This window comes from Bidens hawaiensis, unplaced genomic scaffold (assembly GCF_021521415.1).
Source record: "Bidens hawaiensis isolate Kalapana, Puna unplaced genomic scaffold, B.hawaiensis_p1.1 tig00038581_1, whole genome shotgun sequence".
Taxonomy (NCBI): domain Eukaryota; kingdom Viridiplantae; phylum Streptophyta; class Magnoliopsida; order Asterales; family Asteraceae; genus Bidens; species Bidens hawaiensis.
Window position 1 is genome coordinate 102,533 of NW_027505564.1, and position 66,073 is coordinate 168,605.

A 66,073-nucleotide genomic window follows, 5' to 3' on the forward strand; every position below is an offset into this window, starting at 1 on the left:
GTTATACCAAAATAGACTAAAGGTCTAAAGCTAGATCGATGATCTAGTTATTTATACAAATGTTATTCTCGTACTATAGGTCCGAGGTAACAAAACAAGAATAAGAGAACAGAAAACAAGAATCAGTATCAGAAACTGATTATAAACAAATAAGGTGAATACACCCCAAACCTTTTATATTGAGTCAGAATATTTGCATAGGATTTACGAATCCTTAAAACTTTGTGTACAATAATAAGAAACGGACGCTCTGATTAAGAGTATACATGTGTCTGGATCCAAACATACATGGTGACTCGACATTTCCCCGAGGCCATGCATATCATCAACATGTCTCTGAAGGTCTACGGGACTGTTCAGAGAAATGATATTGTGTATATAATTAATTGTACATGGTACTTAGGTAATTTGATCCCAATGTAGTTGGGTGTCTAATGAGTAGTCACAAAGGTATTATTGTTGGTTTCACAAATGTATTGAAAAGATATTTTTATTGTCAGCGTTATTCACCAGCTTTGTGCTGACGTATTTTCCCACCCATGTTACAGGGAAACAAGAAGTGTTAGAACAAACAAAGCAAGAATGAATAGAAGATTGGAGTTATAGTCATTAGATGCTATCTGATGGCTCAGATATTTTATTTCAAAATATTACAAAGTTATGTTTTCTAAATAAATGTATTGTAAACGATGGACGGGTATTTAAACCTGACTTTTTAATAAGTTTTCAAAGTAATAATATCTTATTAAAGACTTCCGCTGAAATAAAACCCGCAACTCTGATTTATTTACAAAACAGGTACCAACTTGTGGTCACACGCCTAGGCCCCAAAGTGAGGGTGAGACACGAACGAATGGTGATGATTTGTTTATGGCGGCGGTACGAGATGCTATTGCTCAAGATATAATGGATTCGAGGTTGAATGCGCTCTAATATCTTTTAGGGAATTATTTTATAAATTATTTGCATTTTGTATGAATTCACTTTGAAATTAACAAGTTGTAATCTTGACTTGAATTATGAAATATGAGGATTTATATTATATATTTTGTAACTTTTGTAAATTATAATTTTTGTCTATAATATTGTGTGTATAACTAGCAAAAACATAAGAATGCCCTTTTCAGTCATTTCAATAGAAAAAGCTAAGCCAAACACTCTTTAAAAAACATCTTATTTACTTTCTGATACAAAAAAAAAAGCTTAACCAAACATTATATATATATTAAAAATCAATTTTCAGTTAACTCACACAAATAAGTATTCATCAAACTAAAGGTTCTCCTTTAAACACGTGTACCATTTTAACATTTTTCAGTTAACTGCCTCTTATTTTGTTCTCACTCTTACATCTAATTGCAGCTCCACCGTCATTATTCTCTTGATAGGTAATCTCCTCCGCTATCATTATCTTCCACGGTGTCCGTCCGGCGTATGTAGACGGTTGCCACCACCACTTGCAACCTCCACTCATCGCCGTCGCCTCCCCCGTTTTCCTCCGATTTGAACAGCTGCCGCCACCGACTCTCACTCCGCTGCACTTCACAGTTCTTTAATTGAAGGTAACAAATCCCTAATTGGATGTTTATAGCCTTCTAATTCTATGATTTCAAACATAGGGTTCCGATGGCCTTTTCTTCGTCCGGTAACCCTATGCTGGTGTTTTACATGTGTCTTTAAGGCCTACTATGACTCGGTTTGGTTGACACGGGTTATGATAACCATGTATCTAAGTGCCTATGATGATTATCCTATATTGTTAACTGGTTCCGATTCCATACCCTTGGTGACGATTAGGTCGAATTGCTATTTACCGTCTTTCGGTGTTTTGCCGCCGCATTTACGCCTTACGTTTACTTGGTTTCTTTGATAAGGGCTATGATGATAGTGTATCTGAGCCAATTTTGAACTGTTGGATGCGGTTGAAATATCGTTAACTGCTGGAATCAACTGCACCAGGTAATTAACGACAACATATCCGAGCCTCTATAACCAGCAAACTTTAGGTTTGCTTTTGATTTCGTGTTCGGTTTTTTTATAATCTTTTATAACAACACTTAATTTCTAAATTAACTCTAATGCGAATTTGGATATCTGCAGATTCGTTTGCTGAGTTATTGTTAACTGATCGTTACCATTCACCATGCAGATAATGATTGCTTGGGTAGTTAAAGAAATTTTTATACATGTAAGTTTAGCTCCGGAATGATTTTGATTTACGAATTAATATGGGCCGAATACATGTACATGTACATGTACAAACTGATGTTATTTTGTAGAATGTTAAATACTTTCTTTGTTGCATATCACAATTCAAGTAATAGTAGCAGTGTCATCATATATAATACATGAGTTAAAGTTTTAGTTCTGTGTTTGTTTAATAAGATGGAGAAATTTTGGTAGTGGAATTTAAAGTCAACAGTCATTTATCGTCTTAGTATCGATATAATATCAACTGTACAGTTGAATGTGTCGTGTAATTAAAAATGCAGGAGGTAAGCTATGCTCAAAATTTTATGGAATTCATGTACCTTCGTTTGCAAACACAGTGCTTGGAGCCTTTTACTTGCGCACATGAGCCCGAATATCGATATGTACCAATGCCTAGAGCCATAGTGCAATGATAGGCGAAAGTTAAGGCGTAAACAGTCTGATGTGTAAGTACTTTGACCATAGACTATTGATTTTCTTAATTTTTATTTTTTTGGTATACTACTGTTATTGTGTATTGTAATTATTTTTTTTATTTTTATTTTTTTGGTATACTACTGTTCGTGGAGAAGTAGAATTAAAGTTAAGGATTTTTAGAGAGAATTGAATACCTTAGGGCTTAGACTTAACTTATTTAGGTCACATACCATAATGGTATTTCCCTTACATATTTTATTATTATTATTATTATTATTATTATTAGCTTTTATATGGTGGTTAAACTGTGACCTTATTATTAATATTATTATAATTAGTAGTAGTTTTTTATATAACTGTTAAACTTTGATTTCCTTTTTTTTGCTTCATACACATGTTCTTAGAGCCGAGGGTCTCTCTGGAAGCCACCTCTTTATTCCTTTGGATAGAGGTACGGTGTGCCTACATCCCACCCTCCCCAGACCCTACCTATAGCTCTGCTGTCGGTGGGATTTTACTGGGTATGATTGATTGATTGATATATATATAATTATTTTTTTTCCTTTTAAGAGGTTTAGACTTTGCTTTGACATATGTGGATGTCGTTATTGGTGAGCTGCTTACAAGATTATTCCTATGACATTGCTTTGCCACATTTAACGAAAAGTTAGCATTACACATCTTTTTTTTGTGCATCTAAATGCAGTGAAGATGTGTTACTGATAGTTTTCACGTTAATTTGCAGCCTTAACATTGAAATAATTGGTGATAACGTCATAACGTGGATGGAGCCCGTGAAGAGAAAGGGGTTGTTGTTATTCATGGAGTGAACAACATAGCAACAAAAAATGAAACATTTTTGGCTGCAATTAATAACTATATTATGCAACACTATGTTAATCTACTTTTTGAAGTTGATCCTAGCCCTCATCATAACAGAAAATCACAAAATATCTCAGATAAGGAAGGGGATAATTGAAGCCACTGGGCCATAAATAAGCTATATGCATTATCTTTCTTTTGCCTTTGTCTAACGAGAAACCATCCTACGCACCAATGCATCCGCGCGCAGCAACGCGCGGGTAAAAAATCTTGTTTTTTTTAAAAACTTGCTTTTGAAAAAGCCATAGATTAAAAGCACTTCTGCCAAAAGTGCTTTTGAGGTGAAATAAGCTTACCTAAGCACATCCTAAGTTATCTACTAAATTTTGTATTTTACTTAAAAGGCAAGCGTCTTAATTTGTTAATCTTTCACATAATGAAGTATAGATTAGATTAATAAAAAATAAATTTCTGACACAAGTTGGATATTCGATCAATTATCATTCATGACTTGCTTATACTTAATAAATAAGTAATTGGTTGTGTTACGTGTCACAATTATGCTAATTATAAATTATCTTCGTTTCTTCTAAATCATATTCATTTTTATAGCTTTTGTTTAGAAAGTTTAACTTAACTGAAAAGTAGTACTCGTAATGAATTAATATTGTTTTTATATTATATAGACTAGGTTAGAACCCGCGTGATACACGGGTTAATGAAAAATATATAATAAAAAAACACATGTAATAATAAAACAAAAATCGATAAATAAATGATAATATAAACAATTACAAACATTTTTATTAATATCATAAAATCACCAATATCATACACGTAATAGACATTAGTGTTTTGTAGTAGTTAACAAACGTTACAAAACTTTAAAGTTTTCTATTGATAAACTTTCATGGAAACTATATTATATAGGCCATGCTGTACAAAGTTATATAGAAATTTAAATAGAACTTTTTAATTTCAAACCAAAATAATAAAATTTGAGAAGTTACATTTCATAAATTGGATTTAAGCAAAGAATCAAAAGGATATAATCAATTTATCGAAACTCATGTTTTTACCAACGAATATCCTATGAATGTTTTAATTTTGTGTTGCATTCGATTAAATTGATACCCATGTTGATGAATATCGATTGAAACAAAAGAAGAAATCAAACAAACCTTATAATTCCAATGTAGAAGACGAATGAAAAAGCAGACGGCGATCGTTAAGTGAATATGCATAGTCTAATCGCATTTAAACTTTTTATTAGGGTCTAATCATTATAGAATTCGGGTTGAGGATTACATAGAATTGTTAGTTTGAACTTTTAAGCCTAAAGGATGAAAATTGAATTGCTTTTGATATGGTCTGGTTGTTTACGTACCCGTTATATGTGAATTGAATTTTAATTATAAGAAAAAGAAAAAAGTAAATAAAATGCCAAAATGTCATGTGGCAATTTAAAGAGATTTGATGAAAATTATTTTAATAAAAAGGAAAAAAAATCATATGACAATTTAAAGAGATTTAATGTAAAGTATTTTAATAAAAATAAAAAATAAAAAAAATGCCAAAATGCCATATAGTAATTTAAAAAGATTTGATAAAATGTATTTTAATGAAAATGAAAAAATATAAAAAAATATGTTAAAATGCCATGTGACAATTTAAAATGTTTTGATGAAAAGTAGGAAAAAATGGTTGTTGAAAATCCATTCTTTTATTAGATAGGTAGATTATTATTATGGAGCAATAATCCCCCAGAAAGAATATAGACCTGTCATTAGGGGTGTTCATGGTTTGGATTCAAACCGCGAAACCGCCCAAACCGTTCATTGGTTTGGTTTCGCGGTTGGTTTTTTTTTCCGTTACTTTCGGGCGGTCGGTTTCAAAAGTTTTAAACCGTAGCGAACGGTTTGGTTTACAGTTTATACCAAAAACCAGCCATATGAAACCGGACTGGACCGTGAGGTTTAATACCATTTAAATTTTTAAATATATCATTTATATGTATATATAACTATTTAAATTAGCTTACTTAAAATTTTAAGTTCACACTATGCTAATTTATGAAATTTTTAGTGAAAATTTTTTATTTTGCAAACCGTTTAAAGTGAATTGGCCCTTAATTATTTTGCTATTCCCCTTCAAACTTACAAGACTTCTTTTTTATGGGAATATCTTATAGAATAGTAACCAACTTTCAAAAGTGTTCCAATTAGGTCACTCATGCATATTTTTCTCAAATCAGGTCACTAAATCTTCAAATCGAGTCTCACCGATTTTTTTGTTTGTTAAGAAAGAAATGAAGGATAAGATGTGGGGGTCGGAATTTGCAATATATGTAGTTATATTTTTAAAAAATTAAAAAAACGTTAATTATATTAAAATTCAAAAATAAAAAATAGAATCCACGTCGCCACTCAACGTCAACATAAAAAAAAGATAAAAAGATTTTCTATGTGAAACAAAAAATGAAAACGTTAAAAAAACATGTTAAAACCTTTAATTTAATAAGATATGAAAGTTGAGTGACCCAATTGAAACACTTTTTAAAGTTGAGTGACCTAATTGAAACATTTTTGAAACTTAACTATTCTATGAAATTGCTCCCTTTTTTATTTATGTCGAAATGGATATTAAAACATAAGAACTACTAATTAATGTTTGATCGGTTAAAAAATCACATCGTGTGATAAATTTTCAATGTTTATTGGAAACCAATAAGTCGGCTTTTAATTTAAAAAAAAACAAATTATAACTTTCAAACCGTGAACCAAACCGGAACCAAACCGTTTATAACGGTTCGGTTTGGTTCGGTTTTAAATTTCCAACAGTTTGGTTTCGGTTTTTAAAAATCAAAAACCGTTGACAACAGTTTAACCCAAAAACCATCAAAACCGAACCGTGAACACCCCTATTTGTCATCATCCTGAAAGACATCGTCACATAAGCAGCATTCTCCTCGTTAATATCGCCTCAACAACACTCTACTTACTATAACTCATCTCTATCTTACCGCCACCAAATCCACACAATAATAATAATAATAATAATAATAATAGTAATAATAATAATCCTTCATTTCATTTCATTCCCACTGCAGCAATTCTTCAACAATGGCTTCTTTCAGTGTCAATTGCCCCAAAACAACAGCAGCTCTATTGACTCTTCACACAAACCCTAACCGAAATAACAAGCACCTACGTAACACCACCTCTGCCGTTAGCTTCCAATCGGATATCAAATCCAGCCGCGCATTCATCGCTGGATCCTCATCTCAGGTTTATTATTATTATTATTATTTCATTACTTCTGTTTGAGATACAAAGCTTAGCTTGCTGGTTGATTTGTTAGATGTAGTATTGTTAACTTTGATGCTGCATTGGTTACTTTTTAGGTTTAGCAATCTCTCTCTAGTTAGGCATACTTTAGTATCTGAATACTTTTGTGTCATCTGTAGACTCTGATCTACTACCGAATCTCGTGAGAAACAACATCTTAGTAATTGCTCCAATTGATGCAGAGGAAGTGATCAAGTATAAACTGCTCAACACGGAGCGTGTTTATTGAACTTTTGTATACTGCAATGATTACAAAACGAATTTGAAACATGAAATTAACACGCATTTAACAAGGTTTTATTGTTGCGAAACTTGAGGAGTAAAATCGGAGGCTTAAATGATGGATTTTGGGCCTCACCACCTTTGGCTTCTTGTCACAAGATCCGGCTCATGAAGATAATTCCACTCGTAGCCTAAGTTATGCTCTTTTTAAGTTTGGGCTCTTCATGCCCTGTTTTCGCCGATCAAGCTAATCCATATAAGAGTCTGCTAACTCTTGGATCAGTTCCTCATCGCCAATAATAATATATAAAGGGGTGTTTGGGATTTGCTTATTTCTACCAACTTATAACTTATTAACTTTTTGTAAAGTAATAAGGTGTTTGGGATTGCTTATATTGTGAGAGGAAAAGTTCCATAAGTTACACTTTTGTAACTTATTAACTTAATGAAAAGTTATAAGGAGGTAAAATAAGGAATCCCAAACAGGCAAACACCCTCTAAATTTGTTGTGGTTTATCAGCATGCTTTCTGCTTTTACAGATTGAGGAGTTTTTCAAAGCAATTTGATTGTTAGTGTATGAAAGACTTGATGAGTTTATTTCTTAATGCTATTATTAAGTTGAGAAAAAAAATCACTTTATTACATGACAGCGAGAATAAATAAGTGTGTGTGTGTGTGTCTGTGTGATGGATTGTTTTAATTTTGATCGTTTGATGTTTAAATTCATATAATCATGTTGATTTATATTTATTATGTTTTCTTATTTGATTGCTATTCTATGCAGTCATCTAAGAGGAACCGGAATGATGTCTTGCGAGTGTCTGCTCAGCTTAATGAGGTAACCTTCAAGATATATTATCAGGTGCATAAATAAAGTACTTGGTTGTAAAAATTATTTTTAATTTTCCGTTTAAGATTGCCCTTGAGAAATCATCGAATTCTAAACAACCTTCAAAGAAGCCTGAGGAATCTACCAAGACAGCAGAGACCGCAATCCCTGATGCTGCAACAATCACTGCATTTATGAATCAAGTAGCAGGGCTTGTAGAGTAAGTTAATCCTTACTTGTAATACATTTTCCAATGACTGGAGTTTATATAAACCAAATGTATGTTCAACTTCTATTTTTGATGTTTCAGACTTGTGGATTCAAGAGATATTATGGAGCTTGAGCTAAAGCAAGATAACTTTGAGGTTCTCATAAGAAAAAAGGAAGCTTTGCCTCAACCGCCAGCTAGCCCTATGGTCATGATGCACTCTCCACAACCTCAGGCTACGTATCAATCACTACCGCCGCCACCACCACAGTCTGCACCATCGGCTCCTTCTGCACCTGCACCAGCAGCTCCCTCACCTACCCCTGCAAAACCAAAGTCATCTCTTCCTCCATTGAAAAGTCCCATGGCTGGAACATTTTATAGGTCTCCTGCCCCAGGAGCTCCAGCATTTGTGAAGGTATGTTGATAGTAGACTGTAAACATGACATATGTAAACTATTACCGTCTTCTTTTATGGTTTTCTATTTGTTTGATCTACTAATAAAATTTTAATATATGTTTTCCAGGTTGGTGACAAGGTTCAGAAAGGCCAGGTTATTTGCATTATTGAGGCCATGAAGTTGATGAATGAGATTGAGGTAATCACTATCTCACTTCTATCCTTAGTTTGAATTACTAGCAAGTAGTAAGAACCTAGATGTTATCTTTTAGGTGTTATTAACAGATGGGGAATTTTAAATAACTGTCAGATGCGAGTCTTAAATCATTATACAAGTTCAAACTTTAATTTAGACATAGATGTTTCTGACTTTCTTCTATTGTCATCTTCATCGTCATAATTATAAGTTCATAACCATTATTACTCTTGCTAAGCTAGGACTTTGAGCAACCAGACTTTAGCACTCACCTTCTGATTTTAATATCATGTGATGCTTTCTATTTCCATTTTTATTTAAGTTGTTAGTGATAATGACCTATATACAAGCTTAAGGCCATTGATGTGACATGATTTCCACTAAGAATAGACTACAGTTCTGTTTTCATTTCTACTGATAACAATTTTGTTGGAAATATTGCTTATTTGCTTTGTAACCCAACGGCCTCACGATATCTTCCCAGTCGTAAACAAGCAATTTTATGCACAACTCTGCTCTTGACCTTCTTTACACGTTGTTTTGAACACTACATTATTTTGTCATGATCTAGGCCGATCAAACTGGAACAATAGTTGATATCGTTGCTGAGGATGGAAAACCTGTCAGCCTGGATACGGTACCGTCTTTTTTCCTTTTAATCTTCTTTTGCATACAAAAAGTTTGTATCTTTTGTGTTGCTAATTAAACGAGACGCTATTCTTGTATGCAGCCTCTACTTGTTATTCAACCATGATGAGGAACATGAATTGGGTTAATATACCTTCACCGATTCTCACCTACTCTCGCCATCCGAAAGCCGCAACCACCACCCAGCCTACGGCCCCAATGCCAACACACTCCACATCACAACCTACGCCCCCTCCCACTCGAACCATGCAGACACGTGCCATGGATGGGATCTTGAAACCTAAACCACACTTCAACCTTAACACTACACATGTCGAACCAATACCCAACTCGCCAAAAACTGCCTTGTCCACTACTATATGGCGAAACGCTATGCAAAACGAGTACGATGCCCTTATTAAAAATGAGACGTGGGAGTTAGTCCCGCGCCAACCGACTATGAATATTATCAATTGCATGTGGTTATTCAGGCATAAATTTAGATCAGATGGGTTATTGGAGCGCTATAAAGCGCGCTTGGTGTGCGATGGTCGTAGTCAGCGGGTTGGTGTTGATTGCGGTGAAACTTTTAGCACAGTTGTCAAATCGGCAACCATCTGAACGGTCCTATCTATCGCATTATCTCAGTTGTGGTCCGTTCATCAACTTGACGTCACGAATGCTTTTATTCACGGGAACCTACACGAGATGGTATACACGCATCAACCTATGGGTTTTCGAGATAGAAGGTTCCCGGATCACGTTTGCTTGCTTAAGAAGTCATTATACGGCCTGAAACAGGCATCTCGAGCTTGGTACCAACGTTTCACCGAATTTGTTCTCAAAATGGGATTCAAGCAAAGCCGGAGTGACAACTCATTGTTCAGCTATCATCACGGTTCCGACACCGCATATTTGCTTTTATATGTGGACGACATACTTCTCACAACATCGTCCGAGCAACTTCGTATTAATCTGATGAACCGTCTAAGCTCGGAATTCGCAATGAAAGATTTGGGGCTGCTGAGCTATTTCTTGGGGATATCAGTAAAACGAACGGGTAACGAAATGTTCCTCTCACAAAAGAATTACGCGGCAAGACATAATAAATCGATCCGACATGACCTCTTGCAAACCCGTTGCAACTCCGGTTGACACAAAAGGAAAGCTTCCTTCAGATGGCCCCGAGTTCGAGGACCCGTCCCTTTACAGAAGCTTGGCCGGAGCCCTCCAGTATCTCACCTTTACGAGACCCGACATCTCGTACGCGGTCCAACAGGTTTGCATGCACATGCATTCACCGCGCCTTCCGCACTGGGATAGTTTAAAACGTATCATACGATTCATTCGGGGCACCTCTCATCTTGGACTTACTCTTGGACCGATGACCTCGCCCTCGTTACGTGCCTACACTGATGCCGATTAGACGGGGTGTCCCGAAACTCGTCGATCCACTTCGGGCTACTGCGTATACTTTGGCAACAACTTGCTAGCTTGGTCCTCGAAAAGCCAATAAACTGTCACACCCCCATCTATGGCCTAGGAGTGCGACCCATAAGTTGGTATCGTGTTTGTAAATAAATCAGAGTTGCGTTAATTTGCGGAAGACTTATAAAACTTTAAGGATCGAAAATGTAATTTATATATACATTCAAAAGACGAGAATTATAAAATACCCGTTTAAAGTTGTTAACAAAGGATTACTTGTTTTATGTTTACAAACCACCATATTAAACTTTATACAAAAGAAATCCGAGCCATCGGATATTAGTAGCACTTCGTCATTTCCAAGCGCTATCCTTGTTCACCTGCAAAATGTAATAAAATACGTCAGCAACGAATGCTGGTGAACAGCTGACGCAAAAATATTTCTTTTTCTTTATTACCCCTCGAGAATACGCCTGCCTCGGCCCAACGTGGCTTAGGAATAACAAAGTCAAATAACACATTATAAATATGAGCCTCTACTCTAGGTCACCTCAGCAAACACCGCAGCGTTCGACTTAGTTAAGTACCCGTAAATATACACAACGGTCGTACTCCCTGCAGGAGAGCGTCCTACGACCAAGGGTGGTGCGATCATGCCCATACATCGCATAGTACCACCTATGTAAGGATCCAGACATACGTATACCACAGCCTGAGGGCTAGGTTTATACCCTTATTCATAACGGTTTTAGGAACACATAGTTCCTTGTAAACAATTTCAAATAACAAGTTTGACTCATTTTAAATAACTAAAAGTTTTGGGACGTATTACCTTCTCGCTTTAGGATCGGCTTCACTCACCGTCCAAGGGTCTTTCCCTCTCTTTATCTCGCACCTATAGTACGAGTATAAATATTTGTTAGTCGGATACACGATCCGGCTTAAGACCTTTAGTCTTATATCTCAATCCTCGATGAACCTTTAGTTCATTTTCTTTTACTTGAAAACCTTTAGTTTAAAAGTAAATTATAAACCTTTAGTTTATATTCAAAACCCGACGTTTCTTCTTCTCCAAGAAACGTAATCTTTTTCTTTTATTATTATTTAAGAATACTCTTTATTCATTAAATAATATTTCATAACAAAGAATATTTACATATATACTTACACACATATATACGTATTCAACAATATTCATAATCATACTTTCATTCGTTTCTTTGTTATGTTTTCTTTTCTTTTCTTTTCTTTTATCGAGGTATCGAGTATATCCTCGACTTAAGGCTTAAGCTTTTAATATAATATTGAATTATCTTGAATTCGGTATTACGCCTAACCTTAAGTGGCGTATAGAAACTCTAGGGACTCGAGCAGCACTCCAACGCCGCTTGAACTCTTTGGTCGTCAATTGATAACGCCAAACTTCAACTCTCGACAACACGCTTATCGAGATTCATTGCCATTATAACAACACCTTCTTGGTATGTGGGTGGAGGGTGGCACAATTTCCAAGGAAACGTCGGTACACAAATGGAGGTTCGGGACACGTTTTACGATGAATTATGGCACGCTTATCGAGGTGGATCGAGTATATGGTTGTCGGGTTTTAGAGAGAAGCTAGAGAGAGAAAGGAGAGCAGGTTTTGGTGTGAGATTTGCATGAACTCGGACCTGCTATTTATAGACCAACATTTGGGTCCCATCGCGTACCGCGCCCGGGTTCCTGGGCACCCCGTCGCGTACCGCGACATAGCCCAGGTGAGTCACAATGTAGCCTTGCCACGTGGTCAACACGTGGCAGGCACTGCTCCACGTGGCGACACGTGGCGGTCGTGTTGCCACGTGGCGGCAGACATTGCTACCGTGTGCCACGTGGCACACGTGTCACAATTTGTCAGACACCCCATCGCGTACCGCGATGGGTGTTTCTTCTGACCTGTCGCGTACCGTGATGGGTCAGGAAAATCAGAATTTACAATTTAGACCCTCAACTAAGGAATTTGGCAATTTTAGTCCCTAGACTTTGGAAAGTGGATACTTTGAACTCGAAATTTTAACGTTGTTACATCAACTATCTCACGTTCAAGCACGGGAAGCTGAATACCGAGGTATTGCAAATGTTGTTGCAGAAATTTGCTGGATTCAAAACCTTCTTCTAGAACTCAATCAGCCACTCACTCATGCTTCATTGGTGTATTGTGATAATTTAAGTTCCATTTACCTATCCGGTAACCCAGTCCAGTATCAACAAGCTAAACACATTGAGCTTGACATCCACTTTGTTCGTGAACAAGTTCAACGAGGTCTCGTGCGCGTTCTTCACGTTCCATCCCGTTACCAGATTGCTGACATATTTACGAAAGGCCTTCCTAAAGCCCTATTTGAAGATTTTCGTACCAGTCTCAGCCTTCGTGAACCTCCAGCTTCGACCGCGGGGGTCTAATAGATATTGTATAGTTGGCATGTATATCGATTAAATATAGATAATATTGTTAGTTGATTTCATCCCTAATTAAATGGGATTTCCTGTGTATATATGTAACGGGTTTGGTGATAATAAGGATCAAGCAAATTATACCAATTATCTCTTTCTACACTAAACTTTTAGTGTTTTTTGATTAAGAATTTTGTTGAATTTTAAACTCTAGTAAACTTGCAAATTTGTATTCGTTTGGTTCCATGTAACAAATGACTAGTTTTGTGTTTTGAATATAATCTGCATTTTCATTTTTTTTAACTTTTTTGCAATGCATACACACCAAAAAATAAAACGATTATAACGAACCAAAATCGAAACCGAAAACCGACCGGTTTGTGTATTTGAAAAACCGAACCGTGCTCAGCCTACCCGCCACATACAACGACTGGTTCTTAACTACCAATCAGATATAGCCACGTGTTCGTAACCCATCTTCTCCGACAAGAATTGAAGCAAATCCGTCGATAAAGGAAACTTTTGGGATAATTCATAAACCGTCGTATGCTACTATCTTTGGAATGTTCTCGCCGACGTCGACGGGTTTCAAATCTCGTCAACAACCTTATTTTTTCCAAACTTGTCGACGAATACGCATTTGTATCTATATTTGCCATTGAAAACGGCTTTTATTTTAGTTGTCTCAGATAAATTATGTGAATATTTTCCAATCACTTGTTCAACCATGAGATTCCAGAGACGCGATAGAATTAATGAAGTTTGACTTTCTATTTTGTATAAATTGTTGTCCATTATCCATACACTTCGTTCAAAGTTAACTTTTTTAAAAACAAAAACTAACAAAATAACAAATGTTAAAAAGCAAGAAAACATAGAGCATTGGTGGTAAGTGACTGGGACAAAAAAAAATTTTCAAAGATTTCGATTCGAGTCTTAGGAAGTAGAGGTGTTCAAAACGGTTTGGGACTAGGAACCGGAACCGGTTCCTAACCGGTTCCTATATTCAAAACCCCCTTTCAAACCGGTTCCAGGCTCGAACCGGTTAGGGAACCGAACCGGTTCTCCCACCCTCGGACCCCTAACCTATCTAACCGGTTCTTACCGGTTCCTAACCCGGTTCCTGTACCGTAACCGGTCAAAAAACGGCTATTTTTGACCCCAACGGTCAAAAAACGGCCAAAAAAAACGGTTAGGAACCGGTTCCGGTTTGGTTCCGGTTCCTACCCGCCCCCACTCAGAAATGCAAGAACCGGTCACGGATCATCGGGTTGAATCAGATAGGGTCCGGTTCCTAAAAAAACGGGTAGGAACCGGTTCGGGTCCAGTTCGGGTCCACCGGTTCGGTTCCAGGAACCGGTTTCGTTGAACATCTCTATTAGGAAGTACAAGAAATTTGCCTCCCAAATGTAGTAAAAATTCGGGTTCTTGAATAACCGAGAAAATGGTTTACATAGTAAAGTTTTATCAAAACACAACGCCCACATAAATCGAATCACTAAATATTACCAAATCTAGGCAATTACAATAACTTGTAATTAAAAGACAACCAAATCTGTACAATTCTTTTGATCTGATCAACCCAAATAAAAATTAATATTTAATCTATCACAATAACAGAGTCACCAGACCTGATTAATGCACTCTGCAACTTTATAACTTCACTTCTGCATGATGCATCAAAGATCAACTTTTTTGACATGTTTGATCTAAGATTGACCACCTGTTAAAAAAATACAATGAACCCGAATTAAACTTAAATTTTTGGATTTAGTGTTAGATGAAACCAACCAAGTTTTAACTTTTTTAACTTGTTGACACTCGACACATTAAATGTTTTTGTTGAACAAATTTATATACGGGTTAGTGTTGGTTAATATCAAGAAGACAACAAGCATTTTAGCAGTTCGGTCCCTTAGGATTAGGATCATGTGAGAACTATTTTGAAATTAAGAACTTTGATAACCATTTTGGACCACAAAAAAAGTTCTTTTTATAAAAAGTAAAAAAAAATTATAAAACAAAAAAAACACGAAAATAAAAAAGTAAAAATACCAAAAAAATTTAATTTTCATTCCGGTTTCATAAAAAAATTTAAAAACAGTAAGCAAAATATAGGTTTAGCAAAATTATACATATATGTATAATATGTATTTTTTAATTTTATACAAGTTATTCTTTATACACATATGTACAATTAAGGTGAATGATAATGTACATATGTGTACATTATGTAAATCGATATTAAATAAAAATATACATATGAGTATAATTAAGGTTTTTTTTTTTAATTATGAAACCGGGATGAAAAATAATTTTTTTTGGTTTTTTCTTTTTTTTTTTGTTTGATATATATTTTTTTTATTTTTTAAAGGAGTTTTTTTTTTGTGGCTTAAAATGGTTCTCAAAATTCTCAATTTCCAAAGAGTTCTCTTAGGATCCTCATTATAACTTATATCCCTTGTTATCAGGTCAAAATAATCTTATTAAACAATCTAACAAAATAAGGGATTTAACAGCTACAAAGAGAAGTTAGGGACCAAACCACTAAAATGTTGAAAGTCGGTTGGTTTTGTCCGACATTAACCCTTCATATTGGCGTTGTGAAAGACAAAAATGTTGTTAGTTTCTTAGGCTATCAAAATTTTCATAGGAAAGGAGGACAGATTACTTAATTAAACATCTATACTCCACATGGTATAGTCAAATGTTAAAATGGTTGATTTTTTGCAGTTTTTATTAAAACTATTAACCTCAGCTTCTATGCGTTTGGAAGACCTCGAAGATCAGCAAATGTTTTCCTTCTTTCTTTCTCAATCTTGATGGCAATAAAATGACAAAAATATTAATAAACTTCAAATCAAATGTTAATTAATGTCAAAGTTTACACGAATAATAATAATAATAATAATAATAATAATAATAATTATTATTATTATTATTATTATTATTATTATTATTATACCTGAGACTCCAACTCGGTTATTCTCTGTAAAGCTCTTTGTTCTATACTTGCACGTTTTTTGTATTCTTCTTCAAGCAATCCAGTTAACTGATATCTTAACTCTGCCATTTCTTGAGCTAAATCTTCAGCTTCTTCATTTGCCTTAAACTTTTCATCTTTTAATTGTTCCTTAAGCTGGTTCACAAGAACTTCATAATCATGTATTTGAGCTTCATATTCATTTAATTTCTTCATTTTCGCATTGCTTTCAAATGTTTTAAGCTTCTCCTTCAAATCCATATTTTCGTCAACTAACCGTGTAACATTTTGTATCTGAATCTTGTAGTTTCTAGTAAGATCCTGCATCCTATGATGTTCTCGATCAACTTCTTTTTGGAGTTCTTTCGCTTCAAGAAAACTATGCTCCATCGCCATCAAATCAAGCTTCATGCTTTCGATGTCACACTGGAAATCCAAAGCAATATTTGAAATGGATTCCTCTAATTTATCTATACACAACGTTGAATTACGCAACTTGTGTTCTTTGTTCTCTAAATTCGCCATTAAACCTAAATTCTCTGACTTGCACGCCTTCAACTCTCGCTCTAATTTTTTAATAGCTTCATCCAAATCTTCTTTCGCTTTGACCTTTGACTTTAGACTGTGGATATAATCAGTCAAACGGTTTATCTCTGTGTCCCGTGTGGTCAACTGATCCTGCAAGTAATCTGTGAATGAGTCAAGCCTACAGTACAACCATGCACCTGCTTCTTGTCGATACGCTTACCTAGTTCTTGGGAGCAGTTACTCAATTCTCTTTCCAAATCTTGGATACGCTTCTTGTCATTAGATCGAGTTGCAGATAGCGTTTTCGCGTGAGATTCTAGGCTCTGTATTAAGTCAACTCCCGGGTCAAACTTTAGTATTTATAGAACATATGTGTATCATTTACCATAGGGGTCTGCTCGGTTCGGTTATTAGCCTAAACCGAAACCAAAGCCATCGGAACCAATCAGTTATCGTTTAATCTGTTTGGTTTGTATGGTTAATTTGTCGGTTTCGGCTCGGTTTGGCTAATAACCAATACCAAACTTACGCTAAATTTTTTCCTTAGAAATACATGAAATGGAGATATAAAACCATGAAATGAAAATATAAGACATCAAATACATGAAATTATGAATGGTTCAGTTCGGTCAGTTTATTTCGGTTAAGAAAATAACAATAACTAGTTTTTGGCTAATTCAGTTTTCAGTTAATTTCGGTTCGGCTGCAACTAATGGTTCGGTAATTTCTCACCCCTAAAATTTACCATATTAGTGAAGAGCCGAATATAAGTAAACTTACACGGATGAGTTCAGAGCTTGATTGTTTCAGCAAGTCCTTTTCGATCCTCAACTACATTCAATAACATACACCAATGAGATCAACACAGTCATAACTCATACGCGTATCGTTATTATTAACAATGATAATAATAATAATAATAATAATAATAATAATAATAAAATAGAAGATGTACATGTACCTCTTTACATCTAGCCTCAAACTGTAATAACTCTTCATCTTCCAGAACATAACTGCTTCCACTACTTGAACAAGCAGACATCTATCTATATACAACAATAAAAACATTAAACATGAATAAAAAATGAATCTTGAAATATGATAACCAATCTCATCAATCCACAGACCAAAACCCACAAAAAATCCTATTAATAAACAGGTCAATAAACAATTGAAAGAAAATCTTGAAATGAATTGTTCTAGGGTTTTGAATAAGAAGACGTACAGTAGAGAAAGATGAAATTGAGGTGAATTGAGATAATAAAGTTGAAAGCTTTTGATTTTTGAAGGCTAATTGATTTTGATTTTGGGTTTGCTTAGGTTTCTTCTGTATTTCAATTTTGTAAGTTTAATTATAAAACTGGAAACGTATCTGGTAAAGTTTAAAGTAAACAACATTTGATTTGACCAACGTGCGTTACTCATACCTTTAACTTGATTCCAACCTGGATTCCTAAATCCTAATCATGTCTCCATGTTTTCTAAACAAGTTACATGTTTTCTAAACAAGTTAGCTTGTGTTAACTTATGAGAGCTCAAACTCGGCTCCCGTCGAGCTTTTTCTCTAAAGCAGAGGTGCATAAATCGGGTATCTTTTAGAAATCAGGTATATGTATGGTCAATTAAAGTCAAAACTGGTTGGGTAGGAACCGGTTTCGGGTATAGCCGGGTATTTTTAGGTTCAGAGCGTGTATAGGTCTGTGGAGAAACCCAATATCAGGTCATACCCGCGGGTCACGTAAGTGTAGGAACTATACTTAGTCGGGTTCGGAATCGGGTATTTTGTGTACCTATACTCTAAAGCTCAAGCTCATTTCATGAGTTTTTTTTTGTTTTGCAAACTCGGGTTTGCCCCGTTTATTATTCATTAACTAATTAATATATTTTTTTGGTTATTTATATGTATTTTAAGAAAACCCTTAAATAACTCTAAGCTTGGCTCGAGTTCATGTAATGCCTTGAACGAGCCAAAACTCAGCTCCAACTCGGGCTCGATAACTAAATGAGCTTCGATACACACTCCAATTTTTATATACCTTTTCTTTTAACCTTTTTAATGTAATTACCACTTTAGGCACTTTTTAATGGTTTAACATTATTTTTTCACCACATATAATTATTTATCACGTTCATATCTCATTATTTTATACAATGCCCGTTTATTGGAACGGCTACTTTGGATTACCTTTATTATTTGTGTAGTGACTATTGGTAGAAAGAAACGATGAGCCAAATGGTCATATCGATGATCAAAAACTCGAACTTACACGATAAAGTTAAAAGTAAACGGTTTAAAAAGTCACATTTACAAATTTAAGATGGAAAATAAGGATGTGATTTAGAATTAAAAATGGCCATGTGTTGGAAAATGAATATGTTTCATATGTGTCGGTAAAAAAATAATAAAAAAAATACATTTGTTTGGAGTTTTGAAATTCGAAGTTATGAAGAAAAGAATTAGTCAAAAAAACGCTGTGAGTTAAAATATAAACATGAATTGGGCTTCATGGCCCAGAAGAAAAGTGGACAAAAAATTTTGAATTGGCACATGGACTAGTTCCATTAAATAACTTGGTTGCAAATTGGAGGAGATATCGACAGCTAGCGGAGAATGCCAGAATGGAGATTAGGGTTGTTTACGAGTTGGACCAGAGTGGGTTCAAGCTCAGGCTTGAATTTAAATGAGGCAGCTCGGCTAGACTGGAGCTTGATCTTGAAGTTAAATGAGCCTGAGAACAGACCAACGAGCTTAGGTCGAGTTTGGCTCGGTTACAAAAATTAGCCATCTCAGTTCAGATCGTTTCAAATCATGTTTTTTAGCTAGTTTTATCTGAGCTTTGTGTTTGTCTAGGAACCCAATGCAAGGAACATTTCGAACGTTGTGTGTGTTCAATTATAATTAGGGTTGTGTGACAGATCGGAACCGTCATAACTAGACCGGAACCGACAGATGACTGATAAATAAAATCAGAACCAGACCCTATTATAGTAAAACTGGGTTTTTTCCAGAACCACTCAAATCGGTTCTCTAAGCGATTATGTTATCAAATGGGTTGTGCGAATCAGATGAGCTATAACTTTTGAGTTTGAATAAAATGGGCCACAACTTTGAGTTTTAATCAAATGGGTTGTGCAAATCGTTATTAAATCCAAACTTTGCAAATTGCAACAATAAAAAATTAAAACTTGAATCAAACTAATAAAAAGTAACAATATTCAAAGTTTAAATCATCCAAATTAAAAGTAACACTTGTTACAATTGTGGATCAGACCCTTCAATCGAAGCTACTAAACAAGAACTGAAGAGAAGATTAGATTAGGGTTTGAGTTAGGAGGTCATCGGTGTTTGTTAACAAACCATTTCTCTTTGTTTTGGTTCATGAATATGAAAAGCTCATAAATATAGAGATTTAAAAATCTGAATTTGAATAGTCCGGTTCTTCGGTTCCAAATCTTGAGCCTTCGGTTTACCCGAAACTGTACTGAAAACCGTTTAATGTAAAAACTGAGAACCAGAAAGTAACACCGGTTCAATGTCGGTTTCGTACCATTTCTTGCTCACCCCTAATAAACTATACTTCTTGAAAATAAAATAAATATGTATAAATAATCCATATGAGCAACTTTAATCTATGTACCGTTCGAAAAAAATATATTCGTTATTGATTCGATTGGATGACACAATATTTATTAACAAAAGTACAGAGGGGCCCAATACCTTTTCTATGAAAATGTTGGAATAAGATATGGCCCACTAACAATGAGCATTTGTGATGTGTGTTGAAAGAACCTCCGTTTTTTGTATTCTTTTTATTTTGTTTTGTAAATTTATGTAAAAAAAAATAATACGTACCTATTTATAAATATATTTCTTAAAATGATGTATAAACAGTTTCAGATTGGGATAATGACAAATGTTTTCTAAATGAAGGGATTAAGGTTTGATAGGTTATGTGTAACATTTTGGCATGTTTAGACCATCCTTTTTTAACAATAAAGGGTCGCCTTGTTGACGAGCTGTGAGTTACACGACACTGCTTCATGTGTTGTTTTAACCATGAAGCGTTCCAAGGGGTTTTAGGGATCGTGTAAATGTTTATAAAGATAAATGGTATAAAAACGTTTATCGAATGTTTTGGGATGATTTTTTTAAGTGAGATGGGTTATGGAACTTGTCAAGGGGAAAGTACAAGGTCTGTAAACGTGGTTTAAAAAAGTATATGATTGATGTGACGAAATTATATGGGGTACACGTTTCATTGTCATTCCGCCTCAAATACTCGTTGAGAACGAATAATATATGAGGTACATGTTTCATGCATACACAATTTTCTCAGCTAACTACCACCGAATGCACATTTGCTAATGACACGCGATCAAAATGTTGATACACAAGCACGACCATTTTTTGCCTTTAAACTTTATGAACCTTATCATTTTTCCGAAAATAGTCTAAAACCGATATTTCCTGCACTTGCTCATAACCACATACCGACATACCGTTACTCATAATTAGACATCGCTAGGCAACGTATACTGGTTTGTCGTCTGCTGGTCCTTCATGTCTGAGTTTGAACCAAACCAAAGTCCGGTTATCTCCATAAATTCAAAGACCAATGATCACAAAGTACGAGTTCAGCTAGGACGGTCTCAATTCGGCTGATCAGGAAGGAAGCTACAAAATTTAATAAACTATTTGATAACTTTATAGTTAACTAACAATTAATAAAAACCTTGAAATTTAATTATGTAAGGTCAGTAACTCGAGGCATATTCTTATTTTTACTTGTAAGTACCAAAATCTAGCATTTCAAAATGCTATAAACTTTCCTACATTTTCTTGTTTCAAACTAATAATAAAGCTTCATACTTTACCCATTGATCCACCCGTGGCCTGTTTCAACGCCATTGCGATATGCGCAGAGCCAGTAAGATGAAGTTTATACGCCGTAAAGCCATAACAACCCACATTGCACACTTTACAAGTCACCAGAATACCACCCGCTCCCTCTTGATCCATCTTCGGCCTCTTTGTATCTGCACCCTTATCACTTGACAATAAGTCATTAACCTTCCTTTTACTCCCATCCAAAATGACAGATTTGCCCTCAAGGGCGGTCCGCTTCAACTTCTTTTGGTGTTTCATTCCTGCAATGTGTTTGTTGAACACATCACGCGTGTTGCAGCTAATCCCACAAAGTTCACACCTTACAAAGCTGCATACATTTGGATTTACAACTTCACCTTTGGTCAACTTAAGGTTGTCTGTAAGTGGTGTGGTCACCGGTTCAATGACTGTTGAGGGTAATTTGGGAACTTTCTCTAGCTTTTCACACCATACAGTATTTTTCTCGATCACGACTGAGTTCGATTCTTCCATGGGAATTCTTGTTTGTTCTGAAATTTTAAGCTTTTTTTGGGCACCGTGTTTCGCGGGTACGGGGTCCTTAAACAAAGATTCGTCCACCTGGCAGGCAACATACAATATAATCACATAAGCATTACATATCAAAACAAGTTAAATTAAAAATAGTTTTGATGCTAAAGATAATAAATTTAATCAAGTTACCTCCACCATAGCGATTTTTTTATAATATTGTCCCAGTGGAGGAATCGCGCAAACATACGAGTCATCCAACGCTTCTTTTTGTTGGTCTAAAGTGTCACTTGCAACGGATGATGATGCTTCTTGCTCGGTGACGGTTGAAACTATGACATTTTGGGTAATATAATGCAACTCTTGGTTCTTTTTCTCGGGTTCTTGGTCTAAAATGTCGCTAGCAACGGGTGACGGTGTTTCTTTGTTAATTGTAGATGAACCGGTTAGCTTTTGGGTGGTCTTCAAATCTATCTTTCCTTCCATATGTTTCATGAACGCCTTCGCACTGTCAGAAGTCATGAAATCATCGGTTTTGGTTTCGATTTTTGTTATAACCACATTGTTTAATGCTTGTGGAGCAACAACTGTTGAACTTGTTGAAGTTGTGGACACCTTTGTTGCATGTTCACTCAAAGCTACACCTGCCTGAATGTGTCAAAGATATTATCAACAGTCGATACGCAACATATATAGGTGTGTGTGTATGTATATGTATAAGCTATAAATATAACAATGTTGAATTAGTTGATGCAAAGTTAATAAAAAAACAAAAATATATTGAATGTAAAAGAAAACCAAAATGTACCAAGGCTTCTTAATTTGTATCCTGAAACTAAAACTGTGTGAAAGGAACAATTTTGAACCCGTATATTTAATAAAAAGAGTTGTTCTAACAATCAAATTAAAATCTTAAATTGTAAAAAAAAAAAAAAAAATCTTGAATCATAATTCTAGTAATGATTTTTTAATCAAATGCCTAAATTGTCTTAAAGAAATTCGTTCGAAAAAAGCATTATCGATCGATCTTAACACTAGCGGACCTATTTGAGAAGAGTGGGCACCCGCCCTCTATAGAAAAAAAATTAGTGTTATTCATACGCTAAAATCCAGATAACCTTAATAAAATTTTAGTTAAGCCCCCGATAACCCCTAAAATCCCAATAGCTCTAATAAAATTTTGTTTAAGCCCCCAATCACCCAAATAAAATAAAAAATCATGGATCCGCCACTGAATCACAAATGCCAAACAATTCAAACCTTCTTCATCGATTTCAAGCCGTCGAGTCACGGCTCACTACTTAGGTTGATGTAAACTCAACTCGTGAACAACCCAACAAGAACTATGAGCTAAATATATTTATTATTACTTTATCAAATTCAAATATAAATAAAATAATAATATAATACGTTCACAACCATTTAATCCCGCCGTACCCATCGTTTGACCCGAACAAACACATCAACATCAACATCAACATCAAAACACCACATAATAATTATTATTATTATTAATATTATTAACTTACATGTTCAGAAGCCGTTAAATCAACTTTCTCAACAACAACAACTTCACTCCTTAATAACGCTACAACACAAGGATCAACATCCATAGAAACAGAAGAAGAGGATGATATTGTCTGATCCATCACTTTCGGGTCGGATCTTGGAGGGTATATTACGGGTGCGGGTGTATAAAAGTTGGTTATTAATGTTGGAAGTATTGGAATCGAGAATTTGGGTTGTGACATTTGTTGGGTTTTGATCTTGAAACCGAAACCTTAATATTAATATTTTGTGTTTTGTAAATTTGAAACATAAAAACACAAGTGAAGAATCTTGTTGTGGAAGAAAGAGGTTTATGTTTATGTTTATGTTTGAGAGATCAGCTTCTTGGCATGACGGTGGAATGATAAATATGTAATGTTATTATTATTATTAGTGGCAATTTTATAGAATAGTAGCCAAGTTTAGTTTTAAAAGTGTTTCAATTAGGTCACTCAACTTTAAAAAGTGTTTAATTAGGCCACTCAACTTTCATATTATATTAAATTAAAGGTTTTAACATGTTTTTTTAACGTTTTTATTTTTTGTTTCACGTAGGAAATCTTTTTATCTTTTTTTTCATGTTGACGTTGAGTGGCGACTTGGATTTTATTTTTTATTTTTGAATTTTAATATAATTAACGTTTTTTTATTTTTTTTTTAAATATAACTACATATATTGCAAATTCCGACACTCACATCTTATCCTCCATTTCTATCTTAACAAACTAAAAAATCGGTGAGACTCGATTTGAAGATTTAGTGACCCGTTTCGAGAAAAATATGCATAAGTGACCTAATTGAAACATTTTTGAAAGTTGGTTACTATTTTATGAGATATCTCTTATTATTATATATTTATTTATATTGCAATATTCCAAAAATGTAACATCCTAAAATTTTAAGGTTGAATAAAGAAAGTTATGTTTAGTGATTTCGCGTTATTGATTATTTAATATCGAGTAAGGAGCGGATCATGGACTTAGATTAATTGAGATGGGTTAAATGAGAATGGGCCTTAAGTCCATGGGCTTAAGGGATATAAATATCCCCAAAACCCTAAAACATCACTCATTCCATCTTATTCTCTAACACTCCAAAACACACCCACACCACACACACCGCCGGCGGCCGAGAGAGAGGAACGAGCGTGATCCGAGAGAGAGCGAGCGATTAGTTGTGATTAAACAAGTTAAACGAGATCCAAACAAGCACAAAAAGGTATGATTCTTGATCTTTGAAGTTTAAAGATCCAAGCTTTATTGTGTTTATACGACCGAAAACGGTTGGGGAGCGTAGTGGGTGATGTCGAACCATAACAAGGGTGTTAAAATCGCCAAAAATGCTTGATAGAAACCAAACAGCGGCTGAACTGGGCAACTTCGCCTTCAAAGCGATAACTTCGCCGTCAAAGCGATAACTTCGCATTCAAAGCGATAACTTCGCCTTCAAAGCGATAACTTCGCCTGAGGCCAAGTTCGCCTAACTGATAACTTCGCTTACGGCCAAGTTCGCCTAACTGATAATTTCGCTTACGGCCAAGTTCGCCTAACTGGTAACTTCGCCTGATGCCAAGTTCGCCTAATTGATAACTTCGCTTACGGCCAAGTTCGCCTAACTGGTAACTTCGCCTGAGGCCAAGTTCGCCTAATTGATAACTTCGCTTACGGCCAAGTTCGCCTAACTGGTAACTTCGCCTGAGGCCAAGTTCGCCTAATTGATAACTTCACTTACGGCCAAGTTCGCCTAACTGATAACTTCGCCTAAAGCTAAGTTCGCTTAAGGTTTAACTTCGCTTAACGCTAAGTTCGCCTAAGGTTTAACTTCGCTTAAAGTCAAGTTCGATTAGGAAATAAATAAAAAACCTAATGAAAAATGTGTTAAGACAGTTAATGGAAATAAAATTTTTCCAAGCTGACCTGGCAGCTCGACCCCAGCCAGGGGCTCTGCCCCTTGGACCCTGCTAGGGGCTGCCGCCCCTAGACCCCGCTGCCCCCGGACCCCCGTTCGTTGTGGGTCATATAAAGATAGAAATGCAATATGAGAAGTGATAGTTAATTGATACGTATACTTGTTATACAGTCAGCCGTGCACAACTGAAGAAAGTGATTACGATTAACGGTGAACGTAACCGTGTTCAGGTGAGTTTCTAGCCCCATTCTTTGTTATGTTTTCGGGGCTATGTGCATACTCGATGTGTTGTTAATACATTTATCCTAAGTGATAAGTGTATGCCATATGTGATATATGTGATATGTATGAATGATTGCTTGATGGTACGTGAACGATCTTCGGATATTGCACGTACCGTCAGGTTGTAACGCTATGTATAAGGTAAGTATGATATGTATGCTTATGTGTATGAATGTAATAAAGTTAATAAAAGAAGGAAAAGACGGTTGTATGGTTGTATGGTTACGAAAAGGGTACCGAGCCCTAATAATACTCGAGGTATGATGTATGGTTGTATGGTAACGAAGAGGGAATCGAACCCTACTAATATTCGAGAACTAGGGACCAGACCCTTATAATATCTGTGATGTTAGGGACCAGACCCTTATAATATCTGTGAGGTTATAGGGCGAAAGGCTCTTTAAAACGTATGATTATGTATGTAAAGAAAGTACGAAGGTAAGAATGAAAGTATATGCACTTAGGTGTGTACGAAAGAAAGTTAAGAGGTTAAGTATGAAATGTAAGAATGTATTGTATGATTATGTGATTAACTAGAACTCACTCAGCGTAGCTGACTTTTAGTATGCACGCAGGTGAGTAGGATGAGGCAGCTCGCTTGCGGAGACACGTGGCACTGAATAAGAGGCTGGCATCGAAAGACTCAAGACGTTTAAGTTTAATGTTTCGTTTATTTTGAAAGACAAAATGATGTTTTAAGACAAGACGTGTTTTGTTATGAAATGTTTTATGAAAGTTTTTAAATTCCGCGAATGTTTTAATTAACTCTGATATTTAGAACTGCGTTTATGAGTAAATCCAACACGAAAGTAGGGTTACCGGTGATGGGGCCTTACAAAAAACCTACTAATATTCCAAGAACTAAAAACATATATGATATATCTACCGCATTAAATTAGAATTAGTGACAATACATTTTGGGAAGACAAAATAATCATTAGTTATAGAATTTTTTTAAACATTAAAGTAAAAATATTAAATATGTAAGGTTTTTGGGCTCTACTTATTTTCTCTTAATAAAAAAAATATTGGTTTTTGTATCCGTGCGTTATGACGCAAGGTTTATTTGTTTTTGATACATGCTAGGTAAGTAGGTATCCTTTTTTTTCTACTAATTTTGTTAATAAGAAAACTTTACTGATCGTAGAAATAGTGACATGCAATGTACAAAACATGTGTCGTTTAGTTACAAGAAATGCATGTGGCAGCAGGTAGGGATGAGTTCGGTAAACCATTACTAAAAATCCCGATTTTCCTAAAAAGCTTAGTACTAGTATCGAAAATGTTCAGTTCGATACATGTACAAGTAACGTAGGCAAAAATTCGGTAAATATTGGTACTAGTACTGATTTTTCCAAATCATGGTGTCGGTATCGTAATGCCCGTCTTGGTATCGGTACACGGTACCATTTGCGCATTCCTAGCAGCTACCATCTGTTAGTTATGATTAGTGATAAAGTATGGTACCAAACCCGGATCTGAACCCGAAAAAAACAAAAGCAAAGGAAAGGATACGAGATACCCCAACCCCGGCATACCTTGGACGAATACATCCAAAAAAGGATATGTGACAAGGGTCTGAGGAAAGATGCCTGTCAACACCATATATGAGCAGGAGCTACACGCCAATAAGACAATGGCACCTCGTATGCTCAGATCACCACTTACACACCACACAGGGGCAAACAGTACAAGGAGTGGGGGGGGGGGCATCATAAATGGGCACCCACAATCTCCACTACGGCTGCTAGAGTAGTGGTAGTCAAGCCCATAGTCGACACGTGGCCAAATGACGGGCTCCTACCTACGAACACACTCAGCTATAAATAAAGCCTCATATCGAAACAACAAGGTATCGTTCCACCCACAATACATTACACTCTCTTTGTGCTCACACTTATTCACAAGGAGACCTCGATGAAGGCAATGATAACTATTTGCTGAACTTAGAGAATCTCTTCCTTCTAAATCATCACCCCCAACCTGTTTCATGTCTCCTTTTGCAGATATTCACTCTCACGACCAACTCGTCGGATTCCTAGTTATTAACGATAACCACATTTAGAAATATCAGTTAAATCACGGTTAAACTCATGTTTCTTCAATAAGTTATATACAAAAGATGTATTGGTTAAACAAAATATGTTTAGCAATTTCCTATTAGTTACACAAAATATGTTTAACATCTCCTATTAGTTACACAAAAGATGTAGTATTAGTACACAAAGACCCCAATGTTTTAAAGAATGCTTCATGATGTTGTATTCAAAATTTAATAACAAGTAAAATGGATGAATATTACATATATGTGAGAGAGACATTTTCATAATTAATATGTTTTTGTATAAACAAAGTAATTTTTGTTTGATTATTTTATGTTGCCTATATGTAGTTATGTACGCAAGAAATACATTACAAACTATTGATAAAGAAAATAACGAGAAACGATTCAGTTTTGTTTCTTTTTCTATAATAATTTGGTGTTTGATAATTTTTTATAATATATAATAGATTTTTAGTGATATTTACTCTTTTTAAATTCTACTTAACAAAAAAATAAAACAATTAAGTATCACTTGATCCATCTACCAAAATACAAACACCATTATTATATTGGTCATGTTTCATAACAAACTTGTATGAGTTTGTAAACAAGTGTGACACGTTAGATAAAGAATATACTACAAAACTGGTTTTGTAGATAAACATAACATTCAAGTACTCAACATGTGGGAACCAAACATAACCATTATAGATAACCATCATACTAGGTTCTACAAATAAACTAGAGATCATGTCACACGATAATCATATTATAAGATTGCTTATGCAAATAAATGTGAAATTTCACGTGAAAACATAATAGTGTTTTGATGATGATATTGTGATAATATGATATGTTAAAACATGTGTCGATATATTAGGTTATAAATCTGTCCATTATATAGGTTGGATGATAAAAATGACACAATACATATTACCTAGATTAAATAATGAAAAAATGTTTCATAAAAGCTTATTTTTAAAATAAAAGGTTTTATAAAATAGTTATATAAATAATAATTATTTAACAGAAAAACGAGATTGAAGACTAAAAATTATACTATGTATATAATTAATAGGAGAGAGAGATGACATGTAAAAGTGTCTGTTATTACTTTAAAACTTTTTTTCTATATTCGTTGTACTTCTATCATTTTTGAAAGGTCGTATGTAATATAAGTGTTTGGATGTATTGGTAGTTTACAAAATTAATATTTAGAATGACATGGGCTAGGAGAGGACAACTCGATGGTTCGACTATAAGTTCTACTGATGGAGTTGTACAAATGTAGAATTCAAGTCTTCAAGATATAAATAAATAAATAAATAAAATTAATAATCTGAAGAACAAAGTACAAACTCTCTAAAGTTAAAAGGGCACACCACCTTTCGTACGATAGAAATGACCCACGTGAAAATATGATAGTGGGCCCAATGGGCATCTGGTTCTTGTTAGGTTAGATTCACCTAGTGACCTAGAGGTGAAAAAAAACTCGTGCATGGAATCGTACCCAAAAAAATATACGAATGGATGTTTTTTAAATCCGAGTATTCTATAACCGGAACCGGAACCAACTTTACCCGTAGAATGGATAAGATATGCATTTTGAACTCAATACATGTATCTGGAACCTACCTGATATATATTCGTAAATACCGGAACCGGTCATACCCTATACCCTATACTTGATACCACTTATTTAATACCCGAAATAATACATTATTTATTATAGTATATTTTATGTTTACTTCACAACTTATATATATATTTTTTCTTAAAATGCATATTATAAAGTAAATAATTTGTAATCGAGTGAATTTATATTTGTAATATATTTTAATTATTTTTAAAATTTGCAAAGCAAATTTAATTTTTAAACAAATTTAAATATGTATAAAAATTAAAAACTTCATAGCCGGTTATTAATACCTGGTTATACCCAAACCCGATCATACCCTACCCGGGTACATAGGGTTGAGTTTTTCTCCCCAATACCCTACCCGATTTCTCTCAATACCTGATTTTTCAATACCTGAACTCGGTTCCATACTCAAAATTGGGTATTTAAAAAACCCAATTTGTGCACCTCTAGATTCACCGCTCATTTTTTTTGGTATTTTTTAACTTTATTTTATAAATTTATGTAAAAAAATATGTAGTTGTTTATATATTCTAACGAAATGAATTCATTTAGATAATAATTATGGTTCTGATAAGTAACAAAAACACTAGGAGAGTCATTATATTAAATTACACCATTGAAATTATTCTAAAAATTGTATTTTCAATCTACTCTTCACCCGTAAAATTCCAAACGTGTGTTTTGTCACGTTTTAGACTTTAAGTGTATAAATGAATGACATATGTGAATCCACTTTTATGTGTCATAGTTTTTCTACGTATTTGTATTTGGTTCATATTTGTTTGGATAAAATGTGACGGTGGGACTCTTATCATCTTTTAAGTTTTAAAAAAGTTATCCTTTCTTACAAGTTTATATTAGCATTTAATAATTTATGTAGCAATAATGTCATTACATAATAATAACATTTTTTTCTTCTATAAATGGACAATCCCTATGCAAACAGAAAATCTGTAAAAATTAGTGTAAAAGTTTTTGTTCAAGCCCACATTTTAGCCAAAATTGAGATAAATGAAAAGGCCCAAAATTATCAAGCAATGATTCATGATTTGGTTGACTAAGTCACCAAATAATAATTGAGCTAGTCTTAATGACTCATTAACCGAAACCGAACGGTTTTCAAAATTTGTTATATAAAATGTTCAATTTTGGTTTCGGTGAAGGCTCAAACTGAACCATCCTGTGTACACCCCTAAGTCGTCTAATATAATCAAAGCGTCGAAAAATCGATGGCACAACTATGGTTTCTATGGCAAGAGTTTTGTAGTACAAATTTCATATAACAGAGTTTTACAATTCAACTGTGTATAAACTATAAATAACCGCAATTATATCCTAATTTGATATATATTTTTTATTTTTAATCAATTGCATTATTATGTGGCACAAGTTGTGTTTTAAGTTTTTGTAAATGAGAATGACATAAGTTTCCCATATTTTTCATTTTTAGAGCCACAACCTTGCCACCACCAAATCTTCTCTCCTCGTTTAGGCGAGAAGAGTGGTAGCGGGAGGGGATGACAAACGACGTTGTACCAGCACGAATACCACCCCAGTTGCATGGTACAAGTACAGCCGAGAAAACCCATGTGCAATTATCTCCCAGCCCCGTCATTTGGTAAGCGTCGTTTAACTGCTATTTTGTTATTAATAATAATAATTAATTAAAAACAACCCACATATATATCATTTAGCATCCTCACATATTCCATACCATCCTTTTACTAATTTTCTCTCAAATTTCAACCATAAACACTTAGACAAGTCTTCATCTGGTTAAGAGCCTAAGAGGCTATGCATTATACATGTGTATAGCAGTGATGTTTCATCAGGTTAACACGACGCGTCTTCATCTAGTACTACAAAGATGCGTAACCTTTATCTTTTCTCAACAACTGCTCAAGCTACGTTACGTCATTTTCAAGATACCACAAGTTCAAACGACTCAAAATACAAGCAAGTTTCTAAACAACGATTGTGAAATGCATATGAGCGTCTTGTACAAGATTACTTATATAGTAACATACTTGCCCCCCTTAACTATTTAGTAAAATAATCATCAAAATACAGGGATGAGGATGATATAGAGATTCTTGAATGCTTTAATAGAGCATTGTATTATTATGTAGCATCAATAAGTTAAGTCAAGTCAAAGTCATGTTCTTGATTGCTAAAAGCTAATAACATATGTTTTCAATTTAAAACATCTAACACTTCAAAATGTTAGCATCATAAACAAACTTTCCAACATTTACTTGTTTCAAACAGAACAAGGCTTCATACCTGCAACCCATCCGATCGACCTTCAGCTTGTTTCTGTACCATTTCCGAATGCTCAACGCTTGCAAGGTGCGTTTGGAACGCCATAAAGCCAAAACAACTCACATTGCACACTTTACAACTCACCAAAACACCACACGCTTCCTCTTCACTCATCTTCTGCTTCTTTGTATCCGCATCCTCATCACTTAACAACGAGTCATCAACCTTCCTTTTACTCCCCTCCAAAATGACAACTTTGCCCTCTTCGTTCGACTCCGGCAACGATGTTTTGGGCTCGGAAGCAAGAGCACATTGTTTTTCAGCATTTTTCAACTTCTTTTGGTGTTTCTTTCCTGCAATGTGAGTGTTAAGCAGCTCAAGTGAGGTGCAAAAAATCCCACAAAGTTCACACGTTGTAGAGTTGGTTTTGATTGGATTGACATCTTTGCCCTCAAGCGGTGATGCAGAGTCGATAACCGTTGAGGGTAAATTGGGTATTTTGTCTAACTTTTGGAGGTTCTTTATATGCTTCTTCCCTGATGCATGTTTGCCATAGATATTGGTGGCACAGATGATGTTACAAACTTCACACCATGTAATCGCATTACCATTACCGTCCAACGACTTCGATTCTTCCATAGTTTTTACATATAAAGTTGGTGTCTTTTCTGAAAATTTAAGGTTTCTTTGGTGTTGTTTACCCTCAATGTGTATGTCAAAAGCCTTATCACCGCTGCAACTGATTTTACAAACTTCACACCACTTGGGTTGGTAGGCACCGGGTCTGTTCTGCGTGCCACCGTTAGAAGGCTGCAAATAACAAATGAGCAAAATTTAACCACCACTTAAAAAAATAAGACAGCAACATATGAAAGTAATATTAATGTTGAAAATGATCATAAATCTAGTAAATTTACCTCCATTGTAGCAACTTTTGGATAACCGTGTCCGGACACTAATGTCGTAACTTCACTCAAATCTACACCAGCCTGAATGTGTGAAAAGAAATTATCTTACTCTTGTCAATGGTCAAATATGCAACATACATGTAGAAGCTTAAATACAACAATGGTGATGAAAAGTAAATTAAAAAAGTGTGCAACAAATGGGGTCAAATAAAAATCCTAAATTTGTTTCAAACAAACTCCAATCATTATTTTGATAATCGTTTTCGTACACCGCTTTCAAATCTGTACACCAACATGTCTGTCACATCATAAGAGCCGTATGCTATTTGTGTAAGTCAAACACATCATACGTTCCGTATGATTTGATGAACATCGCCTTATACCGTCCTTCATAGTTCATACAATCTATATGACCATTTTCTGTCTGTCATACATCCCGTAAGACCGTTTTTCGCATCTCACACAACCCATGTAAAACATGAATGGTGTGTGAATGGCGTTTTTACTTAGGGATGAGCAAACAGGTACAAGTATTAAACTTTTGATACCAGGTACCAATTCAGTACCAGTTCGATACCGAGCACATCCCTCCCTAAATTAGTTTAGTGGTGTTTATCTAACAAACCTTTTACAAAGTTCGATGTACTAAAATATTAATAATTTATTGAATTTAAAACTATATAAAAAAAAAAATAATATATAATGCTCACAAGGGTCCACAGACCCATTTGACACGATCAAACATTTAACCCATAATACAAACTTTGATCTACAAACACAAACACATTCATAAAGAAATGAGCTTACATGTTCAGATGGTGTCAAATCAAGCTTTTCTGCAACAATTTCAGCCCTTGAAGCTACCACACAAGGGTCCATATCCATCGTCGATTACGGCGATTAATGTTGATCGTACATTTGGGTTTCGATTATCAATCGTTTAGGGTTTGTGGGTTTTGTGTTTAGAAACAAATTCAAGTTTGATAAAGACACCAAAGGCTAAACTTAAGGGGGTTAGCGTGTAAAATACGTAAAGTGTAACATGTAGTCGTTAAAAATGAAAAGTGGACTCGGGTGAGCTAGCCAAGTGGACCCGGGAAACGATTTTAAAGATTAGATTGTGTTAGTAGTAAATGGCGATAGACTAGCGATTTATTAGAAAAACAATGAGAACGACGCTCAAATTAGTACTAAAGGCTTAGTGGTCGTATAGCCTAGCGAATTATTACAAAATTAAAGAAAAAAAATTTCGACCAGTTTACGGGACATCAAGAAGACATTAAGGAAGAAAACTAGAGGTGGATGAGATGAGAATGTAAAGGTGAATGTGTTGGCGTAAAAAATGGACTATATAGTAAATGAAGTTGAATAAGTTAGAGGTGTCACGTGTATTAGACAAAATACTTTGGGGCCATATAAGCGACAATAACAACATCAAAGAAAAATTTGTTTACAAAATAAAATTGATTTTGCATTAAACTTGATATAACGCATTAGTAAGTGTAGGAGATAAACGAATTAGAATATAACTTGTATACATAAACGTGAAATTTCACATGATAATTTAATAATAAGATTGTGACATGTTAAAAGTTATGTATTAGGGTTGATGGGATGCTACGTAGGGCTGTTCAAAAAGCCCGAGGCTCGAAGCTTGGGCTCGTGGCTCGCTCGATAAAAGCTCGAATAAACTAGTTTAAAATACTTGATTTGAAACATTCTGAGCTGAGTTGGCTCATTTTTGTAACCGAGCCAAAATCGACATAGGCTCGGTTCGATCATGGCTCTGCTCGTTGGCTCGATCCTAATCTCGTTTAACTTCAAAATTGAGCTAGAGCCTTAGTTGAGTTGGCCCGTTTAATTTCGAGTCCGAGCTTGAAACCACTCTAGCTCGACTCGTGCTCGACTCGTGAACAACCCTAGATGCTTGCTACCAGGCTGAAAGCCAATCACAAATCGGCAGCTCACCTGTACCCATCGGTATCAACAAATCGACAGCTCATCTAATCGCATGAACCCGCTCCACCTGCATCTCCCCCCCCCCCCCCCTCTCTCTCTCCTTCTTGTGACTATTACCTGCTTCGCATTACCTGATTTGATACCCTAAATGCCGATGACGGTGTCTAAACAAAGCTAATGTATCCTAATGTGCTAGTTCAATAGGGTCCGGTTGAATAAAAAAACAAATTCAATGAAAGTTTTAACTTTAAGTCATGAAATGAAAGTTGGCAAGTCACTCAGAAGGGGTAACAACAAAAAGAGGTTGAGGTCATCAGATAATTTTAATAGTTCTTGATAAGATTACTTGTCTAAGATCTTTATTTTTATATAATAAAGCGTGAATTTGATTACAACTTATAATCACAATAATACCGATTCTGATTTTAAAACGATGGCTTTATACATTAAAAATACGTTTGGACACATTAAAAAAATACGCCAACAACATGGCACATATGCTTGATCACAAACATCATATGGTAGGGCTTTCAATTAATTTGGTTGTCACCAGCAAATTATTTTGCTTTAGAAGCATCCGAGATTAACGTGAGAGATTTTTTTATTTGTTTTAATATATAACTTATATGAAAATCAACTTTCTCTTGGTTATTAATCTTAGAGCATGCATAACAGTAGGTTCTTCGTCCTCGTCTTCATAATACAACTAAAAACAGTATTTTCTTAATTTATCTATCTATTTACTAAAACCTTTCACGGCTCATTCTTTATCTCTATCTCTATAATCTTTTTATTTATTTATTATTATTTCTTTCTTTTCTTCAATTTACAATATTAACTACTAATTATTTTGTCTTATTATCCCTTTTTTTTGAAAATTGATTTCTAATTAACTTTTATAGAACGAGTTCAGGTCAATAAAAATGGTCGTTTTGGTTCGGGCTAATACGGGTCATGAACGGCTTCGGGTCAATCTAACGCGAATTATTTAACACCCCTGTAAACAACAATTAGAACTTGAATGAAACCAGAAAACGAGCTCGTGTTGACTTTGACTTTGACATAAAGAGACGACTCGAGTGAAAACATAACAAATAAGAACTATAACAATGAACACATCAAGTCACATGATGAAACTTTAGTAAATGAATTCTAAAGGCAGTGTTTAACATTGTAGCAAAAAGACAGCATTCGGATGCAAGTCCCATTTTTATTACATGTTTCAACAGCATTCGGATCATGAAGAACAAATTTAATTACAAAACACAAACAAATACCAAATAATTTGTAGATAAACATATAGAGAAGATATTTACTGCCAGAATTTGCAGTCTTAAAGATATTTACTGCATATTCGGTTTCAGCATCAAAAACTATTCACATTCTACATACATACAAATGTTTTTGTCGCTCTAATACAACATAAACTTCAACTTTCCATAAACGTATGCACTTGCAGCCTCTCAATACTCTCGAGTCCCAACATCAGCCCGCCATCATGTTGTAAGTTCTTCATTACTCCCCCAGTCCCCCCGCCTATGAAACAACACACTACACCTAACCTTGGTTAGGTGATGTTGATATGTCGAACCAATCCTCTCCTATATCTAAAGAAAGGAAATCATAGCCCGGTGATGCAAGGTAACTTTGCGAATTCACATATTCGCCCCTTGGTGTTTCAGAGTCTGACTCTGGGCGCACATGCTTTGAAGAACTAGAAGTGGTTGTCTTTACGGAATCCACTTCTTCTCTCGTGGCAAAACGACCACCGCTGCCCCTAGGCCTTGTCATGGCATGTTGATGGCGCGACTCATGAATATACGTCTGTAAAATAAAACCAACATAGCGTGTTAGCTACCGTTTTTACGCAACCAAATTCATCGTTAGATTATAAAGTTTTAATTCACCTTACGCTCTTTTATTAATTTCTTTTCAAGCTCTGCTTTTGCACGCGATTTTCTTCGCCGGAGTATCGCGTGGTATTGTTTCGCGTTTACAAAAACAGGCTCTGGTCCTATTTCAGGAGCCAAAGCTATCTTTGTCGGCACGTCTACTGATTTAGGTGGAATCTACCAAGACAGACAATATAAATCAATACATTGATACTGATTATCTTTGAAGATATACAAATGTAGATATATGAAATCATGTATCTTACCATAGGTCGACCGTAAGCTCCCATCATTCGACCATAATATGGATATGGAGCATATCTCTGTACAAGTCAACACAACCAAGAACTTTAAAGATAATCATGAATCCAAACAAAATATATGTAAACTAAATTGACCCGTTTTGACCTTAATCATATAGAAACCTTTTAAAAATGGCCCGTTTTGACCATAAACAAATTGATACCTTTTTAAATGACCCGGCTTGGCTCAACACAAATTGATATCTTTTTTAATATGACCCAGCTGGACCCGAAACAAATTGATACCTTTTTAAAATGACCCAGTTTGGCCCGAAACCAGTTGATACCTATTTAAAATTGACACGGTTTGACTCTAACCAAATTGATACCTTTTTAAAATGACCCATTTTGATCCAAACCAAATTAATACCATTATAAAATCACATGTTTTGACCCGAACCAAGTTGATACATTTTCAAGTGACCCGTTTTGATTTGAACAAAATTGATACCTTTTTGTTTTGACCCGAACCAAAATAAGATCTTTTTTTAAATGGTCTGAACCAGATTGACCCCTTTTAAAAATGACCCGAACCAAATTGATAATTTTGTAAATTTGACCCGTTTTGACCCAACCGATGCAGGCCCGTTACCCGACCCGGCCACTTTGCCACTGATAATATATAACCAACCATAAGGTGTAAGAAACTTACAATGTTATGCCTGAAAAAATCAGGTTGTGGAGCCTGATTTAGGTATCCAGTGTTGACTGGATGCATGTTTGGTTGTGCCTGGTGTTGCTGCTGCTGGTAATTTGTATAAAACTGTTGCTGTCCATATATATCTGAGCTCAAAAATGGAGTTCTAATCAGTATTACAACAATAAAAACATATGACCATATAATGTACTTAACTAATCCATCCAAACATATATTAAGTATCATAATTCATAAGTAGTTAAGTACCTGAAGGAACAGATGGAACATTTAGTGTTGTTTGGCTTACAACATCATGTTCCTCAATTAGAGCACAGCCAGACCGCGATTCCCGGTCTAGTGCGAATGAAGATGGCTGCATGTTATTGAAAGACATGGTGTTTATTAAGCAATGTATAATGCAACAGTAAGTTGTACCTGCATGCAACAATAACCAACATATAATCAATTTCACAACATGAAAATACAATGCATGCTTAAGTACAATAATATTATTAACACTCTTTTGAACCATAAACTCAAACTAAGAGCAATCATGCATGAACGAATACAATTTACAAGTAATTATTAGTAAGAAACTGAAAGTAAGAAACATATACTTGATGGTAAAAAAGTATGGTTTAAAAAATAATAATAATTACCGGATATGGAGAGAAAGTAATTCGATAGTAGGAAATACAGGTGTGAATTTGGATGAAAGGCTGCAATGCAATTTATGGTGTGAATTTGGATGAAAGGCTGTAATGCAATTTATGGAGGTGATTGTCACAGAAATTGGAAACCACGTAACTTTCATATCTACTGGTGGCTTCTGCGTTTTCAATATGTGTTTCCTCTGTTTCTAACCCTAACAGAGGAATATGAGTTATTAAATTATTTTTTTATTGTATTTTTATTTTTTTAAGGTTATGAGTTTTATTGTTTATTTTATGATTAAATTTCCTATTTTTTATTTTGTGGTTCATTTATTTATTTTTTATTTTATGGTTCATTTTTTTTGAATTTTTTCTTTATGGTTCATTTTTTATTCTTTATTTTATGGCTAACCTTTTGTTGTTTATTTATGGTTGTGTGTTTAACTTTTAATTGCTTATTTTATGGTTAGTTTTCTTATTGTTGATTTCATTTGGTAAAAGAATAATTTTATTAAAAGTAAAAGATGGTAGACGTGGAAATGCAAAGATTCTTAGAGATGGAGAGAACATGAGTGTTTTTGAAGGATTATTATAATCTAATATGACGGCAAACAAATGTGTTTATAAGTGTTTTTAACCTTTAGTAATGTGGAGTAAACAATATAGACTATAACCTTGATTTCCCACACTTTGCATTACCAAGAAAATGTTATAGAGGATATATAAAGTTTATAGTGAGGTTCATATACGCTAATGAAGATAAAGCTAAAGGAAAAATGAGAGTCATTTGGAGTGATGTTTGTTAATTGTTATGATAAAAGTGTTAGTTGTTTAGGAATTAAGACTTTAAGAACCATAAACGTTGCTTTGATCTCTAAACATTTATGGAATATAATAAGCAACAAGACTATTGTTCAAAACGGGTCTATTGAAGTAAAACGTGTATGAATAGAATGATATTGATATCGGTGTAGTCATCTCAGCAGGCTCGAAATTTAAAAAAGAAAAGAAAAAAAAAGAATTACATATATGTTTGAAAAAAATTATGTATTCTTAATGTTAAAACCCAATCACCCAATTCATTAAGCTAATTTTTATTAAAAGAAAGATAAAAATAAAAAGTTTACACAACCAAATCATAACCCAATAAAACTAATTTAAAAATCTATCCGTTTAAACTCACTAAAAAACCCCTTTTAGTCAAGGCCTAAACTTTTTCTTGCACTCGGTCCAAAATTTTTTAACAAACCTCATAGACTGTCATGGGTGTCACGTAGTATTACTTCACATGTTTTAAATCTTTTGAGCATAGGCTTACAAGTGATTAAAGGTTTAGTTTTGGTGTCGGCCAATAAAACTTAGTCAAATATTGTGAGAGGTGTAACCAAGTAGTAGATACGTTTACTCTACAAACAGAACATTTCATATAAACTTATTCTAACTTCACACTCTTATTCAAGATTCTGTTATCTAACACTTGTTCACTACTCACCAAACAAAATTCCAACTTAAACGAGTTGAAATTCACCGGCATTATGAACCAACGCTTAATCAAACTAAGCGAACCATCTTACGCATAAACGAAAACCAAACCGATCGTTTATAAAAATTTAAAACCACATGCATTAGTTTCTACTCGAAACCGAATTGACCAATAGCTTAAAGCATAATTAATGAATTATAATAATTACCATGAACCCAAGTAAAATATAATCAACATTTCTTAAATTACAAGACTTCACCATCTTCACCTTCAATTCTAAGTAATCTATAACTCATTTTCAAGAAATGAAGTGGAATCAAACCAAGAAAACTCAAGAATATAAATTGTTTCAATCCAAATCATAGCAATTAATGTACTTTAACAAGTAATAAGCAGAAAAATGAGCACAAAATAGTGAAAACTCAAATGACTATGAATATCAAACAGTGTGTGTGTATGTGTATGGGTACTTATGTTGTTGGTTAAGCACCAAACTACATCAATTATGCAAAGAATTAATGAAATCTATACACTCTTGAGATGAACTTTAACTTGTTGAAAGCAACCCAAGTAGTGTTGTTGGTTCATGGTTAGTAGCATTAGCATCCACCCAATGCATCATCATATCCTCTTCCATTGTATCAGGAAGCATGTTGAGATCAATAAACCCTCGTACTTCACGCACCGGCTCGTTCACTTTTTCTATAAGATTCATATTTGTTTGTTGGTTCAACTTAGCCTCAGCAATCATGTGTGATCTCTTGTGACCTCCCAAAGCCTGCCCACTAGCGAAAACTTTGAAGCAAATTGGACACTCATGTAACTTTGTTGTTGGTAGATTATGATCGAAAAATGACTTGTTTTCGACCGTGTTGTCGTCGTCTTCCGGCTTTGAATCTAGACCTTCCTTTAGTTTCTTGTGACTTGCTTTATGCCCACCAAGAGCTTGATATGAGTGGAAGCTTTTGTTACAAGTCATACACTCAAACTTTCTCTTGTTTGACTCCAATTTGTCATCAAATTCATCATTTTTTGTCACAATTGGTTCAAGATCATCAACAATAATATGGGATTTAGCAACTTTTTTACCCTCAACTTTGGTCAAACTTACAAAAGCAGATGAATTACAATTACCCCATTTGCCCTCATCTCTAGAAAGCATCATCAAACACATAGCAATCTCAGATTCTTGATCTTGTTCAATTTCAGACACAATACTATTATTATTATTATTATTGTTGTTGTTGTTGTTGTTGTTGTTGTTGTTACCATTCATGGAGATTGAAGATGAAGCTGAAGTAATGGTGGTGGTGGTAGTAACAGTAGTGGAAGTAACTGTAAACCTTTTGAGTCTCTTGCTTCTTGATCTCGATTTCTTGATTCGACTCGATTTAGCACCCGAGTTTTCGTTGTCCGAATGACTAGTCCAAGAATCTTGATTCATGTTCTTTTTGTGGTGTTTGTTTGACACTTTTTCAGAATGGCATTTCATGTGCCCAAACAAAGCCTTCCAAGATTGAAAACCTTTACCACATTCTTTACAAAGCTTATCAAGAACCACCAAACAATTATTATTATTATTCTCATTCTCAACTTCACTTGCATCTTTGACTTTTGGAGTCTTTTTTGGATCTTTCCTTAATTCATACCCTAAATCAGTTGAATCCAATCCCTCATTGTTAACAGATGAAAGCTTCTTCATTTGCTTCATCTTCTTCTTCTTCTTCTTCAAATTCTTATCATCATCATGTTCATGATTATTATTATTATTATTATTAATATTATTATTATGAATATGATGATGATGATGATGATGAGACTTCATGTGACCAGCTAAAGATCTACCAGATGGGAAGCTTTGATCACACAACACACATATGTGATGATGAATAACTGAATCTTGATCAGTTTCTTGGATCAAATTCAACATCTTTTAGAACAACTCAGATCAATTGAAGTCAAACCAACCCAAAAACAGAGGATGGTATTCAAGAAAACAGAGGATTCAAGATCAAACTGAAACAATTAACAAAAACCCAGATCAATAAACAATCTTTAACCCAAAATCAACAATCTTTAACCAAAAAGAAACAAACCCATCTCAGATTCACTCAAAGATTCAAGATTTAAAACAAAAACATCAAGAAATCAACTTTCTCTCTCTAGAACAGAGTGTTTCTCTCTCTAGGAAGAAGCTATATTTGGAATTGGATGTGAAGAAGATGAAGAAACCCATGCATGGAAGCAAGGATAGATAAAAAGACAAGGCAGTACGTGTACCCAACTGAGAATCCTACGCCGGTATAACATCCAACGGCTCAGATTCATCCACATTTGATCATCGCTATGGCTGTGGAAGCAAACCAACTGCCCCTTAACTATTCTTTACTTTGTCTTGCTGCTTCCACTCCTCGCCACTTATTCTTCTTTTTTTGTTAACCTCAATTGTCTAAATCCAAACTGTTGTACAAACATTAATGCATAAGTTACAAGTGTTTATAGCATTAGCATCATGGCTTTTGGTATAAGTATTCTTGATCTATGAAAAAGAAAAGGTACTATATAAAATGTTTGGTAAAAGTTATTATTTATATCTAGTGGGTGGAAAATTTTGGGTTTTTTTAGAATTCAGGTTTGATATGTACTTTTGTTACTTTGGGTGGATTTTGATGATAAATTATCTGAGTTGGATGCTCGAGGTTATTAGTTTGAATACTGAGCTCACCTGGGTATATGTCTCACATGTGTTACGTCAGAGAGTTATGCTCTTGTGGCGGCGCGACGACTGTCAAGTGACATTTGGCGGTATGGTTTTCTGAGGGAACATCCAAACCAAACTTTGAGCCAATGTGAATTCGGTTAAGATAACATAGTCCGGCCAGAATGTGGCAACGATAATCTAAAAATTGAAGAGTGTGGTGGCCTAATCACAAAAAAAATGTTGTCGTTTTCAAAAAAAATTTAGGCTAGGCGTTTAGCCTAATGTTACTTGGTTTTGTAATAGATTAATATGTGTTTCTTTTTTTAGAGGTTATGAGTTCAAACCCGTAAAATTATTTTAGAGGTTATGAGTTCAAACCCGTAATTTTACGGTTAGATGGATTTACGAGTAATTATTTTTAATAAAGAAGAAAATCTAGCTCAATAGTTGAAGTTATTTTTAAAAACAAATAATTAAATAAATATGTTTATTTAATTAAAAGTGTGGCAAAGAGGGGCAAGTTGGACATTTGAGCAAAGGGGCCCACTCTGAAGTAGTTCTAGGAATCCACCAGCCTGCACACTTTGAAAGCTCAAAAGCTTTATGAGCTAACCAACTAGTATAAGTTTAATATTCTTTATGTTACAAATTTTTTATTAAGAAAATGGTTTAGAATAATGTGAAATTACATAATTGTAGGAGTTGAAGTATGAGCCAATCATAAAAAGTATAAAGGGAAATGAAATAAAGTAAAAAGGGTGGAAATAAAACATCATCATAGTCAATAATATGTTGGATGGTTGGGGTTGTTTGCTAGTGAAGATATACAACACACAACAAAAGGGTAATAAAACATAACAGTTAACGCATCATGAAAATTGCTCAATAAAGCACGATACAGTAAATGTACACCAAGTTGGTTGGCCCCAAATGAACTAAATTTAGGTGGGATATTGCCACACGACAACATCAACGTCAATATAATACAATACGATATATTCTATGACTGGTTTAAACTTTTTTAAAATTTTTATCTAGAGAATCCATGATCTTGTTATACAATGAGTATGGTTCCACTCCATTGGTGTCTCGAAAACCCATGTGGAATCCATTAAGTATAACGCTTCGATAAGTGTAATAATACTATTACGTACCTATGTCATAATCTTTCTAAGAAAAACTCTCGCCTTTCTCTTAAGTACATATACGAAGGAAAATCCAATAATAACAATAAAATTCTAATATTAATGTATCACGGTTCAAGGGTTAAAACAATGATAATTATCCAATAAGAAATGTTATATTAACTCCATATTAGAATTCTCATCCCTACCGCAAGCATAAAATCCGAGGAAAAGTTGCAAGTTCCCGATGGAATCACTATGTATCTTCTATATTTTGGGGAATGAGATACAAGATATTTATATAAAATGAAAGAAAAATTCACAAAATGATGACTTTTAGTACAATTATATAGACGATAAAAAACTAATGATGAATAAACTCGTGTGATGGTTTACACAAATATAATTTGTGTTAGTTTTCTAAATCACAGTCCATATCCTAAATAATGATTAAGTTATAAGATCAAACAATTTCAATCGTTACTAATTTTCAACAAGTACTTACTAAATATGTATTATGAGGATCAACATATGTTATTTTATTTATTATTAATATACCATTTGTTTGATGGTTTCGTTTGCTGATTGCTAATCTTCCCCGTAATTATTTTTTTACAAGCGACTAAGTCATTACGATTTTTAACCTAAATTTTATGTGAATTTAAATTAAAATAATACGAATTAGAAGGAAATGACAGGTTGAAATTACACAAGTTGGGTGTAACATTATCAAGATGAGACATCAATTCACAACCCTACATGGTCTAAACAAATATTTAAGTAACGTTTATGAAGTTTCAATATAATTTTCTGTAACTTCACAGACCAACTTTTGTTCTCATTGAAAGAGTCTAATCTATAGTTCAATTTATATAGTTCTTTTTTCTAACTTGAAGTAGATATCAAAAACAACTTTTTAACAGCGTTTGAAAATACCACCAAAATCTGAGTAAACCTTTCTGAAACGAGATGTCAATCGTCCATACTTGTTTTAAGTTTTAACAACCTAGACCTGACTTATTCACGAACACCATCAAGTCAAGTTTCGAGTCCATAAGATCTCAAATTACCTATGAGTTGTATTTGACTATTTTATTTATTGGTTTATATTTATTTTATTTTTCAATAAAAATTACTTTGTGTACTACTTACCAAAAAAATGATGTGACATGGTGGCCGGACGGCAGACTCCAGCCGGCTTACCTCATTGCTCCGGCCGGAATGCTAGTGTCATATTAGCTACTACAACAGTTGATATGTAACTTATAAATGGCATTAGCAGGATCCTATTTTTTTTTGGATTTTTTATGCACGTTATCTTGTTGTAAACAAATAATGAATTTATACCCTTTCTAGTCGTACAAGAAAAATGTCATGTTGTGCAAAAACAATTAATTCTTTACTAGAAGATGTTTGATTAAACGATTGGTACTAATTTGAAATGAAGGTTGATATAAAGTAGGTCTTAATTTCCAGGCATTATATTCATAGTTATCGCATTCATGCTAGTTAGCAGTTCCGTCTCCATATCAAGGATATTGTCACTAGCATCAATATCGTCATAACCTTGAAACTTTTTATCCAGGAACTTGTTCAGAAATACCGTAATGAAAGGAAGATAGGAGTTTTCGCTAGGTATTTGACCAAATAAGATCGTCCAATTCTATAGAACCTATCACTAATATATCCCTAGAGAGAGATTAGGCCAAGCGGAGCGAAAAGGGTTTTCGATTAGATGGTAAATGAAAACTATTAGCCCCACACGAAGTTTGTGAATAAGTGATTGTCTGATAATGAGCAAGGAATGTCTTTCTGCTAAAGAAGATGTATTGAACTCATAATTCATTACACACTTTTTATGAATGTCAACCAAGTCTCGTAAGAAAATTGCTCTCGGTTGTTCAATCATTTGATAACCAGAGTCATTCTTTGATAAACGATCATTATGAGTCAGACTTAATAAAATTTGATCAATCATTTTTTCTGTCATTAAGGTGGAGAACTGAACAAAGAATTCTCTTTTTTCATCATCAATCGAATCACTGTTTGCAACACATGATTTTATTTTATCATCAATCCAGTCTTCATTTACGTTTTTTCTTTTTCTTATCAATGAATAGATCTCTTTACTTATATCACTATCAATATGTATAAGTGTTTGAATCAACGTTTTTCGCTTTCTCATATGTGTACTAGATTTATTGAAATTTATACATGTGATATTAATACTTTTTTATTAGATTTATTGAAATTTATACATGTGATATTAATTTTGTAAATATTTTAGTAAAGTCATTCAAGTTATTTTTGTTTTTAAAGCCATTCAATTTTTATATATAAATATTAAAATGCTAAATGAAAAAATGAACCACATATGAATCCTACCTTCCTGCTTACTATTTAATGACTATTTTTTAAAATTAACTTAAATTGGAAGGTGATAGTGAAAGAATTCACTAAACAATAATAATAAACTTTTATAATTAATCAATCTAATTTAAATCAAAAGAAAAAAAAAAGTCACTAAATAATAGCCAGGATTCATATGTGTTTCATTTAAGTTATTTCAACTAAAATATTTTTAACACGGATAAATTCATTTTTACATAAAATTAAGTGACTTTAAAGAAAATTAAGTGAATTTAGTGAAATGCTTTGGAAATTTGTTCGATATTACATGATTTTTTCTCAATTTTAAAAATTAGCATTTATAAAAAAAAAGCACAAATTTTGGAACAAGTAACAAAGGTTGGATGACTTTAGATTAAAAAAATTGAAAAACTTTTTACCATTGAAATAATTTAGTTATATTAAAATAATACTACTAAATATGTATTTGAAGGATTGGTATAAAGTATAGTGTTACCATCGAAATAGTTTTATGGTTTTTATATTATTTTAGTATAAAACATATGATGTCTCTAATAAAAAAATCTACTATTATAATAAATAAAAACCTATTTGTGTCACTGAGCATCTAATTATACCATGGTTGTGCCACTTGGCAAGTTTTTTTCTCAATCATTAAAACTTTTATTCTTTGTTAAAAAAAAGAATAATTAAAAGAGTTAAATGACATTTTAGTACCCGTGGTTTATCTAACTACGCAACTTTAGTATCATTTTTGAATTTATTGCAAATGACTACCTTACGTTTCTAAAACTTGCAATTTTAGTACTTTTTCCTAAGCCTATTTGACAAGGTTTTAATGATTTCACGGTTGCCGAAACCATTAGAACTCGCCTGCTCAAGGTCTTTAGCAGCCGTGAAAAGCTAACCCCAAACAAATAAAATTGATGCTAATCGACGAAACTTGCCTCCAATCTGGTTGGTTTTGACCTGTTGAGCAGGCGACAGGTGATGGAAATCCTAACCCCAAACACATAGAAAAACCCTAATCTTGAACCCCATTCACATCTCGCTGCTACTCAACGCCTCAACTGCTCGACATTGAAAACCCAATTCGCTGTCTTCCCATACGTTTTGAATTGGCGAATTCAGACAGCCGAGCGCCGCCCCTCTGTTCATCCAGCATCATATAGTAGAGAGAGATGTGCGGTGGGTATTGGTGGTCGGCTGGCGGTGGCAGCGGTTTATCTGTCAGGGGTGTGCGGTGGGTCTTGATGGTAGGCTAGGGTTTTTGTTAAATTGGTAAAAGGGGTGGACATGTTTGTTGTAACTGGGAAATTGGTGGATGAAGATGAAAGCATATTTTTGTATAAAAGGAGGAATTTGATTAAAAGAAAAGAAAAGAAAATAATAAAGTTACCAAAGTGCCCCTAACTTAACGGACAAAAATAGACGGAGTTAGTGAAAAGTACTTAAATTGCAAGTTTTAGCAATGTAAGGTAGCCATTTGCAATAAATTCAAAAATGGTACTAAAGTTGCGTAATTGAACAAACCACAAGTACCTAAAATGACACTTAACTCTAATTAAAATTGTTAGACTGAGGGGTGTGGGGCTTCAACGGGGGCGCTAGAGCCCCTCCGCTCGCGCCCCCAGGCGCTAACACCACACCACCAGGGTGCTAGCGGGGCGCTAACGGGGCGCTAGCGGAAAAACATGGCAGGCGTGAGCCGGTTAGCGGGAGAAGAGATAGAGGAGCACACCCTTTGATGTTTTTTGGACCGTTGGGGAGCTGAAAAAACCAAAAAAAAATATATATTTTCTATATAATTATACTCCATTTCACCCATTTTTATACCAAAACTTCAAACCTTCACCCAAAATCAATTCATCTTCTTAACTTTTTTTTAAAAAAATGGCTGGAAATTGGTTCCCAAACCTTGATTCAGATTATCTTGACGACGATTTATGGTCGTCACAACCGATGTTTTATTCGGAGCCGCAAGAATCATCCGGCTTTCAACCATCCAACACACAACCGTCTCCTAACTTTGTTGTTCCGGAGACACAAGAATCACACGGTGAAGCTACGGGACCAAAAAGACGCGCCCACCGGAAAAAACCAGTTGCAACGGACGGGTCGGGACCGGCTTCGACTCCGAGGACGAAACGGAAAGCCACTCCGTGGTCATCGGATGAGAAGGAAGCCTTGTGTCGGGCTTGGATAGTCATTTCTGAGGATCGGCGTTGCGGTAATTGTTTTAACGTTTTTAAAAAAGATTTTTAATAAAAAAGTTAAATAAAAAAGTTAAATGGAAATCTAATTTATTTATTCATTTTGCAGCCGACTACCAACAGAGAAAGATTTTTTGGACAAAGGTTAGGGAGACGTTCTACATGCTCGTTGGGAGTACAGAGCGGAACGCCGATATGATTTCGGGTCGGTGGTCCAAAATCAGAAAATTTGTCGGCTTGTTTACTAATCTTTTCAACAGGAACAGCGGTCGTATGAGACCAAGTGGCAGTGATGATTTGGCGGTTTACAATTTCACGGTCGAATAGTGGAAGCAGGAGTGTTTGCGGAGGTATGGGATGGTGAAGACGTGAGACGATTTAAAGTTGTGGAACAGGTTGAAAAGGTGTTCCAAGTGGGTTGAGCTGGTGGCACCGGACTTTGATGCGGAAGTAGGGCCGAAACGGACTAAAACTAGTTCGTCTGGAGCGTGTAGCACTTCAACCGGGTCGGATTGCCGCGTTAGATTCGACCTAAATATTGCGGAGGAGGAAACGTCTTCACCACCGAGGAGGCGGCCATTGGGAAGGGACGCCAAGGGGAAAAAACCGGCTGAGGGGGAAGCCGTAAACATCGCCAATCTTGTTGAATCCCTCAATAAATTCAACAAAACCATGGAGGTGGTCTCTTATGACAAAAAGGAAAAATCTCGAATGAGAGATTTGGACTTTCTTACTAGAGACTTCAGTAACCTAAATCCGGTCGATCAAATGCTAATGGAAAAGCAAAAGGAACGTATCCGAAAGAGGTTGATCGGAGAAGACCAAGCCGAAGAATAAGAATGATGTTTCTTTTTAGTACTTTAATTTTTATTTTATTTTTAGATATTAATGTGTGTTTTTTTTAATAATTTATGAGTTTTTTTAATAATACGTTGTTTGAATATATTTATAAAAAATAAAAAAAAAATTTCGCTGGAGCCCCTCCACACCAGGGGCCAGGGGCTCCAACACCCCCCTTATCCAGTTTCTCTCTCTGCCACACGTCATAATATTATTGGTTCTTGCCCCCACTAAAGCCCCCACACCCCTTAGTCTTAAATGGTAATTGAACCTTTCTTTAAATATGTTTCTCCTATTATTATTAGTTAATTAAATAAGCAAGGATTTGAACCTAACACCTCCATTTTGGAAGGGTGAACACCATACCACTAGACCATTAGGTCATGGGTCATCTCCATGGACATGTGAGAGTGCATATTATTCTTCCATGTATAAGAAAATGAAATACTTTGTTTATTTATTATTTTCATTGTTACTATTATATAAATAACAAAATAAAAGAACTTTAGCTTAAAGAACAAGTATTCGGTTTTTATCAGTTCAACAATTTTGTATTTTTTATAAGTAATCATTAATAATAATATAATTCTTAATCCTTAACATAATAAATACAAATGTGGTTGTGTCACTTAATATCTAATTAGACCATCTTGTGCCACTTGACACATATTTAAGTTAAAAAAAACTATATCAATTTCATTCCATATTCTTCAAGGAAGATGTTAATAATAAAACTAAATTAATAAGGAAACCAACTATTAGGCCATCAAACTAAATTAATAAGGAAACCAACTATTAGGCCATCAAACTAAAAAAACTATATCAAGTTCATCCCATATTCTTTGTGTTCTTATTAATGGATATAGGATATCAAACTAAATTAACAATTAATATGAGGCCATTGGGTATAAAACAAAGATAAAACTATTAGGAACACAAAGATAAAGCTAAATTAACAGTTTGATATTCTATATCCATTGTAAGAACACAAAGTGAAGAGGTAGGTCCCAGCAGAGCCCAGTTGGACCCGCAAGACTCACCTTAAACAGGAACGTCTGCGCAGAGACCAACTGGATCCGCAGGACCAACCATGCTCAGAGAAGTGACGTCCTTACGCGCAGTATGCAAGCTGGTCCCGCAGGAAATGCCTCCCATGGTGAAGGACTCCGCCTGTTCCCGCAGCCTCGGATACAAGCCATGAGGGAAGGCCACCCGCGCAGCATGGCTACACGCACTAGGTACTTAGCTCTCGATCATTCAGTGTCACCTGAAGGAATGAGCAAAGCCGGGAGCAATCCCGCACAGAGGCGGGAGGGGGAATACTCCCGCCCAAATAAGCCAGTCTATACTGAAGGACCTTTCACTGTACCTGACGAGGTATGGGCGAAAGATCTGATCAGGGATACGACAGCTCACTGATACAGTATGGCGAGCAGCATGCTCCTGTACTGTATCACTATTAAGCCGCTGCCTACTCACCAACTACTGTCATACCACGTGCGTAGCCGGCAGTTGGTGGAAAGGGAATAGTATACAGCAGGCCTGGTCGCTATCAGCCGCTGCCTACCCACCAACTACCAGCAGGGCACGTGCGTAGGCTACTGTTGATGAACAGGAACACTGTTGCAGCCGGCCATACCTCCTTGGAAACCTACATTCGGCTATAAATACCCCAAATGGTATGATCATCTGGTATGATCCAACAACATATCTTACTACATTATCATCATATTATACCTGATATCTGCTCTAGCAATCTCTTAATATACTTTTATATTTAAAGAGCAATCTAGTCTGATTCTCACGCCGGAGGGTGGTCACAAGGAGGAACCCCCCCCTTCTCAGTGACGAGCTCACGGTGTCTGTTTTGCAGGTTATCAGAAGAACCATCTTCCAAGGGTCTAACCCCTCGTGGGAAACAGCTATCCAACCCCCAGGTTACCAGTAATCTGCCCGGGGTCCGGTTAGTGTTTCTTCACAAAGATAAAACTATTAGGTCATTGGATATAACATCTTTTAACTTCATATAAGCACCATATTTTTCTCTCTTTCACACTATCTCATGCAAAGGAAATTGTTTAATCCTTTTAACTCCATTTCACTTATATTAATCGTTAATTTAGTATATTCTTCTTTGCCTTTTAACCTATTAAAAACATAATCCATGCTCCATTTTTAACAAATTTAACACAAGCGAGGAGTGGTTTAATCCACTTTTAAAGTGTCATGCCATATCTTAATTTATGTTGGGGTTATAGTATACCCCATGACCTTATAACATGCATTTGTCATCAAACTAAGCATGATACATTGTGTATGGTTGCTTAGTTTTAAAAATATTTCATGCTATCCGGACTATAAATGTTGTACAGTTTGATATCCTATATCCATTATTAAGAACACAAAGATAAAACGGATGACATGAAATACATGTAGAGACAAATACAGTTAAGTTACATATAAAACTATAAATGTACATAGAAATATTTAGAGATTTAGGAATATAAATATGTATATGTATCAGTGACGGCCCAACCATTTGGGAGGCCTAAAGCGAAGTAAAAATTAAGAGGTCTTTCGTGTTGTCTTTATTCGATTAGCTTTTGAAATTATTTAATTTATTTTATTCATTAACAAAAATTAATCCGTTAACTGTAAAACACAATTCAAACCCATCTTTTTATATCCAACTACAAAATATAATAAGTAATTTAATTGGTTACAAGAAAAAAAATCCAACTTTAAATTACGTTTGATAAATTTGATACAAATATGTCTTACAGTCTTAGTACACACTTGTGTAAGTACCAAAAAAGTTATCTTTATCATACAAATACTAGCAAGAAAATTACCAAGAGACGAGGAACATTCTAAACTTTAAAGTAAATATAATAAATCTCATGTTTATAGTAATTTATTTAAAACGAGGCCTTAAAAATTTGGGGGCCTAAAGCCCTAGCTTTACTTGCTTAGCTTGTCGGGCCGGCCCTGGTATGTATGTATGTATATATGTATGTATGTACACACACCATATCGTTTAATATGCAATTTGTTATACTGTAAATTGCATATTTATATAAACAATTTAACACGTTATTTGTGTTTTACATTGTGTCGTCGTTGAAATTTATTTATCCTAACACGTGTGCACACGGGATCTTAGCCTATTAAATAATATAGAAGCCTTGACGTTGAAGTCGAAGTCGAAGTCGAAGATGGCCCAGTGACTGTGTATGGTTCTCCATTCACATACACATGTACTTCAGGCATAAAGTACACACATACAAATCAAGATTGCTATGATGCTATCTTTATTTTGACTCATCAACCAGCTGCTTAGTGTACATATATTTATGCATCAAGTACAACCCAGTGTCCCATGTATATGTAGTTCCTTTTTGACTTATATAATCGTGTTAAGTACAAGTACTCATGCACGAAGTACAAACTTATCAACTTTAAAACCAGTTCCATGGTTCGTGTAAGCCTTAAAGTTAAACCCAAGTTTTAATAATCAGATCGGAGAATGGGTTATTCAATTTAGATTTGAAAACTTTAGAACCTTGTCTGATGTTCGATACGATGGGATATTCTCATATTCCTAACAGATCCGAATCAATCATAATTCAATTCAGATCTTGGATAAAATTCGAATAATTCGAAATTAACTAAATAACAATTTTTTTTCTATTTTTTTGTCTTACAATCACAATAAATATACAAAACCGAAAATTACAATTTAGTCTTGAATACAAATTTAAATAACATGCAAAGCCAGTAAAATGCCACTTAAAACATGTTTTATTCCGAATAATCCAAACAATTTGAACTTTAAAATTCATATCCGAATCCGATCCGAATTTGAATTAAAAATTTGGATATTCAGGTCGGTTTATTTAAATTTCGGATTCAGATTTCTTGAACATCTCTAAGAAGGGTACAACCCAAGGGGATATTTAGTTAGGCCAGGCACATAATGGGTGTAATTAAAGTATTAATAAATGTTGGTTTTCAAAAGTCCCATAGCTGTCCTAACTTGTCTCGTGAATGGTTACCATGATATATAGTTCGATCTAATAGCCAAGTTCAAATCTATCAAACCTAAAAGAAATTATTTATTTTTTTATTTTAAGTCTTTTGTAAAAGAAATTGTATATTTTATTCTTATAGTTACATGTGCTACCATAAAAAAAATAGTCTAATAAATCTGTATATTTCATCTGGTATTGGTGCATAATATGACAAAAGTTAATATCAAAGAGCTTTAGAAAAATCTTTTTATTCCAAATTGATAAGATAATTCATCTGATATTATTATTTGTGATCAATATATGTTTGTAAACAAACACAATGATATTGATAGATAGCAAGAGGAACACAAAATGTGTATTAATTTGTTACAAAAAAAAAATGTTTACAATAATTCTTTTGTCAATCAACAACCTTTTCTCCTAATATTAATTTTGCTCCATTACTTACTAATTTTTCAGGTCCAGCCCTTTGATTAATTACAAAAAACATATCACAAAGATTTGCAAAAGGATAACTGAACCTGTTAACTTAAGTATACCCCTTTAAGTGAATAGTTTCTAATACTAACCAGGGGTAATTCCGTAATTGTACAATCAAAAATTGAACATAAGCTACTAACCATTATGCTAATCTGAGCTTTTGTTATCATCTGTGGTTTCAAAATCCCAAGATTCAACACCAAATACCTCCTCAATCATTGATCCTGTGGGCAAGAACTCGGTTTTAGTTCCTGCAGACGAGAAGTATCCGACATCCCACACTCGTGCGTCCAAAGGTTCAAACGTAAATTCGTGGTTTACCCATGATTTGTTGGCTTTAATATTACACGGTGTGCCTGCGGTATCAGATGACGTGCATGAATCGTACAGGAAATCATGTCCTCCATCTCCGCTTTCATCAGCATTGGTTTTCTCCGACGTCGAGTCAAAACTACAACTTTTATGTAACTTACTAGACTGTGAATCATTGTGATCGTTTTCAGTATCGTTATCAATATCATAACCATGCGGCTCATCGTCATCACTGTCGGCGTTCATTGGATCAACTCTGTTCTGCTCTCGTCTTCTACGCAGCATGAAGACGTTAAAATAGTAACTAACAATCTCTTGACTGTTGCGGGAAGGAAACTCGGCTGCAAGACAGTTCCCAAAGTTCTACCTGATGTCACAGGGTTCGAAAACACAACTTCTTGGAACAACTGCTCATCGTCTTCGGTCCATTTCTCAGCAACCGCTTCGCCCATATCATCAAACCCTAAATCGACAAACGATTTAAGTCCAATTCTTGCCACTAGATTCTCCCTTGCTTCTTTAATATGTCGTTCAACACATTCAGTAGACCCCATATTTAGACAGTCTCAATCGATTCTTCCTTCTGCAATGGTTTCATTGTCATGTATGATTTCATTATCAGGCACTGGGATGACAGAAGACTCTAAAAATTTAACCTCATATCCATCAAATCCATGCCATTCAGGTATGTCGGCTTGATATTCAGGTCCAACCAAGACTTGTTTCATCGGAGGATGCTATAAAAGGTAAGAATAGGCATGGGATGTCGGAGGAGGTACCGCTTCTGACAAGGTGTCTTCTTCAGTAACCGTGCTGCTGGCCCATGAAGATGTGGAAAGGCGGCCCGGATGAGTACAATCAACATCCTTTGTGGAACACACGGGATGATCAGTAAACTTCCCACTTAAAAATCCATTTTCAACTTCGATATTTGGTCTAAAGGTGTAGCCCGCGTCTTTATCTATCATAGTAACAAACACTCTCAGTAAAATGCCACAACTTTAAAGATTAAAGATAAATATGCAGCAAAACATAAATATTTACAACCGCGTTCTAAACATAAAAAATTAAAAACTGAAGCTTTCCACCACACACCTGACTGTATCTGCGCACTGTCCTTAGTAAATTGCAAACAAGGAACCAAATCAAAACCATGTTCCAACTTCAAGTGTTTGGGAGAAACATTGTATTCCTCTTCATACAATTGTCGTTTCTGCACCATTATTTCTCTGCGAAGACGACATTCAAAAACGTTATTTTAAAAAACTATGGAACCCGAAACGGTCAACCGAATTCCATTCCAGCTGACAAAAATACCACTAACATTATAGCTTGACTTAAAAGTTTCCACACATTACCTTAAACAATCAAATATGACAAAAATGAATAAATTATTTTCAAGAATAATTATAAATAGCACATTCTAGGTAAAGTGTGAGTGTGGGACTCATCAGTAACTCAAGAAAGTTTATTGCTTTAAAATGGTATAAGGTGTAAAACATAATTAATAACCTGGCAAAAAAGAATCTTGAACCACATGTGTGAAGTCAAACCATAAAATAAATAAAATAAAATCACTTAAATTTCTGAAAAATAAAATAACTTAAATTTAAAAAAAAAAAAAATTACTTCCAAGATTCTAATTTGATCAGTAAAGAATCATGTAAATAAATAATAGAAACAAATTCTTTGATTTAAAAATTTTATACCTTCGAGTCAGCAGAACCCTAATTTGACCCGGTCAAAATAAATCAAATTTTTAGGGCAAAATCCTGAAACCCTAATCCCCAATTTCAAAGAATTCAAGAATCGTACATACAAATCAAAAATAAAATCAATCAATTGAACAAAGATTCAAGACTCAATTCACAAACCCTAGATCGACAACAAAAACCCCAAATTGATTCCAGATCTGTAAAATCAAGGCAAAAACAAAACAACCCGGAACAGAAAACCAACGATTTGATACGAAGAGATGATAGATCTGATGACAAATCAACGAAAAACAAAACCCTGACCTAGAAATCGATTAACTCAACGGCAGGTTACGAAAAACAGCTCGATCGATAGAAGAGGAAGTGAATCGGAAGGATCCGGAGTCAATTCGGGCGTTGAGAGTGAATCGAAATCGAATTTGGGAATTAGGGTTTGAAAAGAGAGATTTAAAATAATTGGGGATCGCACGAGAAAGGTAAAGTTGTGGTCAGCGAATTATGTAACCAGTTGTTTGAAAATAAAATGTGAAATTACGGGAAAGGGTATGCGGCGAATTGTATTTATGTGACACGGTGGTTTGTTATTACACTTCGTCTGGAGGGTGTTTTGGGTATTTTGTCCCAAACACGATTAATACACGTTGAACATGGGGTTCAATAGTCTAATATGGCGACTCAATAGTTCACAAACGAAAGTGATTATTATAAAAAATATTTAAATAATGAAAATACTGAGATTTGGATTACTTGCTTTGTGTTCATATTCGGATTATACGATTATAGTTAGAACTGGTATATTTGACACGAATACATATTTTAGTCATGTTTGGATTTAATGATGTAATCCACGATTCTAATAAATTATGACTCTGTATAAAATTCTTTGAAAACTAGATGCTGTCGTATGATTTATTAGTTAAATTGATATTGTAGTAATTGTAAGTTTAGTTATTAGCTAATAGACAATATAAAAATGGGTTGGCCGATTATATATTAACTAGACGAAAATGACATGAAATTGTCAATTCAATCTATGTCCTGTTCCTCTAGTGGTTAACTGAGTTATGTACCTGACTAGTTGAATACTTGAATTAACAAATTCGACAATCAGTCCATCAAGTAGGAAAATGATATCATAACTTAAAAAGGTGTTTTACTAATGTGTAGAAGAGAAGTCTTTTCACGCATATAGTACACAATATATTAATCTTATGTGCATCAGTGCATGTACTCGTTAATCATTAATGTTTTAAAACCCGGATTTTGCTTTACTAGTTTACTAGTTAGACAAGTTTTAAAAACCCGTCAACATTATAATTCATCATTTATTTTAAATTAGCTCCATAGGAAGTTATGTATCATTAATAATGAGTGACATATGTATTCACTATTATTGAGCATAAAATTATAAGCTAGATCTCCTTGAATTCAATTGGTATGTTAATATTACAAACCCAACACCAGACATACCAGGTTGACTTCTGAAAGGTATAGACATGCTAATAAGACATTAAACCATAAGCCATGTCAACGTTAACTCCAAAAGCAAACAACAAAACACTATGAAAAAGAGCCTAGGTGCACAATCCATATGGATGTGCACCAAGTGGCATGAGAAGTGGTGCAAGGCTGCATCCATCACATATGCATACTTGTTACATTTTCAAATATGACCCATAATCACAAACTTGATTTTTACTTAACAAAATGATGAAATTTGGTTAAGCATCTTTGTCAAAAAAAACGGCAGGCCTGACTCAGCCGCTACATGGGACGTGTGGCCTTCAAAACCGCCATACTCATTATGGATAATACACAGACCGTGTGACGTGTGCCCACACACTATACGGCCATTTTTTGCTTATTCAGTTTTAGTCCTTTGACTTTATACTCAAGAATGATTAAAACTTAGCCCCTCTACTTATTAACGAGTTTTCAAACTCCATAGAATACAAGGACATACGTTCCAGTTCTAAATTTACAATCTCATACGCTTGGTGTTCAGAAGACGCAAATTAAGTAGACTTCGCTGTGCTCAACCAAAACTTCAACCTAGGCCTCCTTGACCCATGAAACAAGATGTTTCAGATCTTCTCAGTAATGTGTGGTTCCTAGACCCGTTGACACCTTGCAGTCTCGCACGCGCGGTCTGTGAAAAATCAAAGGAAGAGTCTACAAGGAGTTGGAGTCAACATAAGCAACACACATCAAGTATTGATTCAGTGTTACAGTAATCCCCCCGAAAACTACCCAACTTGGTATCTCACCGAACATTAGTAAAGAACATGAAGGATGCAACTAAACATGTCTCCCTGCAAATGCCACTTCATTGCCAGGATTATTATTTCCAAAATACATTGCTACTTTGTCTTATAAAGCGCAGAGCATGACAACGTTAAGAAACCAGAGCACCATTTTGATCTTACTCTATTAAGGCCAATCAGAAAACTAGCAAGACAAACTTTACCTGCTACAACTGATCCTTGAATATCTTTATACATCAGAGTCATTTACAACAAATTTTATTAACTTAGTCACCAATTATTCATATTTACTGCACACTTCAGAAAATATAACTGTAACAGATTATAGATCAACACCCTCATCAAGGCCTTTAGAACCGATCATCACATTTGAATCTATTTGTTTGTCAAATTTCTTTCTTCTTCGATCTTCAAACTCGTTAAATCCTTCCATCTGACAGTGAATGCCATTTATTTAGACCATATAATTTTTTTGGCTTAAACTGAATGTATGGGAATCAAAGATTACCTGTTGGAATTGATCCATTGATATGGGATTGCCATGCAGAGAAATATTCTGTAGAGTCTTGCATTCTTTCAATAAACTTGGAGGAATCTGCAACGAAAACGATGCAAAAAGATTCATCAAAACAAATTCTTTTTTTATCAAAGATAATACTTTGCAAGAAAGCTACCTGTTTCAGATTGTTATGGTCTAAGCACAGTGATTTCAGATGAACGAGACTGCAAACCGAAGTAGGAAGTTCTTCTATGGAATTTTCTGAACGAGAACACATTTTGAAACTTTGAAAGTAAAGCTAACGTAAAGAAATAAAATATAAAGCAAAATGAGAAATACCATTTGCTTGTAGTTCTTCTAAAGAAAAGCAGCTCCCTATAGAATCTGGAAGAGCCTTCAGTTTATTATTTGACACGTTTAGTAGCAACAACTGCATTTTAAAAGAACTTAAAATGAATGTTACAACAAAGATATGCAATACAAGTGAATAACAATGACATTTGAAGTATATGTAGTTAATATTCAAATAAAGAATGTTATAGTGAGTTACTTACATTGCGCAAGCTTCCTAGGGTTTCAGGCAGGCTGGTTAAAAGGTTCCCAGATATGGATAACCGCTCAAGTCTCACCAACTGACCAACTGAACCACAGAGCATTAAGAAATTACAATTTGCATACGTTTGTATTATTAGTTAGTAAAAGTTGCATAAGTCTCTAGGCGCGGCCAGGTTCGTCGACTGGGGAGTTGCGAGTATTCGGCCTAGGAGGAGAGTACTCGGACATGGTAAATTATAAAGAAATTACATTTGGGAATTATATATATGTTAACTATCATTAGTTACTAATATTTATAACAAAATACTTGAATATCGACATAAATCAAAAGGCTAAATATTTAAATACTAAAGTATTTAAAAATTAAATGTTCATTCTTTAATACTATAAGCATAGTAATAATTTAATTCTCGTCTTTCACAGGATCTCCATGAAAAACAGCAAAAATCCAACAAGTACCGGTGAAAAATAACGAAAACCGGTAAAAACAGCGAAAATACAACTTGATCAAGTTATCCGAGTTTAACCGTCTAGTTCCCTACTCAGAGTTGAATCAAATTGCCTCGGCACCCTACCGAGTTGCAAGTACATGCTGAGTACTCAGCCGCCAAGACCGTTTTTTACAACATTTTACAAGTTTAAGTTTTGATTAGTGACACAGATAAAGATACCTTCATCAGGAAAAGTGGTGAGTCGATTCCCATCAAGCATGATGAACTTTATAGACTGAAGCTTCCCGATATTCATCGGAAGACGCTCGATTACATTATTTGCCAAAATCTGAACATAAGATGCCACAATGTCAAGCATCTAAATCTTAAATGACAGAAATACTTACAGAACTGATATGTTGTAAGAAAACACAGACATAATGATGAAAATATTCAGATTTTACCAGCCTCTGAATATTCATTAGCTTGTTGATCTCCTCTGGGACATCAACTGCAATAGCCACAAGAAAGAAATAATTGGACTGCAGAGCATGATTAATTAAGAGTAAATGATGTTCCAAAAACAAATCATTACCTAATTTATTGTGTGTTAGATCAAGCGTCCGTACAGATTTTCCCAGGTCCAGCACTTCATCAGGAAATGACTGTTACACCAATCACACCAAATCAATATATTAAGCATAGGGCTTTAAATGAACCAAACATCCGGCGAACTATTCCGTGGGAAGTTCGTTTATATAAACAAACATGAACAAAAAATTCCGTACGATTAACCGAATGAACAAACACGAACAGAGGCCATGTTCATTCACTTGTGTTCGTCAACGTTCGATAAGGTGTTCGCTTACGTCCGTTTATATTCATTAATTCTTGTTTATTTATATTTGTTCATTATTACTTTTTTAATGACTTCTCTAACTTTATAATATAGATATATATAAAATTATTAACCATTAAACAAAAACATATATGAGTATTACGTGATTAATTTATAAGTAATTAATATATGAATATGAATGTTAAAAAAACACCAACACAAACTTGACCGAACCGTTGACTCTGACCATTCTCGGTTAGCCAAATAAATAAATAAACGAACAAACTCAAACAAAAAATCCCATTCAGTTAGACGCACTTTTCGTAAACCGTTCGCTTGTCTGATTAAAACTAAATAAACAAACAAACATGAACAAAGCCTTGTTCGGTTTGAAACATCAGTAAACCTAATGGTTTAATCCAACCTAATCAATATATAATTGAAGAGCATATAAACTACCTATTCTGTTCTATTAACCAATTGGAAGATAAAAATAAACATAGTTAATTATTAAATATTAATAATTTATATCTACAGTAAAAACTAAAAAGAGTATACATGCCTTTAATTTACCGTCTTGTAAGGCTACAATGCCAGTGGCTTGCCATCTGGACAATCGGCTGGCTTTGGAGCCGGCTCCCTTGCTGGCAAAACATCCCATTCTCCGGCGTCTGATGGCTTCCGGCTAGACTTTAATCGGCTTAATAAAATAAAATAAACAAGGTGGACTTGTTTGACTTTTAGATCGGTGATGTGTGGCCCACACGGCGCGCCAACGTAACGCAATATATAGCCCGGATACTAGTAGGATAGCCAGTGTGTTGCGGCAGGTGTTACGACTTATGTTAAATTCAATTTTAGTTGTTGCTAAAATTGTACACGTTTTGTTGTGTATTACCGGTTAGCGGTGGGTAAAAAAACCGGTTAACTGAACTGACTCGAAAATCGAACCAAAACCGATTATATAGAAACCGGTTTGGAACCGATTGAAACGTAGGTTCAGAACCGGCTTGTAATTTTCTCCACCAAACCGGTTAACCGAACCGAAACCGAACAAAAACCGGTCAAAACCCGAACCGAAACCGATCGTATATGGTCAAAAAAACCGGTTTCAACCCGAACCAAAACCGATCATAAACAAGTTTTGACTTTTGTTGACCAACCCGAACTGGTTTCAACCTATATCTAGCAGCAGAGTTCGACCTTGCGAGGAGAACACAAGGGGGATTCGGTGAATTGAATATTGAATCTGTAGTCGGTAACGTACCAACATTTGGCATAGTCAAATTTTTAGTTAGTATAATTTAGAATAGAGTAAAGTGTCATTTTCGTCCTTGTAGTTTGACAAATAATGTGAATTTAGTCCAAAAAGTTTACTTTTTGCATATGGACCCTTCACGTTTCCCAGTTGTTGCCAATTACATCCAAATCACTAACTCCGTTAAATTTAATCGTTAAGTCAGGGGTAGATATGTCTTTTCACAATTTCTTTATTATGATACTTAATTTAGTGAACTGCGGTTTTCGTCCTTTTGGTTTGTCCACATCTGTAGTTTTAGTCTAATAGTTTCAAGTTTGCAATTTTCGTACTTGTAGTTCCATTTCACTTGTAATCAAACCCGAATTTATTAACCTCGTTAATTCTGGTCGTTAATCCATTTGCGTGCCCCTCACGTGACGACCAGTTTTGTCGTTTATCTCCCTAAATAAACTTACAGTCATAATGTCACACCCTCAAAATCCACTAACGGAGTTTTACCGTCAGAGGGTGTGAACTGGCAGGATCGGAATCATCAGTTATAATCAAACCATAAAATAAAGTTTCAAAACCATGAAAACGTTTACGAGTAATTAAATGCGGAAGCGTAAAAACCTTTAATCAAAAGTTGCGTCACGCAGGACGACTTAAAACCAAAGATAATCGTTAAAAATAAGTTTGCAGGACAAAAGCGTTTTCAATCAATGCATGCTCCTAAACCGCGCGCCCGCCTCGGCTACCTGAGAATAACATACTAAAAGTGTCAACACAAGGTTGGTGAGTTCACAAGTTATATAAAAATAAATCGTTTAGCGTTTGCGTTCAGCGTTACAGCGTTTTGCGTTAAGCGTTTTGCGTAACAACGTTACGGCGTTTTGCGTTACCAGATAGTGTTATGTCAAATTATATATCGATAGGTAGCTAGTCTATACAACAAGTATTACTAAGTGTTCGACACCGAAGCTGACTCGTTTAGTAAGTGCCTTGTCACCAGGTCCTCCAGACCATGGTACGTGTTAGCCAAAATTACACCCGCTCGACCTCCAGTCGAGTTTAGCGTTGGGTGGGGTTTGTCAAACCCAGTAGTACTACTCAACAGTGACTCGCTATTCTAAATATTAACCGGTTCGATGTGTAGGACTTCAAATATTTCGTTTGCCACTTAGCCTTTACAAGTGATATATAATTTATAAAAAAATCTTAAATGCGTTGTGGAGTATGTTATCTCCCCCAAGTGAAAAACGTTTGAAAACAGTTTAAAGAGGGGAAAGTGAAACTCACTGTTTGCGAAGAATTTCCCAAAATAAATCACCAAGACGCGCGTCACCGAAAAACTCTCTCTAACGTTCTAAAACAACAAAGAGATTTTTCTAAGTGTCGGAATATTATCGAGTCTCTAGACCCGGCACATAATACCTATGCACATAACATGTTTCGTGTTTCGTTTGTGAATCGTGTGTTACTTTAACAAGTGTTTTTGTGACACATCACATGTGTAAGCAATCATATACGTGTCATGTATTCATAACGTACATTACTAGCAATTATTTCCCGTAAGGGCATTTTGGTCAACAAATAACAATTAACTAGCCATTATTCCCCATAAGGGCATTTTGGTCAAATTATGACAATCAATTAGCAGTTATTCCCCGCAAGGGCATTTTGGTCAAAACACGACAATTATCTTGCAATCATTCCCCTCAAGGGCAATTTGGTCAAAACACGATAATAAATTAGCAAGTATCATACTTCATGCATTTTCACAAAACTCAGCAGCTAGTTTCACTGAGCATAAATCCTACTAGAAAGATTGTACTATTTTACCGATCATAGCATCTCAATTAATTTACCAAAAATCATCACAGAAGCACATACGTCTCAGGTTTCCAGAACATATTTTATTACATTTTTATTCCTCATAGTTTTCTCACAATCATCAAATCATTACAGCAAACTCATAACAGTCAAATTCATGCACAACAGAATGTTATTTGAAATTCCCGTTAAACGAAAAATCCAATAAATGCAAGACCACTTGGGTTAGGTTCCTAACTCAATGAGTCAACTTCCAGAAGTGGAACCAACCCAATTGGTCTCGTAGTTCATGAGATATAATATTTACAAAACAACCTAACAGCAGGTCTAACAGCTCAGCTTTGCACAACGTTTTTGTAAAATCATAAAAGTTAACTTCTATTTATCCAAAAATTACAAATTTATACTTTATAGAAACTAGACTCAACCTAGTTTACTGCAGTACCAACAATCTCAACCAATTTTCATATTTACACTTCGTTACAGTCACTTAAACATCAAATACACATTCTGTCCAGAAACTGTTTGCATCCAAACTCAACATATTAACAATCTATGAACTATCATGCATTCATATGACCCTCTAGACTCCATAAACACCATCCATGCACATCAATTACATATTACATACTTGATTAGGGTTTGTGTTTGAACTCCAATCAAAGACACAACAATCAACATGCAACAAGATTCAATCTAGTTATCAACTCATCATTCAATCAACCACAATCATATTAGCTATATACATAAACAAAATCGGCAGCTTAGGGTTTGTGGTTAACCCAACAAACATCAAAATCAAGCAACAAGAATGTAAAGGATGATCAATTATACCTTCCTAGCACCTAGTTCTTCAATCAAACACTTGATTTGAGGATTGTATGTGTGTATAAAGTGGACGGCAGCCGTGAGGGATGGGGGTGAAGGGTTCCGATCGGGATCTTGGGTTAATAATAATAATAATAGTTAGGGTTAAGTTAATGATATATTTATAGACATACAAGTTACACTCAAGTCCCTCTACTTTCAAGTGTTGTTTTTCTAACTTAACTAACTTAGTTCTTGTTTCTTGTCTAGCATTACATACAATATAATCAAGTAACACATATGTTAACACATAATTATCACATAATTATTATGTTGACGTTTTTCGTTTATTCCTCAATCGTTTGCGTCAACTTGTTTGCGTTTCGGTGCAAATCCCGAAAGACTACACATGTAGTAAGTGTTAAGCGTCATTTAAACCCTAGTTTAAATGTAATGAAGTGTGCGTTATAGATTCAATGATCTCAAGTTTGAATTGACGGAGTTGAGTTAACGGAGTTAACCTGAAATTGACGATTGTCACACATAATTCGCAAGCCCCCTCACGTGAGGGACTGAGGTGTATTTAGGGAAAAAAACAAGGAACAAAACTGTCCCTCACGTGAAGGGCACACTGATGGGTTTAACGACCAGACTTAATGATAGTTGGAATTCAGGTTTAATTGCAAGTGAAATGAAACCATAGGTAAGAATATTATAAATTTGAAACTACTGGACTAAATTTGCAGATTTGGAAAGACTAGAGAGACGAAAATCGCAGTTAACTAAAATAAGCATTATAATAAAGAAATGGTGAAAAGACATGTCTACCCCTGACTCAACGATTAAATTTAACGGGGTTAGTAATTTGGATGTAATTGGCAAGAACTGAGAAACGTGGAGGGTCTATATGCAAAAAAATAAACTTTTTAGACTAAATTCGCATTATTTGCCAAACCACAAGGACGAAAATGACATTTTACTCTTTAGAATACCAAAATCAATAAATTTTTAAGATCATCATAAAATCCGAGTTAAACACAATTACGTATTTTAATTCTACTTTTTGTTAACAAGCTATGGATTGTTAACGGTTTTACTTTCAAACTACTTTACCAGTCATACAACGAACTAACCCACCCATCAAAAATTTTGTTTATAATAAAACAAAAAAGTTAGGATCAAAAACCTTCATTCACCCATATGGCCATATAGGAACCGAGTTCAAATCCATACAATCCATCAGATGAACCATTGTAGCCTAGACATCAAAATCACCCACCATAAAATCACCCTCGGGCTCACATCAAAATCAATCGTCTTGAAATTGTACAAATCTCAAGCTTCAAAGAACTCAAAAGAATTCTTTACAAGTATGTTATTTTTTAAAAAAAAAATTACATGACGTTACAGTTGACTAAGATTACCTGAACTTGACCAACAATCTGTAGCTGACTCGCCTATGATGAAAAACTCATTAACATATAACCAAGTTAACATATTATGTAATCTTAAAATATAAATCGAATGTTATATTAAAGTTGTTTTTATGGTTTCGATTAATGTTATACATGGTTTGATATCTTTTAGGGCATATCAAGACTTTATATTCTGGGTTACGTGAGACAACTTTTGTAAATAAACCTTTTTTTTTGGTTTTGTAATACACGTAGTTTTTTTAAACGAGCTGATACTGTCCAAAAGTCAGCACCGGTATTCAATTTTATGGTTTTTGATTCAATACAAGCCAGTTTCGGAATTTTTACGTAACTTTGTAACTCGCAACATTATATTTGTAACTATTGTAAACATTAATTTATGTTTTATACAAATATTGAAACCTTGCTATAACACATGAAGGAATTTCACTGGTTTATTACATAAATTTAACCATACCAAAATGTTTTTGTATTTCCGAATTTTAACCAAACCGAACCAAATTGAATTTGAACTAATCGAATATATGATAACCAAACCGGTCGGTAAGCAGTAAGGTAAACTCAAAACAACACAACAATTAAGGTACCTCTTGATTGATACAAATTTATTCTGGTTTACAACTCAATCAAACAACATGTCCTAATGTTAAAACACTCGCATTTTAATCATTTCATCAAGAGCCAATACAACCCGGTCTCTGAACTTTGGGGTGTCGGCTACTAGCAAACCTGCCCATGTCAAGTTAAGCGTTGCTTCCAATAGGCGTTCGTCTCTTCTAAGCCCTTCATATTGCCAAACCCTTAGCTCTTGCCGATACATATCCTCAATAAGATG

The 66,073-nt window shown here is 34.7% G+C and overlaps 8 protein-coding genes and 1 long non-coding RNA gene across 9 annotated transcripts; 2 read left to right on the forward strand and 7 right to left on the reverse strand.

Annotated features, from left to right (window-relative positions):
* The first annotated feature begins 6,516 nt into the window (after positions 1–6,516).
* Positions 6,517–9,424, forward strand: LOC143613960 (biotin carboxyl carrier protein of acetyl-CoA carboxylase 1, chloroplastic-like). The gene is made up of 7 exons (XM_077087532.1): positions 6,517–6,737; positions 7,805–7,858; positions 7,936–8,069; positions 8,160–8,475; positions 8,585–8,656; positions 9,225–9,290; positions 9,384–9,424. The coding sequence occupies exons 1-7, from the start codon at positions 6,573–6,575 to the stop codon at positions 9,405–9,407; spliced, it is 831 nt and encodes a 276-aa protein (XP_076943647.1). The 5' UTR covers positions 6,517–6,572; the 3' UTR covers positions 9,408–9,424.
* Positions 9,407–9,901, forward strand: LOC143613973 (putative mitochondrial protein AtMg00820). The gene has a single exon (XM_077087543.1). It carries the CDS (start codon positions 9,407–9,409, stop codon positions 9,899–9,901), a length of 495 nt encoding a protein of 164 aa, XP_076943658.1.
* A 5,808-nt stretch (positions 9,902–15,709) lies between these two features.
* LOC143613965 (uncharacterized) lies at positions 15,710–17,978 on the reverse strand. Its single transcript, XM_077087535.1, has 6 exons — positions 17,874–17,978; positions 17,614–17,698; positions 17,433–17,483; positions 16,873–16,975; positions 16,107–16,813; positions 15,710–15,959 (listed from the first exon to the last, which is right to left on the reverse strand). The coding sequence occupies exons 2-6, from the start codon at positions 17,692–17,694 to the stop codon at positions 15,903–15,905; spliced, it is 999 nt and encodes a 332-aa protein (XP_076943650.1). The 5' UTR covers positions 17,695–17,698; positions 17,874–17,978; the 3' UTR covers positions 15,710–15,902.
* A 3,500-nt stretch (positions 17,979–21,478) lies between these two features.
* LOC143613963 (uncharacterized) lies at positions 21,479–32,589 on the reverse strand. Its single transcript, XM_077087534.1, has 2 exons — positions 31,930–32,589; positions 21,479–21,703 (listed from the first exon to the last, which is right to left on the reverse strand). Exons 1-2 carry the CDS (start codon positions 32,352–32,354, stop codon positions 21,517–21,519), a joined length of 612 nt encoding a protein of 203 aa, XP_076943649.1. The 5' UTR covers positions 32,355–32,589; the 3' UTR covers positions 21,479–21,516.
* On the reverse strand, positions 21,761–23,964 carry LOC143613967 (uncharacterized). The gene is made up of 4 exons (XM_077087536.1): positions 23,559–23,964; positions 22,222–22,677; positions 21,860–22,119; positions 21,761–21,800 (listed from the first exon to the last, which is right to left on the reverse strand). The coding sequence occupies exons 1-4, from the start codon at positions 23,778–23,780 to the stop codon at positions 21,761–21,763; spliced, it is 978 nt and encodes a 325-aa protein (XP_076943651.1). The 5' UTR covers positions 23,781–23,964.
* A 3,550-nt stretch (positions 32,590–36,139) lies between the features above and the next one.
* On the reverse strand, positions 36,140–37,807 carry LOC143613976 (nuclear transcription factor Y subunit A-9-like). Its single transcript, XM_077087544.1, has 5 exons — positions 37,681–37,807; positions 37,429–37,559; positions 36,741–36,797; positions 36,490–36,651; positions 36,140–36,406 (listed from the first exon to the last, which is right to left on the reverse strand). The coding sequence occupies exons 1-5, from the start codon at positions 37,805–37,807 to the stop codon at positions 36,140–36,142; spliced, it is 744 nt and encodes a 247-aa protein (XP_076943659.1).
* Positions 37,808–40,001: 2,194 nt separating this feature from the next.
* Positions 40,002–41,734, reverse strand: LOC143613968 (uncharacterized). Its single transcript, XM_077087538.1, has one exon. It carries the CDS (start codon positions 41,477–41,479, stop codon positions 40,097–40,099), a length of 1,383 nt encoding a protein of 460 aa, XP_076943653.1. The 5' UTR covers positions 41,480–41,734; the 3' UTR covers positions 40,002–40,096.
* An 11,496-nt stretch (positions 41,735–53,230) lies between these two features.
* LOC143613966 (uncharacterized) lies at positions 53,231–56,041 on the reverse strand. The gene is made up of 3 exons (XR_013150217.1): positions 55,330–56,041; positions 54,716–54,849; positions 53,231–54,581 (listed from the first exon to the last, which is right to left on the reverse strand). It is a non-coding gene; the product is annotated as an uncharacterized LOC143613966 (long non-coding RNA).
* Positions 56,042–57,796: 1,755 nt separating this feature from the next.
* LOC143613962 (plant intracellular Ras-group-related LRR protein 7-like) lies at positions 57,797–60,675 on the reverse strand. The gene is made up of 9 exons (XM_077087533.1): positions 60,467–60,675; positions 59,680–59,749; positions 59,549–59,595; positions 59,325–59,433; positions 58,653–58,738; positions 58,438–58,528; positions 58,274–58,359; positions 58,108–58,194; positions 57,797–58,032 (listed from the first exon to the last, which is right to left on the reverse strand). Exons 1-9 carry the CDS (start codon positions 60,581–60,583, stop codon positions 57,922–57,924), a joined length of 804 nt encoding a protein of 267 aa, XP_076943648.1. The 5' UTR covers positions 60,584–60,675; the 3' UTR covers positions 57,797–57,921.
* Between the last annotated feature and the right edge of the window lie 5,398 nt (positions 60,676–66,073).

Coding starts and splice junctions, on each gene's coding strand:
- LOC143613960 (XM_077087532.1), top strand. CDS start 6,573: ATGGCTTCTTTCAGTGTCAATTGCCCCAAAACAACAGCAGCTCTATTG. Junction 7,859..7,935: donor TGTCTGCTCAGCTTAATGAG/GTAACCTTCAAG, acceptor TTTCCGTTTAAG/ATTGCCCTTGAGAAATCATC. Junction 8,070..8,159: donor CAAGTAGCAGGGCTTGTAGA/GTAAGTTAATCC, acceptor TTGATGTTTCAG/ACTTGTGGATTCAAGAGATA.
- LOC143613973 (XM_077087543.1), top strand. CDS start 9,407: ATGAGGAACATGAATTGGGTTAATATACCTTCACCGATTCTCACCTAC.
- LOC143613965 (XM_077087535.1), bottom strand. CDS start 17,694: ATGTCTGCTTGTTCAAGTAGTGGAAGCAGTTATGTTCTGGAAGATGAA. Junction 16,976..17,432: donor CAAGCTCTGAACTCATCCGT/GTAAGTTTACTT, acceptor GACTTAATACAG/AGCCTAGAATCTCACGCGAA. Junction 15,960..16,106: donor TAACCGAGTTGGAGTCTCAG/GTATAATAATAA, acceptor ATTGCCATCAAG/ATTGAGAAAGAAAGAAGGAA.
- LOC143613967 (XM_077087536.1), bottom strand. CDS start 23,780: ATGTCACAACCCAAATTCTCGATTCCAATACTTCCAACATTAATAACC. Junction 22,120..22,221: donor AAAAAATCGCTATGGTGGAG/GTAACTTGATTA, acceptor GTTGCCTGCCAG/GTGGACGAATCTTTGTTTAA. Junction 21,801..21,859: donor AATGTATGCAGCTTTGTAAG/GTGTGAACTTTG, acceptor AACACATTGCAG/GAATGAAACACCAAAAGAAG.
- LOC143613963 (XM_077087534.1), bottom strand. CDS start 32,354: ATGGAAGAATCGAAGTCGTTGGACGGTAATGGTAATGCGATTACATGG. Junction 21,704..31,929: donor AAAAGGAAGGTTGATGACTC/GTTGTTAAGTGA, acceptor CTTATTGTCAAG/TGATAAGGGTGCAGATACAA.
- LOC143613976 (XM_077087544.1), bottom strand. CDS start 37,807: ATGTCTTTCAATAACATGCAGCCATCTTCATTCGCACTAGACCGGGAA. Junction 37,560..37,680: donor TGTTCCATCTGTTCCTTCAG/GTACTTAACTAC, acceptor TTTTGAGCTCAG/ATATATATGGACAGCAACAG. Junction 36,407..36,489: donor AATTAATAAAAGAGCGTAAG/GTGAATTAAAAC, acceptor TTTATTTTACAG/ACGTATATTCATGAGTCGCG.
- LOC143613968 (XM_077087538.1), bottom strand. CDS start 41,479: ATGTTGAATTTGATCCAAGAAACTGATCAAGATTCAGTTATTCATCAT.
- LOC143613962 (XM_077087533.1), bottom strand. CDS start 60,583: ATGGGATGTTTTGCCAGCAAGGGAGCCGGCTCCAAAGCCAGCCGATTG. Junction 58,360..58,437: donor AGAAGAACTACAAGCAAATG/GTATTTCTCATT, acceptor GTTCTCGTTCAG/AAAATTCCATAGAAGAACTT. Junction 58,033..58,107: donor CAATGGATCAATTCCAACAG/GTAATCTTTGAT, acceptor ATTCACTGTCAG/ATGGAAGGATTTAACGAGTT.